The sequence below is a fragment of the Phoenix dactylifera genome, chromosome 10 (genome assembly GCF_051530095.1).
Source record: "Phoenix dactylifera cultivar Ajwa chromosome 10, Ajwa_hap1_PhDact_Kaust_v1.1, whole genome shotgun sequence".
Taxonomy (NCBI): Eukaryota; Viridiplantae; Streptophyta; class Magnoliopsida; order Arecales; family Arecaceae; genus Phoenix; species Phoenix dactylifera.
Genome location: NC_143199.1, coordinates 24,696,000 through 24,768,088, shown reverse-complemented (window position 1 = coordinate 24,768,088; position 72,089 = coordinate 24,696,000). Strand labels below are relative to the sequence as shown.

The following is a 72,089-nucleotide window of genomic DNA, read 5'->3' as shown; positions in this document are numbered from 1 at the left end:
ATGGGTTGGTACTATCTTTGCCTCTCGAGGTGGCAGCTGTTCAAAATCTTCTACTTTTGGTCTCCAACCATTGATCATCATGGCATTCGAACTGTCCATACTAGGTGTAACTAACAAATCATTTCCATCGGTGCCATGAGAACACCAATTAATTAAGCCATCGCTGGATAGATCGTTAAATGCTTCAGCTAACAAATATTCTTCCGCGATGGTTTCAACCCAATCAACCTCCTTACTCTCTTCGTGATCATTGGGTTGCTTGCACACATTAAAAATGTTCAGTTCCAGCAACATGTTACCAAAGAAAAGCTTCATGACGCCATTCCTACAATTAATCAATGCATTACAAGTTGTAAGGAATGGACGTCCTAAAATGATCGAAATCTGAGACTGTGAGTTCGAAGCCAGATGTGTGTCCAATACAATAAAATCGATAGAAAAGTAGAACTTGTCTACTTGGACCAATACATCCTCGATAATCTTCCTCGCGATCTTGATTGACCTGTTAGCTAATTGCAAAGTAACGGAGGTTGGCTTCAACTCACCTAAACCAAGTTGTTCATATACAGAATATGGCAACAAATTCACACTCGCCCCTAAATCTAACAATGCTCGCTCTATCCTAAAGTCGCCTATGATGCATGAGATGGTTGGGCAACTCGGATCCTTATATTTAGGGAGAATGTTGTGCTGCAAAATAGCACTCATATTTTCAGTTTAAAATGCCTTCTTCTTAACATTTAATCGGCGCTTGATAGTACACAAGTCCTTCAAAAATTTGGCATATAAAGGTACTTGTTTGATTGCATCAAGAAGAGGTATGTTGATCTTTACTTTCTTAAAAAGCAAGAATTTCAGAATTAGGTTCGAGCTTTTGCAACGGCCTTAACCGTTGTGAAAAAGGTGGAGGAAAAGAGCATTCGACTTTTTTGGTTGAAGTTGGGACCTCAACTTCTTCTTTGCCCTTTTCATCGGCTTTGGGCACATCAGAATTAGAAGTGACTGGCGGTTTCAATAGGACAGTCTGATCAATGACTTTTTCATTACGCAAAGTCATGATGCTCTTTGCATGCTCTGTATGCGAACTAGAAGGAGCCGTATTATTACTACCATGCACTTGTGGGTTAGTTTGGGGTTGAGCTGAAAGCTTACCCTTCTCCTAGGTACTTAGGACGGTAGTCAACATTGACAATTGTTCTTTATATCTTCAAAATTTCGAGTATTTTGAACATTGATATTGGCTTGACCTTGTAGAAAAGATTGTATAGATTGCAAGGTATCCTCGATATTCGATTTTTGAGAGGGAGGTGATGCAAAACTAGGATGTGCAGGTGGAGGAGCTGAATGGTATGACTGCTAAGGGTGATCGTTTCTCTACTTAAAATTCGGTTGATTCTTCCAACCAGGGTTATAGGTATTCGAGAATGGATCATTATAAGGCTTCTGGTAGGAGTTTATAGCATTTGCTTGATTGTGCAAAACTTCCTTGAATGCCGGTATGGTGGGGCAATCTGTAGTGGTATGACCAGATATGTCGCAGATCCCACAACACTCGTTTCTGAGCTTTATAGTCTTAACGGGCTCGACCTTCCTAAGTTCAATCTCTTCTACCTTCCTAGTGAGGGCTGCCATTTTAGCATGAAGATCATTCTCAGTTCTGAAGTTGTAAAGGCCACCCTGCGTAGAGCTAGTAGGCTTGGGCAAAGATTTATTGTTTCTATCCCCGTTATCCCAAAGTTGGGCAGTCTCAGCAAGGGAATCCAAATACTCCCATGCCTCATCAGGTTATTTTTCTAAAATCTACCATTGCACATGGTCTCTACAAACTGTTTCAACTGTGGAGATAAACCTTCATGGAAGAAGCTAATAGTTCTCCAAGTTTCGAACCCATGATGAGGGCATGAGAGAAGAAGGTCTTTAAATCTCTCCCAATATTCATAAAAAGTTTCATTGTCTTTTTGTTGGAAATTGCAGATACATCTGTTCAGAAAGTTGGTCCTTTGTGCGGGAAAGAACTTTTTCAAAAATTCTCTCTTCATATCTTGCCAAGTTCTTATTGATCTAGGTCGCAAAGAGTTTAACCATGTTTTGGCCTTATCCTTTAGAGAGAAAGGGAACAACGTCAGCTTGAGGACATCCTTAGTGACGTTTGGCACTCTAAATATAATGCTCAATTCTTCAAAATCTTTCAGATGAAGGTAAGGACTCTCAGACTCTAATCCATGAAATTTTGGTAGTAATTGAATTACCCCTGGTTTGATGTCAAAATGTCCTACATTATCAGAAAAAATTATGCATGAAGGCTGATTAGTTCTAGTAGGTTGTAGGTATGTCTCAAAGTCATAGCGGGGGGTTCATAATCTCGATCGGGGTGACTCCCCGCATCTTCATTTAAATCAGTCATCTCACAGGGTGTAAAATACTACGAAGAATTTTTAAGATTGTGTCCCAAGAAATTGTCAAAAAAATGAACGACTCAATCGACCGGTGTCATCCCTATTCCACTTTAACATATAATTATTATTATTATTATTACTTTATTTTATATATATATATATATTTTAAAAAAAACTGAAACTTACCTAAACTAAATCTCTAATTAAATCTGAAAATATACTAATAATTCAGCCATTCTCCGGCAACGATGCCAAAAACTTGATGCGTTCGCAAAACTACTCTCCCAAGTGCAGGAGAATCGCACAAGTAGTAAAACTCGGAAGTCCGAGATCGATTCCTCAGGGAGCGATCTATGTATTATTAGTGTAATTTCAGATGTGATTTTTGATGGCTTTTAGAAGTTTAGAGAAACTAATTAATAGATTAAGTTCGATAATATGGAAATGGCTAGGGATACATAATCCTCCTTGACAATATTACTTTTAGCAAATAAACTTGACGATTCTCGATTAAGGATCAAATAAATAAAATAGTTCTAATCATGAAATATATCGATTGAATACATGAACTCAACTTCTAAGCATTCATTGTATCGGTTATGTCTACGACAAATCAAATATCGGAGCAATTCGTGCATCAATAAATATAAACTATAACAAATCTATCTAATAAATAAATATGAGAGAATCAGAACATATGAAAAGTTGTAAATCAATTAAAACCAAAGTTCAGAGTTTACTTCATGAGAGCAATAAGTCAAGGGTTCTTCCATCGCCCTTGACCAAGGAAGTTAGCCGGCCATTGACATGAAAATCTCCCCTCTTCTTTTCTTTTTGGGAAAAACATAGCTTCCTCTGTTTTTTATTCCTATTTATTCAAGGAAAACCTCTCCAAATTTCAAATAAACTTCCTAACGAATCAAAACGGACCCTTGAATTTTGCTGGGAGTGGGCAATCGTTCGAAATGCACCTCCCGGCTGGCCGCGGGATAACCGGACGTGGAGGGAAGAGGCAGACGGCTGGGAATGGAAAAGGTAGCTGAGACGATCGCGAATCCGGAAGACGCGCGGATGGGTACCGAGATGCTCGCAAACGGGAGATTTCACGCGAACAGCTGGAATCTGGATGAGATGCGAAACCTGTGATGCATCACGGGATGCTGGGAGTCGCGTGAGACGGGCGGAAGAAGAGGATTGCATGCGGACGGCCGGGAAGAAGCTAGGATGCGGATGGATGCGGATCCGGATGCTTCGTGTGATGCTAGGATGTGTTGTGAACGGACCGATGGATGGACGTGGAAACCTTCGAGAGATCGCAAACTTCGAAAGCTGCAGACTCGGACGCGGAAGGGTGTTGATCGCGGGAGCTGGGATCGGTTGGAACGCGTGGGAGCTGAACTAGAAGATCGAGACATGGACTTGAAAGCGAGCTGATTGCGGGATGCTAATCCGGAAGCTGATTCGGAAGGAGATCCGAGAAGAGCTGGGCGCAGAATCGTGAGAGCTCGGATGCGGGTCCATCCTGGATGGCAAGATACGGAAGAGGAAGCATGGATCATGGGCTCTGGAAGAATGAAGCGTTGTTTCCTTCTTTGGGCCACAAAAAGATGCGAACGCGGAGACGCGTGGAGGGCAGATCCAACGCGGAAGAAACTGAGATGCTTGGGCTCGCAGACGGTGAAGATCACTGATGGGAAGGGTATGCTGTTGCTGCATGTGGCTGCACTTAATCTGCTAATGCTCCTTCTAGTGTGTAACTGGGGCTGACCCCATACGGTTGACTGTTTACCTACGGTGATGCATCTTTTTGAACCCAATGTATATTTCAGCTTTGATTTTACGATCATTTGCACTCAACAAAAATATAATATTAAATCGGCAATTTTGTCATTATCGGTTAGCAATAATACTAATTTAAGCGGTATGTAGATCGTACTTTTGTGCTTTTATCATATGTCAAGGCAAGTAACTGTGAGATATACAAAACCACCTACTAACTATCACGAATAGTATCAAAAAGAGGAGTTCCACTGCTAGGTATTAATTTGGCATGAGCCTCAAGAGGTATAGAAGTAACCTTGCCATTGCTATTTGTTAATCCATCTCTAAAAATGAGATTAGATGCATATTTGCCTGTGATAAATAATATCCATCAGAGCTTCATGTAATTTTAAGATCCAAGAAGTAAGCCAGTGATCTCAAGTCTTTCATTTAAAATTCTTGAATAAGATACTACTTGAAACAAACTTCTTCCCTCCTCACCAACGTTTAAATCATCTTATCATTTTTTTTTGGATTGGATATCCAGTTGTTAACAAATCCAAATATCATGTGCAATAGGGCACCATTATGGTTTTATGTCTAAATTCTATTCTCTACATGGCCATAGAAGGATTAGGTCAAGTTCAGATTGGGTTATAAAAAGATATCATAAAAATCATGAAGTCTTTGGGTCTTGTTGGAGCATAAATCGAGATTCTATCAAGCATCAAACATGTATCTTGAAAGATTAATCAAGTTAAAAGCATTTATACTTTGATAAACTAATTATAATATATCCAAAAATTAAATTATGACCAACAAGCACTTAATAGTTAACAATACAATAATAATTAAAAAATTGAAAAGATATACTCAAACATATTCAAACATGTGGCCGTTTTTACTCTTTCCATCCCATTAAGTTTTAAACTAAAATTCCCATATACTAAGAGATATATAATTCAAACTAATATGTTTTATATATAAATAACCTGTTAATTAACTGGGATCGAGATTTGGTCCGTCTAAAAGCCCTAGGAGAGGACCCACATGCAACCCATTTATCGGGGTCTAGGGTCGGGTTCGGGGTCGGGTATGGGTCTAGGTTAGGACGGGTCTGTAAATGGGTTTGCGGATTGGAGTGACGGATTGGATCTCACTTGGATCCGTTGAGTTGGTTGGATAGATTTATTCGGGTCCAACTTGAACCCGACCCGTTTACATGTCTCCTAAGTTTCCAGAAACTTCTAACGCTGAGGGGAGGGGTGCTTTCGTCGTTTCGCCGGACCCTCGTGATTAGATACTTCGCTGTTCCTTCAAAGTAGCGCGCGGTCAGCGGAGGTTTGGTTGGGGAAGAGAGCGAGAGCGAGAGCGAGGTCTCCAAATTCCCAATGGCGGACGAGGACTACAACGACATGGACATGGGGTTCGTCCCCTCCGCCTTCTCTCTCTCTCTCTCTCTCTCTCTCTCTCTTTCTCCTGCTTCTCTTAGTCTTGAGGGATTGGTTTTACCTTTCGGTGTTTCCTTGAGGTTTTTTAGTATTGTTGTTGAAAGATTTCCTTACTCTTTTCACGCGAGTTCTTTCCTCAATCTATTCGATGCAAGATATTTCTTTTGATTTGTTATTTCGGTAGACGGAGTGTTAGAATCTCTGAATACCATGAAGGGGGATTAAAATTTTAGGGTTAGGGTTTAGTTAATTGCATGCATGGAAAACTTGATCTAACTTTAGTGTTATGCATGATTTTGACAGAAGGGGAAAGCGAGTTATGAATCCCGATATCGAATTTGGAATCTTCATCTTGTTATATCTCTTTCTTTCATTTTATGATCTCTTCTTAAGTTCAGATTTTAGCAAATTGAGCGTCGGTTTTAAAATTTCAGCTTGAAGTTTGATAATTTTCGAATCAAGTCGACACATTTCATCATGATTTGGCTTGAGGATATCTTAGTTTTAACGTAATTTGGTTCAGTAGTGAATTAGGGTTCGTGGTCATTTGAAAATCTCCAAAGACGGGGGAATTTTGATGAGGTCATTCAGAAGGAACACGACTTTGACTTGTTAGTGATGCAGAGCAGTGTAGGAACATTATTTGTTAGTATCCCAGTGGACTGCTTTAATAGTGCCATTTGGTTTATTTTTACCAAGTAACCATAAATCAGTAGGAAAGTTTTCTACTGTGTTCTGTTGTTTTTGAGGTCAAGTCTTAAAGAAAATTTAAGAAAAAATCCTGCAAGCTGGGTGAATTAAGTTTTTATATATTCAAGAGTGGATGATTAGTGTTGAAGGATGAGTAAAACTGTTGCCATATAATAGGTAGTGAAATTCTGTATGGAATTATGAATGGAGTAAAACTCCAAAAAGATGGATGAATTCTTGCTGCTGCATGAAGAAATGAGAGTGTGTCGCTTTTGCTAATAAGCTTTGTGATGGAATTTGGTTATACGTGATTGGTAACTGGTAAAAGACATTGAATGAAAAAACATGAGCTATTGGGCAGTGTGATGCAAGGACCATTGTTGATGTTTTAGTGTTCAGAATCATTCAATCAGAAAAAAGTAAAAAAATAAAAACAAAGGGACATCATCCTTTTCCTGATTTTTTTTATATCAATATTTTGATGAGTTTGATATCTCATGTTCTTCATGACATATGCAACAATATAATTGATGGCATGCTTGTGTGGTTAATGTTTGACATATCACCCAATAAAAAATATTCCAAACATATCAGTGTCGTTCGACCACTTAGTAGTCACCCATATAAAGGGAAGTCTGTTGTTCTTTCTCTATCTTTTACTTACTTTGCCTACATTTCTTTCTCTTTTTTTCATTCTTTTGTCCCTCTTCCTTCTCTCTCTACCTCGTTCCTTCACCTTTCTTTCCCAACTTGTTCTTCTCAATATCTTTGTTGCTAAAAAACAGTTTTCACATTCGAGAAATTGGTCATAACTTTCCCCCTTCTCTTCTTGTTGTTCTTAAAAAGTTAGACATCCCATGTAAGTCAAACCAGCCATTCACGGTACACAATACATAATTGCCACCACTTTTTTTTGCTGAAAAGTAAAAAAATAAAAATGAAACTGAATGCATTTACCACGAGGGCAGTTCAACTACATTAGTCCACTGGATTTGCAAGGGACAGCAGGTGGCTACAGGGTTTATAACTTGCTTGGTCAATTGAGACATCGTTTAAGAGCTTGCATTATATATGTAGAGAATCTTTCGAGATATTTTGGTTCTCACTAGCATCATGACTGGGAGCTAGAATCATTCTGGCCTAGTTGCTCGAAGCATTTGTACTCGTCATACAGGTTTTCGTTTGTATCTCAGGATTTTCTTATAATGTTTGGTGACATCTGGATTAATTTCAAATACTCAAAAACCTCAGTTTTTCTTGTTGAATAAAATCCTGAATTTCTTCAAGGCTTTGATCAATGTGAAAAGCAGCATCAAGCTGTCTTTTGGATAATTTCACAATCTCTCTCTCTCTCTCTGAAACCACATTTTGATTAAAATAGCTAAGCTTAGCATCTTTCATGAAAAATGAAACATCATGAAAGTGTGGCAAAGCTGAACCATAGTGGTATCAATCTCAATGATGAAGTTAATTTATATGCATGCTGTCAGCTTAAGATCAGGCCGTTCTCTTATTCACTGTAATCTCAAGATGGAAATTCAGATGTGGTTGTTTTTCCTACAAGACTTGATGCACTCTCTTCACCTTATGTAGAATTCAGAAAGCATGCACTTTTTTTACAGAACTGAATACAAAAACGCAAACAAAGAGAATATTGTATTTGGAGCATCTAATGCTTTATAGTTGTGGTTTCTTCACAACTAATATAAAGAAGATTTGGGTGTGACCATTAAGCTATTGGAGCACTTCTGGTTGAGTAGTTCATTATGATGTTGAAGTTAAATATTCCTTTCTTTACATCACGGACCTAAAATGGTATCTGAAATTCATCAGTTCCATTTTATTAATATTCATTGTTATTTTACTCCCATCAGTGTGTTATGGGTTTTATATCAGTAGACCATTCTCATTAGGTGTCTCTTGTTGCAAATGGATAAATTTAGTAATCATCACAACTAAGTCATGGTTCTACTCTGTGACGTTTTTGAGCATTCCATCTCACTGATTTAGTAAGATGGCTTCTGCAGATATGAGGATGAGCCTCCAGAGCCTGAGATTGAGGTATGGATATATTGGAAAAAGCACTAAATAAAGATTCTCACTTGTGTTGAGTTCAAACAAGTGAAGATGTTGGCTGGTAATTGTACAGGAAGGAGCAGAGGAGGAGGATGCAGATAATAGCAATGAAGAAATTCCTGATACTTTTGTAGGCACAGGAGCTGAAGAAAAGGAGGAGCAAGCACCAGTGGAACGACCTCGGAGAACTACGAAGTACATGACCAAGTATGAGCGTGCAAGAATCTTGGGTACACGTGCTCTTCAGATTAGGTTTCCACCCACACTTGTGTCATAACATTTAAAAATGTGTCCATTGAATATCAGGCTATTAAATTTGTTGTGGCATTTGAACTTGATTGAACAGCATGAATGCTCCTGTGATGGTTGAGCTGGAGGGGGAGACTGATCCACTGGAGGTAAGCCCCTTGGTTGAGCAGTGGCACACATAAGTAGATACATTACAGCATAATTATAAACTTTTACATGATCACATATTTAAAAATTCTCTGTATACATGATTTTTGTATCTATTGCTATCATAATTAGACTATTATACTTGCTCGCTCGAGCTGCCTGATCTTTTTGGGCCAAGGCAACGCTGGACCTTATTTGCAAACCTAGTGCATTAGGGGTGGAATAACCTGTAGGCCTCATATTACTCAAAAAAGACAATTGCCAATTGGTAGATTGTATATGATGCGTGAAACTATTGTGAGAGAGGGAGGGAGGGAGGTTTCAGGAAATGAAATAGGTGTTGAAAAACATATGGTAAACACATTGGAGAGCACCTGCAAATTGGTTTCTAGTAGTTCCCACTTTTTTGCCCTTATTTTATTACTCTAGCGGTTTCTGAATATCTTCAGGTGTTAGTTTTGTTGCTTGTGCATTTCTCTATTTTAGGAATTGAATTGGATTATTTGGTCAAGGTTTTTCCTTACGAATACTGGTTTGCATGACGGTGTTTCCCTGGAGACTATAAATATGATTTCTAATGTTTAAGGCTCCATGAGTGTGAAGTTGTATGGCACCATATTGTGGATAATATTCCTGAATGGCAATTGTCATTAATTGCTTTATGGATCTCTTATCAAGGTATAAAGAATTACTGAAGTTCTATGGGGCAGCCATTTATGGATAATTGGTTTTAGGTCTCATGATATGGTATCAACCAATCATGGCACCTATTATGTAAACTGTTAGGGAAAAGCAAATTTCTTACTCCTTGGTTGCAATATCTTTCCTTGCAGTCTTTTAGATTCTAAATGTCTGGAAATATTATGGAGATTATTTTTTTGGACTATTATAAATATATTAAAAGTTTGTAATTTGTTCGCCTGACTCCTGACCGTTATAATGCCCCAATAGAATGATTTACGTACATGTTCTATATTGACATGCAACGAGCCATACTTTAGTGAGCACAAGTTAACCTGGCCTCGGAAGTACCATGATCACTGTTTATGGCATAGCACAGTGCAATTTAACATAGTGTTCGCTTTGTTAATGAATGCTCTTTTCTGATCTGGTAACAAACTTGTTTTGTTTTATTTTATTTTTTGGCTGGCATGGTAACTAGGAATATTCTCTTATATTGACGGGAGCTGTACACTTACGTGGTTGCCCATCCATTTTATTCTTCATTGTTTTCAGATTGCAATGAAGGAGCTTAGGGAACGGAAGATTCCTTTCACCATTCGCCGGTACTTACCTGATGGAAGGTATGAATGATTTGTATTTATTTTTCTGCCAGTGAAATCAAGAGGCAGCTCATCATCATGAATAATAATATTGAACCATTATGTGACACTGGCAGCTATGAAGATTGGGGAGTCGATGAGCTAATTGTGGAGGACTCTTGGAAAAGGCAAGTGGGTGGTGACTGATGGCAAATACATAAATTGTAATTACTCTATATAACTTATTGTGATCTCCATTCGAGAGATTGCTAGTTTCCTCTAGTTTCTAGTCACGGTTTCAGTTCTATAGATAGATCGATGGCAGATATATTGAAGTAGAAAACTTCGTTGATGGAAGTATACTTCATTGTATAACTATGGTGGTTTCAGTTCTATGGATAGATTGTCAGCTACGTCTGGTTTCTACTCTTGGTCTGGTACTGAAGTTTGGAGGTTTTGCCCATGGGATCTATTCAAGGACCTTAATGGGTGGATTAGTGCTATATATGATTTATTTGCAGTTGCTATATATGATTTATTTGCAGTTCGCTGTTTATCTTTAATTGCAAACCAACACTGCCTGTGATCAAACTGGGAACCTCTCCTGAGCTCAACTGCTGCTGTGAGAGGTGCCAACCAGCACTTGAACTCGGTGGCTCGAAGTATATTGTTTCAGTGAGTATTTTTTTGGTTTGTCAACTGTATGCTTGTTTTCCCCGATTGCTATCATCGGATCTCTCCAAATTAGTGGATGCGCTCATGGAGATGAGCACGATTTACTTAAATAATTTGTTCATGTCCTGTGAAGAAAACTGTGAACTTTAATGAATCTACGAGAGGAGGTAGGAATATTAATATCCAATAATAGTTACGTAATGGGATGTTGTAATGCCGGGGGAACAAATGCTGTAACTTGATGATCATATTTGAAGTTTCAAGAGAATCCTCAAATAAGTGATTGGAGGCTTGTATGTGTCAGAAGAGTGGATACCACAACGCAGTCAGATTGAATATTTTAGATCAAATATTATTCATTACAGAAAAGGCCAAGTTTCTATCAACTATGCAATGCCCTACTATTGGCATCTCTCTTTTTCATAAAAGTTTAGGGTTCAAATCTTGAATGGTGCATCTCTAGGCATTCGAATCTAGGTAATTTATCTTATATAGATCTCCCTATCTTTCTTGAGAACTAAGAAAACCACTCAATGATCTTAAAGAACTAATTATCAACAAATTTTTATTAGTTTATAATTTCAAGAATTATTTAATTGATCAATAATATAAAAGTCACTAAAAAAATCTTTTAATATAATCAATCATTTTTCGAGTCCTATTTAAATTTTTCCCAAAGTACCAAAAAAGAGTTATTTATTGCTTCAGATTTATATGACATCAACTTTTCGGAGATGAGAAAGAGTTGATACAATCCTTAAAAGTGATTTACATAAAAGTACTTATAGGCTATGTTTGAATGTTGAATAGCTGTCTCTTAAGTAACTTTTTATCCATTCATATTCATTCTCTAACCAGCCAACCACTTCATTCGCTATCCGGTTGGCGTTCCTATGGTTAGTAGAACAAAATTGTGAAACGGTGAAAAAAAAAAAGGAGTAAAGACAGAGTGAGACTTTTTGATGGTAAAAAATATTTCACCTTTTTAAACAATTCTAATCTAGTTGAGAACCTTTTCAGCTATTAACTATTAAATTTATTCATTTTTGAGTAGTGTTTGATTGGTTAGCTAGATAACTTTCTTAGCCACACCCTTTAACCAACATACAAATTATGTGCATTAGCCAAAATATGAAATATCCTCTTGTTTTTCCGAAAAAAGTTATATCTAATCTCAATCTAAATCAGGTCGAATTTGAACCTGGCGGAAAATTTTTAAAGTAGGATTGATTTCATCATACCAGCACCAATAAACCGGATTCGATCAGAACTCCGCAATTAAGCAGGCTTCGGTAGTACCACCCCTACTATGTAATATTTTCCAAAAAACCAAGAAGAAGAAAGAGGAAAAAAAAAAAAAAGAGCAGTCCCAGCGTCCATCACTAGGGTTTTGGCGTCTCCCACATAATCACCCGATCAGTCTCTAGATCTCTCCCTGCCCATTCTCTCCCCTCATCCATGGCGATTCCCGGCCCCTACTCCGGCGTCAGCACCCTCGCCTTCGTCAGTCTCTCTCCCTCTCTTTTTCTCCTTCCTCCCTCCCATGCTTTGTTCGGGTTTCGTTTCTGAATCCCTCTCTCTATGATTGCGAACTTTGATAGGTAGCTCGCGCATCGGCGTTCACCTTCGGCATCGTCTACGGGAGCATGAAGCTGTCCTACCTCCAGGTATCAGATTGGAACCTTTCTTTTCATCCTCTATCCATTTGCCAATCGTTATCCATTTTTATAGCATGATATCGGGAGAGAAATATCCTGTTATCTGCTGGATCTCGGACTGGAATGATGTGATTAGATTCATATTTTTGTATTATGTTAGATCAAGGCCAACATCTTTGATCTAATTCTTTTAAGATTTTTTTATGTCATTTATTGGTGTGCTTATAATTATGGTTGCTGCTCTTGCTGTTATATGCATCATGCTGGATTATTCAGCCAAGATTGTGTTCTCATTGCGTGTTTGCAGATTGTTTTAAACATGTGTGTCATATGAGAAGTGCTTGTTGTTTCTAATTTTCCATTTGAAGGCATCCTCGTTAAGTGATGGTATATTGATGACCATGACTTACTCACGAATTCTATAGAGGATAAATCAGATAGCAACTACAAAACAGATTTTATTACCATATTGTTGCTTGTAAAATAGTCCATTTATTGTTTTTACTTTTGAAATTTTTTGATGCTGGTAGCGATGATGAGTTGGCATCTCACATACAAATTTCTTTGTTTTTCTTTTTTTTGGTTAACTTTGATGTAGAATGACGATTAGGTACAGATATACACACAAGATCAGTTAAACCTAGTAATAGTACATTATTTTTAGGAACTTCCTCCATCTTGCTTATAGACTCACAGGACTGTTACTTATCCATTGGGAAAAAAAATTCCACGTTTTTGGACTCATTGATATACATTGTCGTGGGGGACCATATAATTATGAAGAAAATATACACTTTGATCCTCTCAACTTTTAGTGAGAAACACTTAGCCACCAAAACCTTAAAAGGTGTCAATTAGCCAATTTATGTATCAATTCTGTACAGTGCATTATTTGCCCCATAATGCCATTAACAAATAGTTTAGAAGGTTCACAAAAAAATAACCAAATTGAAAGTATCCACATTCTCAACGGGCCCACAAGCCAGCATTTCCTCGTACATCTTCCAGATTCCATTGACATCTTGTTTCTCAAATGCTATTCCATGCATGAATTCGAATCAATATGACCTCATAAGTTTCACAAAGAAAGCATCCTTATTTTATGAAGTATCGTTACTAAATTATTAAATCTTAACTTTTATAATTATATAAGCAAAATACCATGTCATGGAGTACACTTAATTCATAAGGCTAACAAACTGAACCATATGATGGGGCTAGGTTGGGTTTCAAGGAGCTATTGAGCCAGGCTAGGCAGAGTCCGATTGTTGTTCTGTCGAGACTTGATCTTAACCTGATACGAAATTGACATGAGCAATCAATGTGATATGTGCTCTCTAGAAATGCCAGTTGATGGTTGTGTTAGGTTTGGTTTTAGTCGGATAATGTACGTATCAGCTGGGCAGGTCTGGCCCAATGAGTTCTCTTTGACAATTATGGTCAGATTTGTCCAGGGCTGAGTGTCAGTCTCATAGAAATCATAATGATTTTTTTCTCATTTGTTATATTTTAAATAACATATAATGTATTCATGGCAAACTTTTTTTTCCTAATAGGTATCAAAGGAATCATTTTATAATACATTGGCGAGCATTTTGTCACACATGATATGATTGGCTTAGTCATCCTTAACCTTTTTTAATTGACTAATAGCAAGATATCATAATTTACTAAAAAATTATTATTTTCAATTTTTAAAATTGTCATTATGCATATTTATAAAAATACTATACTCTCTTTCTAATTATAGAGAGAGAGACACCCAGCAGTGAGGAAGAATATTATAAGATAGCAGGTCTTACCTAAAAATTTAAATATTTAATAATGTATTTTGATTTTGTTTTAAAGCAAAAGGATGATTTGGAGAGGAGAGTCCCCATGTCATATGAATGTTGTTAGTGATTTGAAAGTTTTTAATATCTATTGCTTCCTGGAGTTTCAAAATTTATAATTTGAAAATTAATCACTAATTGTTCTATTGGCCAAAATCCCCGCTCCTTTGCACTCCTTCCTTTTCCTCTTCTTGCTTTCCTTTCCCCACCTTATTAAGCTCCTTATCTCCTATATTAAAACCCTCCTTTTTCTGTCTTCCTCATCATTGCCTTCATCATATCTATCTTATCCATCTTCAAAATGATGTTGCTGCTCAACCCCTTCTTTCCTTTTCAAACATGCAAGCTTTTGTCTTCTTTGCTTTTGGTCTTATTATGTAAATAAGGTCTCAAAGCATCTTTTGTTTTTTTATTATTATGCATTTATTTCTTATCACTTGTGTTTTCCTTAGCACTCATTGATCGTGCTTTTCTTTGTCATGATGGAGACTTGGCTGTGAGGATCACATAGTGTCATAAGATTGAAATCACAAATTGCGTTGGGCTTTAACCTGTTTGAGACGCTGTAAAGTGAAAACACTGATGAGCTAGGGGATAAGTTCTCTCTAGTTGGAGGGGATGTAGCGAGTAAGAGTGTAAATATTTGAGTTTTTTTGTTTGTATATTTACATAGTTATTCAAACAATGAAGAATTAGATGTATTATGGAGAGTATTAATTTTATTAGAACATGACATACACACACATATATATATTAATTTTGAAGTTTGATATTTGTTTCTGAATAGGGAAATAGGGTCTTAATGTCTTCAGGAGCAAGTTTTGCGATATTGATCTGTAACAGCCTAGTATTGGGCATACCATATAGGACTTGATGCAAACACAATACCAACACATGGTATAGTTGATGTCTCACCTCTAGCAGCATATCATGTCTTGATATGGTATAGAGGTGTACCGTACTGTCCTGCATAAGCTATCGGCATTGTGCTTCCAAACCTTGTTTGGAAGTCATATAGTAGTTATTTTGCGAAGCACCTTGTTTGGTTTTAGGATTGTTTTGTGGAGTCTTCAAGTCATCAGAGAGGCTTTTAGAGTGATCTTTATTTATTTAGTAGGGTTCAATCAATCAGTGTTGTATGAAATGGGAATCAGATTTGGACACATTCAAATGTCTGACTCAGCAAGAGGAAAAATGGAGATATGGGGATATGTAGGATATAATATAATTTTAATTAAATAATATAACTTTATACCTTTTAAATTCATCTTCTTACTCTAATCTAAACAGCTCCTTCCTTTTTGTCTCTTTGCCTATTCTTGAGCTTCCTCCTCTTTAATTTTTCTTCTTTCCTTCTTGCATCCTCTTCATCTAATTCATCTCTCCTCACCTATGAAAGAGGGCTTTGTGGAGTCCATCTCTTTGTTCGCACTTCTTTAAGCTTATAATGTTAATTATCATTTCTTGTCATATTTTGCTGATATGGAATTGATGCAATAGGATTTTTGAAGCTTTGATTTGCTGAGTTTATTGTATTTTCAACTTATTTAGCTTGATTTGCAGTTTTTTAGTCATTATTTTGCTATTTTGGTGAGTTTATTTGATATATGATTGAGATTGAACATCAAATATAATATTTTGAGGGAGGGTTTATCTGAGTTAGTAAAGTGGCAAATTAACTTAGATGTCCGACCTTAGGATTAATTAGCATATAGGCCCTTTATTAAAGGGCCAACCAATAGGAAACCGAAGAAGAGGAGAGACAAGTGGAAATGGGGCAGATGGACGTCACAAACCCCTTAAAGCTTAAATGATTGTATGCATTGATCCCTCCCCTCTCTCTTGTCTCGACCCTATGGCTGGCTACCATTAAGGAGTTATTGAGCATGTTGGCTCATATTTCCTCTTCCTATCAAAATTTGTTTTTCTCTATTCCCCTCTCCACTTTTCTTTCTTCCTACTTATCCTTGTAAGTTCTTTTTCTGCAACTTGCTTTGAAACTTATTTCAGATTTAGATCCCCTCAAACCCTAAATTAAGCCCTGATTATAGAGGACTACATTAGGAACTAAAGGTACTTGTCTAGTAGGATTGTGGGAGGCCCTTTATTGAAAGGCATCTAGCAAGGTTGTGGACTGCCCTATTCTTTCCCTTTTTGAATGGCTTGATTTGTTATACTTTTTGACCTATATCAGAACAATGATTTTATTGGAGCTTGTAATTGGTAGGAACCATGTTTTTTTCCTGCCCTTTTCTTCTTTTTAATTACTTTTGTTGATAATAGTAAATTTAAATTTCTTAGGTAACAAGCAATGTTTATTTATTCATGGATTGGACAATGAAACCATGGAAGAATATTCGAGTAGCATTTGACATGGGCATTTCTTTTTAGTAAAATTTTTATCTGAAAGAGTTTAAAATATAGATGTGGACTTTATATATATATATATATATATAATATCAAATTCTTTACTAACCCATCATTTTTATGAAACTAGATTGCGCACGAATTGGTGCCCAATTCATAATCCCATAGAGGTTATCACAAGAGAGAGAACTCAATTACTGCTTAACAACAGCAACTCTGTTTTCACTTTTCTTTATTTTGACTATTAATGTTCATAGCAATTTGATGCTCTTCATGATGATTTTGGATATATTGTTTGGTTGAAGGAGTCAGACATATTTAGTTTGTATGTAGAATATGGTAGTCATTTCTCATAGACACTGTTTCAAAAAGTTTTTTTTTTTTTTTGTCGGTGTGTTACCGTGGATCTGCAACATGGATTTTTATTTTCCCTTCTTTGAAAGTGTTACACCTTGAATTATTGGCTTGTATGGCTTGTCATGCAATCTACCACTGGTCAGGGAACATTATAGCCATTCAATATGTTATTGTAGTGGGGTGGAGACACTGCACACCTTTCAGTCTAATCTTGACTTTACTATTGGTGTTTGGTGACCTTACAATTGGTGTTTCACTGCTTGATATTAGGAAAGCTTGAATGTTTCACAAAACATGGTCACCTTGTCACCATTTTTACTTCCCAAAGGCATATTAAAATAGTCATTCTTTCATTTTTCCATAGCTCTAATTGTTAGTTTATTCCACTCCAAGGTAATTTAGCCACAAACAACTTGTTTACCTCCATAGCATTCTTCGTGGAAATATGGCATTTTCACCAAGGTATCTTGTTCATATTAGACTGTTAAAATACTCACATCATAAGTACATGATCTCGCACCTATAAACAACTGTAGTGAGCAATAACATGTTTCTTCCTTTTTCCAGGCAAAGGCAAAATCTCATAAAAAAGCGGAGGCAAAAGGACACCGTTGAATTGGAAATACATATCTTTGTTTCTTGATTCACAAGGACATGATTTGAGTGTTTACTTTGATTTGTTGCAGCATCATGCTTTACTTGTTCCTCCTTTCTTTCCCAAGAAAACTGCAAGGAGGATGGTTGACATTTATCCTGTTCTGATAAAAGAGGAGTTGGTATATGTGAATTTGAAAAAAATAAAAAAGAAAGATGACAATTTTAAGTGTCTCTGTTATGGAGCCAATATTTGTAGTTCCTTTCTTACTATTGCCAGTGCACCTTCTCCCCTTATTCTGACATATTTTCATGAGCTTTACATATTTATGGTGCTGGAAATTTCATAAGCTCTGGGAGAAGTCGGCCCCAGTAAAGATTTTGTGATGCTAAATCTGGATTTACTTACGACACTCCCACCAATGGCTTTGCTTGAGGCTGGTTCGAATGGCAAATTGGTTCCATCAAGGTCTTCTGTAATTGACACTCAAAGCAGGCTTGAATGATGACTGCATCGAAGTTTTTTGGTTCTTGAATGCGCAAAATTTCATCAATAGAATCCTGACAGAGATCACCCACAGCAAAACTTCACTTAAGTGAATAACCAAGCCAAGATACATCAGGTTGATCTGCCGAGTGATCATGGATTCTAGTATTGCATTGACTTCTTTTGTTGGAATGAATTAAGTTAGTATTTTTTAATGCAAATTTAGATATCATCTATATTATAAACATCATAGATCATTAAGTTCAGAGTTTGTGCGCAATTTTTCCCTGTGGGATCCTATAAGAGTTAAGATTCATTATTGAATTCTACTTGATTCTTTATTCCTAAAATTGAATTCACTATTATTTATCCTCTAATTATCCGGCTGAATATAAAGTTATCCAGGATTGGTATGACCATGCCTAAAATTGAGCTGATAAAGAATTGCATTTTGTCTGCAACCAAACCAGCTTATTTTTTGATGGTTGTGTTACTTATCAGGTTACGGGGACTGTCCGCAGCCTTTAACTTAGACATATATAAATTTTGGGCACCCTGCGAGTAACTGAACTCTTCCAATCACATAGATCCTGTTTGGGGGAGCTGTTGGCAGTAAGGTTTTTAGAAGTAGAGTTTTTTGAAGTAGAGTTTTTATAAAAAAATATTTATTGTTTGGTAATTATATTTCTAAAGCACCGTAGCATTTTAACATGTGTTTGGTAAACAAACTAAGAAAATATTTTGGTATGACAAAATGACCATAAAGAACATTGCATAGTATTATACAACAGAGTATAATAAAATATAATATGTATTAATACAAAAATATATGATATATTATAATATTAATATAATGTAACATAATATTATTATAATATAGTACTATAATATTGTATACTATAGCATAATAATTTAATATTAAATTATTTAACATAATATATCAATGTAATATAATATAATATTATATTATATTATATTTATAGTATAATATAATAATAAAGGTATAAAATATTATAATTATTAATACAAATTAATAATTAAATTAATATAACATATTAATTAAATTAATTAAATATTATAATTATTTTTATAATATAACATAATATTAAATTATTTAACATAATATATTAATGTATTATGATATAATATAATATGATATTATATTTATAGTATAATACAATAATAAAGGCATAAAATATTATAATTATTATTGTAAATTAATTTTTTAGAATTATAAAGGGATATTTTATATGATTGTTATTTTTTATCACGGATATTTTGGTAAAAAAATAGCTTTCCGACGAGGCCTAAAAGTGCTTTTTTGGAAAGCTCTAAAATGGAGTTTCTTTCAAAAAGTTGTTTTTAGCTTTCTGAAAAAGCTAAAACAGTTTTTCGAAATTTTTAACAAACATTCTTTTTTTATCGAAAAGTACTTTTAGGAAGACCAAAAAATACCTTTCAAAAGCTTCCCAAACGGAGCCATAATCTTTCTTTTTGGAGAGGAAAGGCTAGAATTGGAAGTTGAACTTTTATGCCTTTTCATTATCACACGCATCATCTAACTGCAATAATAACTATGTTTTCTTAATTTGTGACTCCGGTGATACCATAAAACCCTTCTCTCAAGTGGATGGTGTTATCCTCTTTCACAAGATGCAATCGCCAAACACCACTCAAACTATCTATAACGCACATTTACGGTCAATCACCTTTCATTAGAAATCTCAGCAGGTTTCCAAAGTCTTACTCTTTAAGACATTGGCTAATTTAACAAGAAAAAGCAAGAAACCTGCCATTATACTTTCATTTAGCTAGCTTTGATAAGAAGGTTATGTGACAGATGAAGTCTCAACAAGAGATCACATGGTTCCAATCAGATTGGAAGCCAATCAGGGAATTTTGCGGCAAAGCATGACGGCTCTGGTCCTCTGGAGATTATCGATGTTGTCTGGTTATTTCCCAATTCACTCAGCCAGAAACAAATCTGAAGCAGCTTCATTACACTCGAGAGAGAATGTTGCAAATAAACAATAGATACAAAACAAAGGAAGGAGATGTCAGCATCATCAGCACCCAAAACCATCTAAACATACACCACGCAACACCAATTTCCACCCTCACCCTGCTACAAGCTAATGGCTGTTTGCTACAAGACTTTAGACACTAATGTGACAAGATTCATCACACCAAAGCTCCCTTGCCCCAACACATCTAAACCTCCCTTAATATAGGCCAACCATTTTTTAGTATCTCATCAATCTTGGCATCAATCTTCTTTTGGATTCTTGGAGGGCAAAGCTCAGCAGCATAGCCATTCAACTTTGCAGCTAGGCTTGATGTCATAAGTTCCTCTTCTGGCATGCTTCCAATCAATTGCAGGAGAAATCGGTTACGCTTCAGCTCAAATTTCTGCAGAACATATAAACTACAGTCATTGTAAAGAGGTTTTAGTAGGATTCGGTGTCTATGCAGACTGACGGAAGTGTTTTGGTTTAAGCAGGAAAGTTAGAAGCAAGGAACATCATGAGCATCTGAACTTGTTACATTTTAACGAGATTTGACAAGATCTGTTGTCAATAAAGTCAATATGTTTGCAATAATTATGACTATAAATTAGATGCCTATCGCACATCAGGGAACCTTTCTTCTGGCCCTGAGGTTTGCTGGTGAAAAATATGGCAGCATCGAAGTCTGAAAGGCAATATATCTCATTGTCAAGGCTTGGCAAAAGCCATTCACATGATTGATGAGAAACCTATTGAAATGATGAGAAACTTTCACATAAATGTGATGAATGCACATTGATCCGCATTATGAAGCATCATATGGCACATGCAGGAGATGCCTCATCATAAGTTGAACTGTTTCTTCACGGAAAGCCATTCAATCAAGAATTGAAACAGCTGCATAATAGGTCTGTACAACAGAGTACAGATAATCTAAATGTTTGTATCAATTTTAACCATCTCCAGTAATGGACGGCAGTTCATGTATGATCAATATCCAACACATCATGTCATTCAAGTTGTCAAAAGCTTATAATCACCGGATCCTCAACCAGTTTGGTTCAGAACTAATATGTATGTCATTATATGGTCTGTATCAGGGTGAATAAGCAACAAAAGTGGTGAAATGTTACCCAGGAGAAAACATGTTAGGTGGATGATCAGCTCAGTTTTTTGTAAAAGTCATGACCTCTACAAACCAATTGTCTCAGTTGACATTATTAAATCCTTCTTCATATTCACTCTCATTAGGAATAAGGTCCTTTTTCAGCACTAGATCTCAAATCCTTCCTCACATCTTTTATCCATGTTATTTTAGGCCTCCTCTCATTTCTGACCCTCTAAGCTACCGTACCTGTCTGGGTCTTTGCTGCACATTAGCATATAACAATAGTCACATTTTAGAATACATATGATGGTTTGTATGAGCTTTTACGGTTGTTGTGAACACTAAATAGAAAACTTATAGTGAATTGTTAATGTTGAAGGGCTAAAGAATTGCTGCTTTCAAGTGGACGTCAAATTGCTCCTACAGTTGTCGTCCAAATTCCTTCTTTCTACTCCTCTCCGCTTATATACTTCTCAGACCATAAAATGCATATCAGATTATCTTAAGATCTATACTATTTCTTTCCATGTTCCAAAGAACCAATCTAATCTTCTCGATATTGAATTTTTCTTTCAAAAGCCTGGTCTATCCTTCCAAGCATTCAGCAAGCCGGATTGCTTTTCATGCTCAGACTTGATATCAAGCCTAGTCTCCTATGATCTTTCCTAATTCCAACAAAATGATAACTTATAGAAAACCCAATGTCTGGAAGACCTCTCTAGATTAAACATGAGAAGTGATCTCAACCAATGAAACAAACAAGATCAAACTTAGGTGCTTTTTCCATACTCCACACTGAACTCGATGACTTTGACTCCACCTTTGGCACCCCAAATTATTAAATTCTTGGTGTCACTCGATTTACTCCCTTATATTTAATTTAGTACGATCAGTTCAAATCATGTATTTACCAGATATAATTTTGTGAAAAAGGAAATATAATTACTTTCGTCAATTAAGAATATATAATTACCTTTCCCTCCTAATCCATTTTTTAGGATGCCTTTTCTGAGCTAGTTATCTCAACTATAACTTCCACTCAGCTATCAGAAAATGATAGGCGTATATAATCACTTTGGGTGGGACACCAGAGATAAAGGAATGCTTAATAGCAAGAAAAATAATGAAAACTCTGCAGAAGAGAATATCTGTACCCACTACTTTCATTTTATTCTTACTAAATTGGCTAGTGCCAAGACCATCCTGGTTCTGTCAATATCTTGGGCACAGAGAAATACCAAAGTCATGTGACATTTAAAAAAACATGAAATGTTTGAGTTAATCTAGTTTAGGCACAATATAACTCCCAAGCATGGTTCCTTTGCCACATGAAACAAGCAAAAACCACAAATGAAGATGTAAGAAAAAGCTTGCCTTTGTTGTTTGTTAGTTCAAACTTCAAAATATGTTCTTTTAGAAAAGAAAAAGTTAAAGGCGACTCAACCAAATACATGACGAGCTGTTCCTGGCAGGATACCTGAATCATTTATATCCAAATCTTATCTGGCAAGTTCCAAGTTGCTTCTAACTTATATGGATATGTAACAAATTGTATTAAAAACTTAGCAACTGCACTCTTTTGGTCTATTAAAAGAAACAAAGGAATTACATTTATCAATTAATTCTTGTTTGCAACTGAACTTTCTGTCTTCCACAAAACTGACAGGAGGTTACAATCAATTGTACACCAACTACAGCACTATCCCTTTGAGCGATAAATAAGAATGCATCAAATATCCAAAAACTAAAGCTAAAAGGCAAATACCTGGTGTTCAAATTCAGCAGGATAGAATGTTCCTATTTGTTGGATTTGTGTAGTCACAATACTGCTCCGACTCTTGGTTTGTTCCCTTTCTTTGCTTGCAGTAGCTAACCTAGCCTCTAGGGTTCCATTTGTGAATATAATTGATCTGCAGAGTGAGGAAAGTCCTTGTTTAAGAGGGATGCAAATTTTTAAAAAGTTCGGTCACATGATTTTCAAACATCAAGGATATATCAGAGGTTATATAAACATCGAAATCTACATCTATCCTATGTATGGATATCTGCACAACCCCCTGTACACTTAAGCCTAGAACTGAACGCTATGGAATATGCAGGTTTTTCATTATTAAAAATCACTTCATCTTTTAATTGATTAGAATTTTCCAACTTTTGCAATGTTTTTGATCAACCTTTGAAAAGTGTGATTAATCGAATAGATAATCCAGATTAAGGAGTGATCAGCTATAAGCATCATTTCAGCGGCTGCTATAGGTTCAAACTAATATTTCAATATTTGAAAAGCTCTATTATTTTTTCCTGTTTAAAATGTCAAACATTATCAGTAGTTTGAGATTTCTTTTTCTTTAAGAGTTCAATTACCTATACTGGTTACCTACATCTGGTCCTTGGCCAAAGACCTGCCTAGGATCATGACTAGCCCAGAAGACATCCAAAAGCTGCTTGAATTGAATCACTTTGGGATCATATTCAACCTGCATAATTTTACCAAAAGAGGATAAGAAATAAGTACTACTTCACAACATGTGCAACATAAGAAATTGAAAGCCTGACAGGTGTGTGTACACACATATATCATAAGGAACTTGGGAATCATTTTGTTTCGAAAAGTAAAATGAATCCCATATCCTTATATAAACTATGCTGGAATACCAAATTAAGAGTTCTACCTAGACCTTAGCGAAGTCAACAAATGAATGCAAGTATGGGAACATAATATTAACATTTAGCAAGAGAAATTGAGCACCTAGTAATACAATAAAGCATAAAAGAGTTTCACCATTTGCAATATTCTCATGGTTTGGGATGTGAATAATAAACAAAGCAATTAGCTGGAAGGAGCTCGTTTTTAATTCATCCCAGTAAAAAAGGGGTAAACTAAAGCTTCATTATGTGCATCACCACCAAGACTACTGCTGAATGTTGTTGATAAATAAATAGCATAAGTTGTCAACAGCTTGTAGGTATCCACGTCAATCCAATTATTCTCATAGTGCTCAACCCAATTATTCTCATAGTGCTCAACCCAATCTGACATTTTAGAAAGAAGAACTTATAATGATATTAATAGGGCAAATAGTCTAAATGTTAAGATACCGAAATTTCATTTTAAACTTGAACAACTGGTTTTAGAGTTGTGCGCATTATTCCTTTATTTTTTACTTAAATTTGATGTCGTATGAGTTAGCCTTAACATGGTATAACAATAGTCAAAATGGAGTACCTAAATTTCTTAAATTTAGGAATAACAATAGTCAACAATGGAATAACATGGATGGTAGCCTTAACATGGCAGTCAACAATGGAGTACCTGCTAGGAATTTGCGCTGATTCGCTACCATCCATGTTCAGACAAGCTAGGATCTATTGCATGATAATGTTTATGTTTACTCTTGAACATATATTCTAACAGAATGGATATCCTAACCTTCTTGCAATTTTGACTTCCAGATTAGATTTAACACATACCGAGAGAGTGGTGGAAGCTAATTTACATAGAAAAAAAAGACTAATATGTGAGTAAGAAGTAGAGGTAAATTTTGGAGTAATAGCAATCCCAGTCGCAATCATTGTTTCTTTTGTGTAACCAGATTATTGTGGATTAGTTTATTTAAAATTGCAATGAAGACTATGTATTTTGTCAATAATAGACAACTTTTAGCTTTTAGAAAGTTGAGAAAATATATAGAAGAAACCCATTGTAGATTAAATATTAAGCTATATTAGTGATGAAACTAAGAGTACTTGATAGAATAACTGCAATAAACTTATCCTTTAAGGCTATCAAGAAGCAAATTAGGATTATCCCTTTTCCCAATTATACATCACTTTAGTTAAAAAATTTGCATGCAACAATTAGATTAGCAATATAATTCTATTGCTGTCCGTGTATAGATCTTTAAGAATACTGGAGATCCAGAGAAGTGCATACTGTTAATCAGGATGACATGTTCCTGCACAGATATTTTCTTGGAGCAAGGAATGGATTTAAATTTGCTTTCATTGGACTACATGGTAAAGATGATCTAAAGATAGGTGTAGTTATCAGCCTTGTGCTTATTGTAAAAAAGATATTAATGTAGCATCTTGCTTTAAAATCTTAAAACTTGAATTAAGTAATGAAGGAAGAAATTGGTATTTCCTAAGCACCTCATAAGTTAATCGTATTAAGAGTTATTCCTTACCACCAGGTTGGGAAGATGAATATGAATTTATATTTTACAAAATAAAATGTACATATCAGAACTGCAAGTAAATCCTTTAATTGGTTGATAAATATAAACATCGATACTTCCTCCGTATCCGTACACTCTCTTTGTTAATTGATAGTGTGGTAGGAAGGCCACAGAAGTATTGCTAAGACATTTAAAGTGTATCATCTGAAAGGAAATTTCTTTTGGGAGAAAAAAAAAGAAAAAGGTGTTAAAGAGAAGGGGAGCAAACAAGCTGAGCTAAGCCAAGTAGCAGGTTGCTTGCATTTGCTAGTTATATAAAAGAGGTGCTTGAGATCAGATTAAGCTTGAAAGGAGCTTAAGAGGAAGTGTTCAAGCTCTGCTGTTATGACATCTGTTTGAATTCAGCTTGTTTCCTTGCTGAACCGAGCCCACACAAGCTGATCCTGCTCATCGGTGGCAAGGATTGTTTGCAGCCCTACTAAAGGGAGGAACATGTGATCATCATTGAAACCTTTTCTTTTCTACTTCCTCTTCTTGTTTTTTTTTTTTGGACTCTTCAACTTATAACTTGTCCCTTGGAGATACATGTAGTTTTTAATATTGAACTTTCTTATTTTCCCTTTTTTCTAAATTATTTGCAATTCTAGGGTGATTTCAAAGAGTTGCTGCCTAGTTCCATGAGTTTATAGGATATATCTTCTTGTTTTGCCAATTGGTCTCATAGAGCCATGACAAACTCTTTTCTTTCCTAAGGTTAGGCTCAAGACCAATTCTTAAGACAATAAGCATTAGGTTGAAAATCACTTGTTAAGATCTGCTAAAGCCTTTCTTAGAACCTTCTCAACCTAGAGCCATGACCCACAGTTGACCACATCAGATATGAAAAGCTTGAATGATGATGGCAGTGGCAGCCATCTGATTATCAAGATTAACCATATATGCTTTTTGTTTTTGCTCCCATAGGTGACATAGCTTTAACTTGTGACAGTTAGGAACTTGACACTGTTCCTAGAGCATCCATGTCAGGTTGATTATCAGTAACAAAACATTGCAAACTTTGAAGATGTTTTATTTCTTAAATCTAACCAATGTTAAAATGAGGTGCTGTCTAAGCTAAAGAAAGGTAACTCATCAGGGGGAGAAATCCATTTCTGATCCTAGGAGATACCAAAAGAATAATTATTGATCTCTAGTGTCACTATAAGCATACACTCCTGTACTATGCTTACTCACCAACTAGGTTCTTCCAATTTATGCTAAAACTGGAAGGAATCCAATTCACAGATTTACTTAAGCACATTATAGGTTGGTAAACATTAACTTTTATTAATAAATTTTAATATTTATTAATAAATTTTCAATCAAGAATTTACCAATTCTCAGGCCTCCGACACCCAAGTGATGAATTGTAAGAAAGCAAGCTAAAAGAAATTTCACAAGGTCAAATAAAAGATTGTATTTATCTGATGAGCACAGCAAACACTGGCAATAGATGGTCTTCTAATTGATTAAATAACAAGTCTTGTCATATGTCAAAAGACACTCAGATCGTCTGGACAAATTCACAGAACTGAAAGGAAAGTACTCAGTCAAGTTGCACAAGATAAAATGAAGTATTACGTCAAAGTAGCGAAGCAAAAGAAAAGACTATGGTTACACCTCAACTTAAAGTGGAAAAATCATTCTTACTTTCTTAAATATGCCGATGAATCATGGAAGAAACATAAAGAACACCAATCATTACATGGAAATGACCCCTATACCAGCATAACAAGCTAAATTTAAATTCCAAATCAGCAAAAAAAGGAAAATGAGAAACATAATCAAGGCTTTGTTAGGATTCATTGAAGGTTCCGTTACTGCTTTCTCAAATAAAAATAACATTTTTCATGAAAGTTTCCAATTCCTTACTAGAATCGACATCTAAACTAGCATCATTTTATAAATTAGCATAGTTAATATCATCGATACAGAAAAAACAACCCGTAGGAACAAGTATCATCAACCACCTAACCTTGTTCTCAATACCCTCGAACCAAATATCGAATTTTGACAACTTAATTGAGAAAAAAATAAACAAAAAATCACCAAATTCATGCAATTGAGAACGGAATCAATCCGACCGTGACGCACTCGGCGTGGTCCCCCAGATTCGGATACCCTGGATTGGTCTTCGTCCCACCAGCATACCCAACGGAGGTCCGGATGACGCCGGGGAGGCATCCGAAGGTGGCCTCCGACCGCCAGAAGCTCCCGAGGGCGAAGACGGCGACCCTGAGGGGCTGGGTCAGCTGCCGGCCGCCAGATTCCGGGATCCGCTCGGGGAACCGGATGGCCGCCGCCGGATCCGCCAAGGCGCCGAAAAGGAGGAGAAGCCTTAGGAGGAAGAGGCCCCCATTGGGAAAATCCATTCGATTTCGGCGTGGAGGCGACACTGGAGGAGATCGAGATCGGCCTCGAGGTGTTCGGTTTTTGGTCGCTGAGAAGAAGAAGGTAACGGCCGAAGAAACGGAGACTCGGGGAGAGGGTTTCTATGGCTGTCTCGCATAGTCAAAATTAGGTAAGAAAACTAGTTTGATCGTTACTTAGTGTTAAACTTGGAAAAACGTGATTGGATTGCGGAGGGAATACTATGCTCGTTTGGGTTGTCAAAAACCTTTTTTATCTTTTACTTATATTTATCTAGCCCTGAAATATATTTTATTGTAAATTTATTCTCAAAAAATTACATTTTTTGAATCATTTTATTTTTTATTGTAAACATATTCAGCTTTTTTTTAATTTTTATAAATTACATTAATAATTATTTTCTTAACTGTAGAATAATAGTATTTCCCTTTTGCATGAACTTTTAAAAAGCTTAATCAATTTGTATAAAAAGATGGCGTAAGACCTAAATATCACAAGTTTAAAATACAAAAATAGCCTCATCATAATTATAAATATATCATTAATAATAATTATTTATGCAAAAAGTATGATACATTATATTTTGTGATGTGTTTCGTTAGTTGGTACAACTATCAAACAGATCGACCTCGACCTATTCAAAGAACTATACATACCATATCTAAACAAAATCTTTGTTTCATTAAAGTTAGTTATAGAAATGGAATGATTAATTTTGGATGCTCTTTCCATTGGAATCTTTCTACGTTTTAATTTCCTAATTTCTTTTTTTATCTTTTTTAATAGATATAGTTTCTGGCACCAATATAAAGTTTTCTCCCTATTTTTTTTCTTTCTTCAGGGTTTGGTAGGAAAATAGATCTTACTTTAAAACATATTTTCTAAAATAAGTTGAAGTATCTAATCTAGAAGAGACTTGCAACAATTGGAGAGCTTCTAAAGTGTAGCTGTATTCTCTAATAATAAGCTCTCATTACATTATTTGACAATTTGCCAAGATTGATTCGAGTATGGTACTAATTTTGTCCTAGAGTCATTTATTCAAACTTCATCTTCTAAATAAATAATAATTAATCACATCACTGATGTAACCCAAAATGGGTACTGATGTAACGTAAAACAGAAAAAAAAACCACAGGTTGAAAGGACATGCCAAATGAAGATAGGAATTGCTATTACTAGAAGTCGAGTTATATTAGGATTCCAAAAAGGTCACCTCCCATATACAAATTAAATATATAAGCTGAATCGAAGTAGAAATATCGCATGCAGATATGAATCAATTAAACTGCTCTATTACATCCAATTCAAATATGGATTAAGCCCAATTCTGTCCAATTCAAAGAGAAATCAATTAGACTTCTTCCTTTTGACCCAATGCAGATACCTATTTGAAGTGGGGTAGCCAATCCCGATCCAACCCTACCCGCTGCAGGTCCAATTCCGAATTTCTTTAGAAATTGCTGTTTTGAATCTGCTTAGAATTAGGAATTGACTTAAAGTAGGAACACCGAAGAAGTTCGTCTCCTATAACATATAAAAGTTGACTCAAATAAGGAATAACAGTTTCTAAAATACTTATATATATCTACACATACCAAGCATCCGGTAGAGTTAGAATCAGAAAAACGAGACTTGATCATCCCATGGAAGACTTTTCGAGCTCGAGAGAGAAGGAAGTTTTTATTTCTTCTTTCCTAGAGATTACCACAGGCTTCTCCTCCGACGCCATCAAGTATCTGCAGACGACCAAGTGGAGGTTGGAGGATGCTTTCGAGCTATTTTTTGCCAGCGGCGAACCTGGTACTACCTTCTTCGACAATGGAGTAGGAGATGACGAAGTTCGACCTCCAATACCAGTGAAAAGAGAGGTTTTGTATGGTTCTGCCCCTTCTCTACCCTCTCAATGTTTTGATGAGGAATCGAGTGTCTGAAAATCAGAGGGTGGCGAATCGAACTGTAGTACTCTCACTTTGTTGTTCCATCCACCATCTTGTCTCATACATCATAGTTCCTTCCACGATGCCAAGGTGGCGGCCAGTAGTGGAAATAGGTGGTTGCTTGTAAACCTACAAAACATGGAGGAATTCAGTTCCCACATGCTCAACCGGGAGACATGGTCGAACGAAACGATGGTGCACATGATTCAGGCGAATTCAATTTCCATCTAATCTCTCAAAATCTTTATATTTCATTTCCATCATATTTCTAGCTGACACCTTATTTTTCTCAAGTCGATCGCAAGTTAATTGCATAGCTTTAACATCTATACTTTTGAGAATTGGTTCCAAGATAAAGTCAGGCAATATGAATGAAGTCTCTTTAAGCAACATAGCTCTCATGCTTTTAGCATGATAAGATAGTGAGAGTAATCAAAGTTCTATGGTTTTGAATTCACTTAGCAAACCTGCGGTTAGCCCCGAGTTTCGTTACAATATTTTAAGCTAGCCTAGCACGGAAATTATTGGACCAGACGTGCTAGGTTGAGCCAAGATCTGGAATCAAACAATTTTGCCTAAGGTTGAAATTTCATTGCAAGCCAAAGTGGTAGGTTTTTGCATTATCTATGGAACTAGGGTCTATGGAATGCCTAATCCCTCGCCACCTTATTCTTATACTCAAAACCTATACTATACCTTGATGGCTTTTAGACTCTCAAAAACTTGCATTTCTAGATCAGGTCCATGACCATCACACTTCATCACAGAGGGTTTATGTATCATTCAGTTTCCATCTAATCTCTCAAAATGTTTATATTTCATTTCCATCATATTTCTAGCCGACACCTTATTTTTTTTGAGTCGATCGCATAGCTTCAACATCTATACTCTTGAGAATAGGTTCCAAGATAAAGTCAAGTGATATGAATGAAGTATCTTCAAACAACATAGCTCTCATTCTTTTAGCATGATAAGATAGTGAGAGTAATCAAAGTCCTATGGTTTTGAATTCACTTGGCATACCCGCTGTTAGCCCCAAGCTTAGTTACAATATTTTAAGCTAGCCTAGCATGAAAATTATTGGACCAGACATGCGCTAGGTTGAGCCAAGATTTGGAATCGAATAATTTTGCCTAAGGTTGAAATTCTATTGCAGGCCAAAGTGGTGGTTTTTTGCATTATCTATGGAACTAAGGTCTATGGAAAGCCTAATCCCTCGCCACCTTATTCTTGAACTCAAAACCTATACTATACCTTGATGGCTTTCAGACTCTCAAAAACTTGCATTTCTAGATCAGGTCCATGACCATCACACTTCATCACAGAGGGTTCATGTATCATTCATAACCAACAAGATGCAAGTATCATTGCTCTAGCAGGCACATGCAATGTCTATTTCCATCCTTTAGCCTGAGGATGTATATATGCCTTGACTCAAATGATCTCATCTAAAGCTATTTGAGCTTGCCTCATGAGCCATGCAAATTAACCAAATTGAGAATGGACTCTTAAGCTTCTTGAGTCTAACTCATTTGTTTGAGCTGACTAATGTCGAAGTTTAGATCAGTTACAAGCCATGACTAGAATTGAAGCATGACTTGGCATCTTTGCAAAGTGTCTGGTTCATAATTTCTTACCAAAGAGCATGATCAAGCCAGATCCAACTTCCATGAATGCGGCGCATCCCACATGAACATGACACCAGCCTACCATTTCCCTCTCATCTCCCACTGTGCCACCAAATCAAAGAACATTGCTCCCTAAAGTGCCACAGATCCAATGTAGAAATGGTACTGTACCTACAAGTTGGATTCCTAAATCAAAAAAAACTATTCTATTTATATAAAGAGTCCCTTTCTCTAGAAAGAGTCCTAAAGATAAAAGGATTCCCAAACAAGTTGGATCTGAATCCCCTCCATATAAACCCTCATATTCTTTATATTTATGTCAAACCCAGAAATTTTACCAAGTCCACTGGTATCACAAGAAGACAATCGGTTGTGACCAGCTAGTATTTTGAATCTCAACCTTTCAAGTAAAATACATGGACTGATCAAGGAAAAAGAATGCACTGATGGAAAACTCATTTTGTAGTTGGATTCTTTTATTACTGAATTATCCTTTTTAAAGTTGCAACATGACCAAAGCACACACAAAAAAAAGCACTCTAATTATACATAACAGGATGTGCCTCTATTAGAATTTCTTGCCACTAAAAAGAGTGAAAAAAATCTTAAGAGAAGTGGACACCTAACTCACATAGGGAAAAAAAGAAAAAGAAATAAAAAAAAGAAAATTTGCACACTCAGGGTCTTGATGGATTTAGAAAATCCCTAAAGCTTTGATCAAGAAAGTGCTCGAACTTGTAATATAATCGAAAGGCATGAAATTTCAGCCAGTCGAAAATTAATAACCACTAAAAATCAAATTTTAAAACAGCCAGTCAAAATGTGTTATATATGGGGCATAATTAAGGCGATGTGTTGAAAATGAAGGTTTCTTGGACCTTACAACATGACAGTTTTTTATTTTATATTTTGTGAGAGAAAAGACAAGATTGTTTATATACTGATATACTGATACTACATTAAAAAGAGTGAATAGAGATTTTGGGACTATGAACTTTGTCTTTGGGTTGGAAACTAATTTGTTGGCATAGAAAACTTTATTATGTGATGATTACAGATACAGATAGTTTTGGAAAACTAATGCCCTTATCTTCCTTGCATTTCTTTCTGTATATAAGAAACAGAAACTTTTCTGTTGAGGTCTTTTTATTTGCATGCCTTCATGAGCTTCTCTCTTTAAAATCTCATTGTGCCTGTAGATGTGTGTATCAAAATATGCACATATGTATATAATTAGTGTGCTTAAAAAGAAAAAATCAGAAAAATTATTAACTATGTAGTACTAAATTACATGCATCTCAACTAACTATGTCACTATATTAGGCAACTGAATGTCAAATGGAATGTTAAGAGAGGGCTCACCAAAGGATTTCACATATCTAAGTTCCAACCTATTGCTGCCTAATTTTGTAATTCCAAATGTATTGGTCCAGATATTAAGGCTTTTCTTAGTGCCTCTATTTGCAAAATCATTTGGCAAATTGATTGTAAGAATTATCATTTTTTTTCTTCTCTAGGCATCAAACATGAAGATACTGAAATTTAAAGCTAATTTTTACTTGTTTCAATGAAAAGTCAGAAAGATCCCTGCCTGGAAATTTTTTATTTCATGTTTCCCAGAAATAAGAACAAGACAAATGTTAGAATCGACACATTAAGCTATATGACCAGTGAAACTTAAATGGTTGAAAAAACTAACTTCATATTCAAATTGATAAAAGGCTAACAGTACATAGATGGCATATTATTGCACGCGTGCATGCAAACATAAATATGTTTAGTGTAGGTTAACACTGTTTAGGGCATACAAAAATGCAGTTCTTTTAATAATTACCAAGCAAGATTTAAAATTTCTAGTGGAAGAGAAGAAGCAAGGAGCATAGAATGGAGATAAGATAGCAAGTATTTGAGGGACTGGAACTTTTGTTTGGTAGTCCTGGAAAGTCATCTGGCATAGGCATTTCACAGATTTCTCCATTAAAGTAGACTTTTCGAGGGAAAGCCCAGCCATTCCTCAGTGTGAATGACTCAGGATCCTTGTGCATAACCATCTCCGTCATGACCGATCCAGGTTCCTTGTCACCGGCCTGCAGAAGCTCCTTGTTGTAGTACTCTATACCCCAAAAAATGGCTGCCTCATCTGCATCATTTAAGCTCATGTTATTTATTTATTTATTTATTGGTAGGAATCAGTTTTTTCCTAGAAAGTTGGTGATTATAATCGAAGAGCTTTTCTTGTCCATTAATAGTACAGTTTTGAAGGCTGAAAACAAAAATGCACTGCACTTGATAGAAACTGCAATTCCCTAAACTTGGGAAACATCTTCAAAGGTTGGAACAAAGTATCTCCTCCAAATGGAGGAGGGGTGCAACCACAGGGCTGTAACTTAGATTGTGCTACAGAATGGCAATGCCATGATGACAGTAATTGCTAGAATCAGAAGCAAGAAAAGATAGAAGAGAAGCATAAAGCAAAGATTACAAAATTATAGAGCCAAAAAGAATTTGCTAAGGCAGCACTGCAGGCTGAAAAAAAATCCAAAACACCTAGGTACTTTGTGACTCTTAAAATGCACTGCAAATTTGGAATCAATGCTACGTGGAGTTCGATTTGTTGGTGCTGTATTTGTTCTATTTGTTCTACTTATCTTGTACTCTCTTTAAGCATGCAGAGAGCACTGGATCTGGTCCTCCTGAGAATGAAGCACCAACAAAATCAGCAAATACTTTGCAGCCTTAGATTCCCCTATTACATGTCTAGTTTGCAAAGAAATCAGAGTTAAATAGACAAGGAGTACCCATGTTCCCCACAGTAGCAAGTCTGGTAGAGTTGAAGCTGTAAGACACAGCAGGCTGGCCAAAATTGGGGTGCTGAATTACCAAGTTCCAGTCAGAGAAATTGTAAGCAAAGTGGTAGTTCGACACCGTCACCTTCACCCTCCAGTAATCTCTGTAGTTAGATTTCACATGCCAATGAACTCGGACTGGACACATGTGATCAGTGCAGCCCACCGAGTTAACATGGCTTGGATTGTCTCCTGGCAATCGTTTCATCTCGCTGCCTCTGCACCAGAGATCGAGTACGAAGTGCATCAACCAAGAGGAATCAAAGTTATTGCAATGATCTCTAAAAGATGGAGAACCATGCATCTTAGCTTTGCTGAACTTGTTAGCAAAATTTTTCTAAGGAACATTGTTGCATGCTCAAAGGATGCTGGGTTCTAACAAGTTCAATTCATTCTTTGCCTGTCATGATTAAATTGATTCATTGCAGCAACAGTAATGAAATCGACAGATTAAACGATGAACTATCACTAGAAACAAACAAACAAACAAACAAACAAAAATGAACAGACCCAACACATAGTGGTCTTTCGTTGCCCGTCGCCTGGCAGCCGCAGCTGCAGACCGAGCAGGGCGTGATTCTAGAGTTGTAGAATGCCGACAGCGAGACGCAACAAGCCGGTGCCTCGTTCGCCACAAAGGTAGAGTAGGTGCATGCCGATTTCCATGTCCCTGCCAACCACGTAGAGTTTCTCCATTAGTCCTTCAAGAGTGCTGTGTCCTTCACAAGAAACTAAGTAGATCAAAGGCAATCAGAAAGAAACATTCCATATGAATTGTGGGCAATCTTCTGTCTAGAAGTCTTACTGAAAACCTGCTCTTCTCTTCTCCCTCCGACGACTGCGACCACTGTAGGAGTATCCTCCTCCATCGGACCACAAGTGTAGCCCAGGCGCGGTGCCAGGAGTGTGAGGTTCTGGGGCTTCCGGGGCGTCGCCTTTGCATCAAAGCCACCTACAACTATGTCAAAAGATGAGAAGGAAGTCGGCTGGTCGATGGCCCAAGCGGAGAGAATGCCGTTGCGGCAGCAGTCAGCTGTCCGGTTCTCAGGCGCCGCGTCCGGCGTGAGATCAATGACGACAGGATCTCTCTTGCAGCAGTGAGGGATACGGAATTTAAATCTGGAGCAGTTGCCTTGCTGGGTGGCAAGAGCACCAGCCATGGACCAGATAACCTCTTCTTGAGCCCATGCCCATCCTAGACTCCAGCCAGGCATCTCAACCTGCCGGTATTGGTAGTACTTTTGGATGGTCACTCTTGCCTGCAACAAAGATTACCAAGAAATCTGATGATGGAGAAAATTCTTATGTGGATATGATCAGTTTGCTGTGGGAATCTAATGGGTTGGATTATCCTCTCACCATGTAACCATCCTCCGTCCACTGATGGATGTCAAATGTAACCGTGATGTTTCCATTGGGATCCAGAAGGTCATAACAATCTGGAGAAAAGGTTCCAACCAAGAGAATAAGGGAGATGGCAAGGAATTGTTTGAGAGGCCAAGAGAATGCAAACAGAAAAGAGAAAGAGAGGGGGACGATGCATTGCCTGCTAGACTCCATGAGTCCACCAACAATACTATCAGTACAAGAGCCTCTTTGAGTGGAATGAGAAGCATCATAATTCTGGCTCTTGCGTGTTCCTCCTCGAGGTAGAACTTTTAGATGAGAAGCGGGTGATAGAATGGAAGATTGGAGACCTGAACATGGCGTCTCAAACAAAATAAGAGCACAGCTGACGCAAGGACTGAGGAATTAGCAAGAATATACATGTCTGGAAACCTCAGAAAGGAAACAAGAGAGCAGCTTTGAGGATGTCAGATGGACAGAAGCAGACAATATCCCCGGGAATTTTCTAGGAGTGTTAATTTTTTAGGGGAGTTTGTATGACTCAGGAGTTATGTCTGCTGCTGCAGGTTTCAGTCAGAGGACGAAAGAAGATTATGAGGATCATCGATAGATCACGTCAAATGAAAGTTGTTTGCAAACAAAGGATTTAATACTACAAGAATATGAGTATTAAGTATTCGGTAATATAGGATATCGATATCAAATAAACATTATCTAAAGAAACAGTTGACCAACTTTAATTAACACAGCCTGTAAGGGTCAGATAAAGCAAAATAAACAGTGAAAGACTAATTTGAATCCAAAAGCTCTGGCAAGCAAACAAATATTGAAAAAGGACATATAATGGATTCAATATCGAGAACTGATCACATGCACGGCATGTTAGTCGGCTGAGCATCTTCTCAAAATTTTATTCGAGCGGTTGTCATCAAATTAGAATGAGACTGGGAGCTGAACAAAAGATAGACTTTGAGGGCAAAAGAGAGACTATATGAGTGGCGAGTAACGCCTTTTGGCCTAATCCATGCACCAAATAAGTTTTGAGGCCATCATAGACAAGTATATTATTATTTACTTTGTAATTCAGAAAGATTACTGGACTCAACGTAGACCATTTTGGCCATTACAAGCAGGGCTAGATAGAATTCAGAAGCGAGATACACTACATCGAAAAGTTGAGTTGCAAGTCAAACTTCAAAAGGCCATAATTTGGCCATACAATACTCGATTGAGATGTTTTTTTTTTTTTGAAATTGGATATCTTTTCAAGATCTACAAGAGGTTGAATCGGGCTGGACGTCATATTATTAATAGAGGCTATGTATCTCATTTTTTTAATCATCAATGAAAGAAAAGGAGACTTAAAATCCTACTTTCGAGATTACTCTATCTTTTTCTAATTTTCTTTTGAAAGATTCGACATGGATTGAAAAAAATCTTTCTTCGAAGGAGCACCTAGACCACTTTCGGTTAATATGAGGACATGGAGGCAAGAGAAGCTATATGCGAACCTAAAGAAGTGCATCTACATGCAGCTTAAAGTTATCTTCTAAGGGTTTGTCATCTCCGCTCATTGCATCGAAGTTGATTTGCTTTAGAGTGCTAGCTCCTACTAATATTTATGAAGTTAGAAGCTTCCATAGATTGGCTATCTTCTTCTATCATTGCATCTGCAACTTCAGCAGCATTGTAGCTCCGATCATTGAGTGAATGAAGAAAGGATCATTCCACTGATCGAGATGTTGAATTGGAAGACTTTTTTAGGATTCTTGGTGATGAAATTTCTGTTGCATCCATTTGCAAATATGCATTTCTTTGAGACATGAAAGTGCAAGATGAGATCTTTACTACTGTGCTCATTGTGTGCCATGATCCATCACAATTGCTGCCGCTACATTAACGTTTCCCTGTTCAACATGAGCATTCTCTTCCCGTGCTAGTTACAAGTTTGTTAACCATAGCAGTTGAAGGAGTCATTTTAGGTGGCATATATTGTACTTATAGTTAGGTTGCCATTTACCTCATCGAACCACTGCACCTGATGCGAATCAACGTGTTCGAAAATGTGTCCATGTTTCATATGTTTCGTAACGGGACTGAAAAGTTACGAGCGAAATAAGACTTATTGAATTCTAATTTTGAAAGCAAAAGTGACAAAACAATTACCGATTCTTTAAGATGATTAAGGAAACGAATGTTCTAGTTTTAGTGTTAACAAATCATCGTCAAGTTGCAATATGGGCTGATGATACATGATTCTACAAAACAGGGTCCATTGAAGTCTTATCGGTTCAGGATATGCAAATGATAAACTTTGGTATAAATATGACGTATATAGTTTAATAAGATGGATTGTTCTTTGGTCACATGAGATGGGAGTTTTTTCCGCTTCTCCCTGTGATATCTTTGGGCGATATCTTTGGAGTTTATGCATGTCTTGACCATGAGTCTTTTGGGAGAAGGCTGTTCATTAAGGTAACTATTTATTGGATCTTAAAAAGATCGGAACTTTAGAAGTTAAAAATACGAAAATTATTATTCTAATATAAAATACATGATAATTATGTAAAATATTCAAATGGATGTAATTACTTACTTAAGGAGAGACAAACCTTTACAACATAGATGCAATCTGGTCAAACCGAGCCCTCAAAAATTGTATATCTATTTAATGGTTCTGCTTCATCTCTTCCATCTCTGTTTAATGGCTCGCCTCATCCTTCCATCGTTGCCTTCAGACTATAAACTTCTATAGTACTACTACTTTGTCTAGCATTTTGGATATATCTACTCACTGCAGACAACTGAGTGGGGGTAACTTCAATGCCATAAGTGAAAAAGTGGAGGAAAAGGAATATAAATTTTTTTTTAAGTTATATTGCATATATGCTTTGATATTTTTGGATATAGTATTGTACTGAAGGGCCATACTTTAAATTGATTTTTTGGTCTTGCTTCCTATTCAAGTTTTTTTTGGCCTGTTGATGACATTGGAGTACCAGTTAAAGTAAGTGCTTTAATTTCTCTAGCACGGATCATCATAGAGCTCATTCAAATTCATACCATCTGCTCTCTCATAAGACGTCCCCACCAACCAACTCCCTTTTTGACCGTTAATAAATTTTTGTGTATGTGCCTACATACACATAAGAAAGCCTGAATAAACACATTAGAATCGCAGCATTCACTTGAAACTCTTTTAAGCTTTAATGAGCTATCACTATTCTTCCCAGAGAATCAGCAACAACTATTAGTGTTAAACATGTGTATGCAACATAAAAAAGGTCCTATTGTGTGAAGCCCTTCATTTGAACTTGATCAAAAGACTGACCTATACTATAATTATCTGGGTTCCAAGATGTCTAAAATCATAATTCAAAATCAGGGAGGAGGAGGAGCAAGATAGGTTCCAAGATGTATAAACTTCTATAAATATAAAGCCATAATAGAAAATCAGATAGGAGCAAGAAATTTAAGAAATCCTAGGTTTTTTAAAATTCTAGAACAAAATCCAAGTAGCAACTTAAAAGGGGAATATTCTAGAAATAGAAACTTACCAGCATGGAAGAAGCCCGGCTGAGATCCGCAACCGAGGAGGCAGTCGACCTAAGGAGGGTGGTTGGTCGGATCTTCGAAGAATGTTGCAGATTGGCAGTGGGTACGGGCAGCAAGGAAGAGGAGAAGGAGGAAGAAGTTGGCAAGGGAGAAAGAGGTACTGGAGAGGGGGAGGATGAGAAGAAGACCTCCGCGGATAGGGGGAGGTGGAGCTCGGTGGAGATGGAGGCTGGGTCGGGGAGGAAAGGGGGTTGAAATGAGGATGATGGAGGCTGGGACGGGGGATTGGGGATTCATGGAACACAATGATGCTTATAAACGTCGTCGGTCCTTAGGCTTTCGACGACACTTATAATCATCGTTTTGGTTAGTTGGTTAATGTAAAACGACGCTTATAAGCGCCGTCTATCCTTAGGATTCCGACGACGCTTATAAATGTCATCTTAGTTAGTTTATTTTTAGTGTATGATGATGCTTATAAGCATTGTCTGTCCCTACGCTTCTTTATTCCCCAATTAAGAGGATGCTTTCCAAGTGTCGGCTTAATATTGGTTAGTATAAGATGACGTTTATAAGTGTTGTCTATCTCTAGGTTTTCGACAACACTTATAAGCATCGCTTAGTTAGTTTATTTCTAGGCTTCCGACGATGCTTATATGCATCGTCTTGGTTGGTTGAATTAAGACGACATTTATAAGCATCGTCTTAATATTGGTTAGTGTAAGACGATGCTTATAAGCATCGGCAAATTTTGGCATGGTGACTAAATTACCGATGCTTCTTTCTAGCGTCAGCAAATTACAATCAGAAAAATCTCTTTTCCTTGTAGTGGATAAACTTGTCTGTACGTCCAATGTTATAATAGTATGCTAGAGTTGGTTTTTATAATTGATACAACTAAAGTTCATCTATGTTCATCGAGACTTGGAGCTCCAGCAACCTCCTTTTCATATCAGGGTCCATGTCATGTAACCTCCAATTGATTGTAGGGATTACACAAATATCAGCAAGGAAAACAGGTTCACAGCAGATTCCAGATCTGAATTTCTGAATATTGGTAGATAACGGATAGGAGAGCAGGGGAATAGCAAAGTTTTGCAAAGAATAGAGTGTGGAGAAGATGAGAGGGTTAGAGGAGGAAATAGGGAACTGTGGCTAGGTTTTTTGCGCAAAATTCCTGCTCTCCAAAATAGTCAACTAACTCTCCTTTTCAATCTTTTTTAATCAGCCATGATCCTTTTAACAAGAAAAACCTATCCCCTATTCCTATTCCTATTCCTATTCCTACCAATTAATTATGATGTAATGGTTCAAAGGACCTTGTACACCTGAATAAATTTGAATATCTTAACATACATTATCCCCATATTCTTATCATTATCACTATAATTTTTTTTGTTTTTTTTTTTTTATATACAACGACTGCTCACACCCTACGGATGTAAAAACGGCCTATAAGATCAGAAAATAAAAGGTTACACAGGAGCTCCGGCATAGATACGTGGTCTATTAAGATAAACCCTCCAGCATGGTGAGTAGCAAAGGAGGCAATCCCATCAACGGCACCGTTCGCCTCCAATAATTTTTTTTGATTGTTGCTCAAAGAAACTGTAGCTTTTTTCTCAAACAGTGAAAATACACACTCTCACACAGAGTCCTTGGGGAATCCCCTTTTCTTTCCCTTGCTTTCCACTTCATTCTCAAGCAATACAAAGTATATAAATACCAGAAAGCACCCTTAAATAAATCCACGGAAGGGAACCAAAGACCATGCATAAACTGTCATTTACGTGTTTTTTTATATTAAAAAAAAGTTCCTTTGATTTACATGCAGGGGCGTCCACGAGACAAAATTCTGGATAACATCATTAGGTGAACCATCTCCAATCAGGACCGTTCACCCAACTGAAAATCTTCTCCATCAATTAACCCAATACCAGTGAAGTGGACGCGAAGCAACGAAGCACCATCATTTTATTATTCCCTTCAGCAAATGAAACTCCCCTCTCCCTCTCCCTCTCCCTCTCCCTCCCTCCGACGACCTCTCGACTTGTAGTCATCAAAACAAAATAAAACCATTCCATTCCCCCTCCCTTCCACCACCTTAACACCTCCACCATCCCCCCCTCCTCTCTCTCTCTCTCTCTCTCTCAAACACTTGCATTCATGTGGCAGTCTTAGTTGTTAGAGAGGAAGAACAGAACATGGAGAGAAGAGCAGTGGCGGCGAGAGCCGAGATCGACACAAGGCCGCCATTCCGGTCGGTGAAGGAAGCCGTTATACTCTTTGGCGAGAGGGTCTTAACAGGAGAGGACTATGTCAACAAGCTTAATGAGGTAGCCTCTTTCCAGCTCTCTCTCTTTTATTTTGCTCAAAAAAAAAAAAAAAAAAAAGCAAATCTGTCTCTATTATGTATTTATCATACATAGATAGGTGACTTGTGACTCGAAGAATTAACCCAACTGCCGGATGCCAAAGCTATTTGGTGTGAATAATCGTGAAAATAGCAGGATATTGAGGATCAGTGTGGATGTATGTTTAGTCCTACATCGATTATAGGCCGAGTTCGCTCTGATATTATTTGTCACAACCCACCCAATACCTTAACCAAAAAGGCTAGTAGAAGATATTATTTGGACTTCTTGATCTTCTATAAGTACTCAAGGTCTATTCGGCGAATAATCAATATGGGACTAAACATGCACCCGCACAGATCCTCACAGGAGCTTTGTTAAGTTTATGGAGGTCTTTGTATTAAACCTACTGGTCAACACAGGGGAAGCCCACTAAGTTGGCTTCAAGGATAAGTTATTCCTAGCGTGCACTTTGGTGCATGGATAGGAATGGTGATGGGCAATTAAGCAAGGTATTACTAAAGGTTGATTCCAAGTTATTGGTTTTGCATTGGCTTTATGTTGCATTAGCAATGTGATGAAAAAAGCACGGTTAACTGGAATCTTTGCATGGGTTACCTCTACGAACTTGGTCATTTTGCATTAGTCTATCATTGTTAATTGGAAGGGTGACGATGCATCAAATGCCCACCATGTAAGCATTATTATTATTATTGCTTATGTAAATAATATGACACATGAATAAGTAGATGGTCTTGATCCGATCACATGCAACTCACATGGAATTCCGATTGAATGAAAGCATCAACATCCGATACACCAGATAGTCGACTTGAATTATTATTCAATTAGATATAATTATTATTTTCTCCCAAAGGAAGATAGATCTTTCTTTAAGACTGCTAAATAAATAGAACAGAGAACATAAATTTGTCTCCATATCTTCCCCATTTAGAGAGTCTAGAGCAGAGGATAAAATTGGGAGGAGGAAAGAAGCCCAACTTGGAATGAGGGAGACGGAGTTGCTATAATGTCATTCTGTTTTGTATAACAATATGGATGAATCTACTTAAAAAACAAAAGGAATGAAAGAAAGAAAGAAAAAGAAAAGAGCATAGATGTAATCCCTTTCACCATTTAAGGGTAATCCACTTTCTCGAAAAAAGAGCGTCTCAAGCGAGAAAAAGAGTAGTTCCTCGATCAAGTCTCCTTATAGGTCATAATGAAAGAAGTAATACAAATTGGTTCACTATTTGGTTTAAAAGCATAGACCAAAAGCATAACACCATGAAGAAATTTATCATATTAACCCATATGATTGTTTAGTTATCTTGAGTTATGCTTCATGAAATCATTTTTTTTTTTGGTTAATAGATGCGATCTGCTGCAAGCTCAAACGAGCATAGCCCCTCACAAATCGGGTCCATGAAGGCTGAGTTAGAAGAAACAAAGAAAAGCCTTGAGAAGGCACGTGAAGAAGGCTTAGAAATGGCGAACTGCCTCTGTTCTCTCAGAGCAGAGCTCGAGATGACAAAGAACGAGCTCAAACAATTGAAAGCGAGGGAATCAGAGAAACGAGTTATAGAATTGGAGATTGAAGACCTCAAGTTTGTGGAGAGTACAACCAAAATTCAGGTGGAGAAACCGGTGATTAAAGAGGGAATGGAACTGCAAAAGAACAGGAGTGTTAAGTTTGCTGACCCACCAACCCTGGCTCAAGTTTTGGAAGAACAAGTTTTGGAAAGACAAATGTCTGTGGACAGTGCAACAGAACCAATGAAGAAGAGGAAGAAGAAAAAGGCCTTGATTCCTTTAATAGGAGTGATTTTCTCTAAGAAGAAAGGTTATCAAGAAGGTGCATCACCTAATGCTCATAGATCATAAATGTGGGGCATGGGCTTTGAAGCTCCATGCTTGTGCTCAAACAATTAAGGCAATTTTTCACATTGGTTTTCCTTCCCTTTTATCTTCTATGTATTTTTCTTCAGTTTGCTCCATTCAGTGCCATATTTGGCTGTCTTACAATGTGATTGGAGGTGGTATTGTCATTCATCAGTGACTTTAATACATGATGTCGTACATTACAAAGGTCCATTTCTCATTCATTCTTTCTTTCCATTCATCTAATAGTATTCATAGAAGTACTCTGGCTTAAATGATTCAGATGAACGGCATTAAGCTGCAAAGATTCTTCTAATTCAAGACGTATATATTTTACCAAAATATATGGAGCCGAACTATTTATTTAACCCAAACATATTCAAGCACATAATTTTTTTTGATCTCAGATGTAATTCAAAATTATAGATTTATAATGATGTCAAACTAAATCTTCAATATTCTGACCACTAAACCTTGTCTCACAACAAACTCATGCGAGCATGGTTTTAGTTTTGTATCCGTTATTCGCTGGGTAGATCATAGGTGCTTATATAAGATCAAAGAATCCAAAAAAAATATCTTCCGACTAGTTTTTTTGAATGAGGTCCTCAATTGTTACACTTGTTGTGACATGTTCAAGAACCTGAAGCAACTTAAGATAATCTAGGAGAATCACCGGACTCGATGTGGACCAGTTTGGCCACGACGAGTATTCAGAAGGATCACCAAACTCGATGTGGAATACTTTGGCCACTATGAGTATTTAGGAGAATTACCAAACTCGATATGGATCACCTTGGCCGCTACGAGTATCTAAGGGGATCACCAACTCGATGTGGAATACTTTGGCCACTACGAGTATTTAGGAGAATAACCAAACTCGATGTGGATCACTTTGGCTACTACGAGTATTTTAGGGGATCACCAAACTTGATGTCGAATATTTTGGCCACTACAAGTATTCAGGAGGACCACCAAATTCGATATGGATCACTTTGTATACTATGAGCAGGGATGAACAGGGTTTAGAAGCGAGATCTGCCACATTGGAAAGCCAAGTCTCATGCCAAACTTTTGGAGGTCATAACTTGGTCGTACGATACCCGATTGAGATGAATTTTTTTTTTTTGAAATTGGATATCTTTTTGAGATCTACAACTTTCGATCAATTTCCTAAGATGTTGAATCGGATCGAAATTTTATTGTTTAGGCCCCGAAACGAACTAATCAAACTAAAAGTTTTCTTTTCTAGCAAGACTTAGACCGGACATAGCTCTCTATCCGAGAAGAATCAAACCGAACGATAGAAAGCAGAGTTGATGTAAAAATCGATAGCTATCTCCTCAAAAAAATTTAGCTTTCTCTAGAATATTTTTATTAATCATATTTATTTTAGGATATCTAGTTCTATTCGAATTAGGAGAAGAATCCAACTCAAATTGTAAAAGAGGAGACCTCACTAGAGGCTATGTATCTCAGTTTAAGAGATATGAAGGATCAATGAAAGAAAAAAAAACTTAATGCCCCACTTTCGAGAATCCTCTATCTTCTAATTTTCTTTTGAGACATTCGAATGGAGCGGATTGAAGAAAATCTTTCTTCTCTCCAATCGAATCATGAGATGGCTTGGTTGTGATGTGAATCAAAGGGACGATGATATGAACTGCATGAAATTCTTGGGACATCTGACTGTTTGTTGGCCCTTGGATTATATAGGAGTCAATGACCTTTTGGAGCAAAGAGAGAAGAATCATGTATTGGCCACTCTTGAAGTTGGGTGCAACCATAAGCCTCACAATCTTGCCGTATTTGCTCACTTGAATCACAAAGCTATCCACATGCAACTTATGCATTGTCCCAGCAATGATCTATTAGATAGAATCTGATGTCCCTGCTTAGCTATAGAAAGCACAGTGGAGGTGCCATTTATTAATCAGTGGCCATATGCAGAAGAAATGGACTATTTAAGCTCTTCACTTGGAAGAATCAGAAACATGACCAATACGCCCAAATCGTTGATGGTTGCTGTCCTTTTTTGCTGAACTTCGTGGTTGTTATTAGCACATCACAGCTCGGCAACATCAATTATTGTGGGAGACAATGGAGTAATAAGATGGCCCAAGATTATGGGAGTGATAAGGTTGCAAGCTTTCCTCCAAACTGCCAATTGCTCTCATATAAATCCATCAAAGTGTCTTCAGCCATTAATTAGACTAGTCTAGCAATATTATGCAAGAGAAACAAAGTAGAGTGGGAATCTTTTTCCTCTGTTGGTCAAATAACTTATGGCTCTGCTGATTAATTAATGTGAAGACTAGATGACCACGAAAGCCTAACTAGTGAAAAGGCTCTTCTGCTGGCTAGGGAAGCTCGTCGGTTCTTAAAATAAATGTGCTCACACAGATGAATGGGTATTGTGATTTTCATAGGAAAGGGCAGAGCACACTTTCTATTGTTTATCCCATATGAAGTACAGAAGCAATAACAACCTAGTTAGCCATTCAAGCCTCCGCAACTTTACCATGCTATGGATCTATATCTAATCGAATCAATCGCAAACATCATGACTAGCCCGTAGTTAATCTCCAAGCAACGACGTTCATTATTCCACATGAACCATGGATCATGTCGTGGTTAACCCCCAAAAGGATATGTATAACAGCATTCGTTATTCCACATGGGGCATGAATCATGTTTGCTTTGATATCATTTCTAATGACCTAGGATCTCGTCGAAAAAATGCTAACCAATAAGGTATTATTTAGATTTCTTAATCTTATATAAATATACCAAATCTTTCTAGCGCACAACTAATATGCACATATGGGAGTGCTTGTGTACATTGATTAGGGGATTACCATAGCACGGGCTCTTTGGAATTGATCACAGATCAATCATGTGAAATGTATGATTGGATTCTATTGAATTTAGTCTCTTAACCTAGTGAGGACACAAAAATTTACATGGAGAAAATATGTAAGGACCTACGCAGGCATGTATTTAGTTCGACATCAGTTATGCACTATAGAGATTTTGATCCTTATACAAGATTAAAAAATTTAAATAATATCTTCTGACTATCTTTTTTAAAATGAGATATATATGATGCAACTATAGCAACTCGTTGCATTTCTATATAATTTCTTTCATATTTTTTTATTGATCATTTTTCTTTTTCTCTAATTAGTTTTCAATCAATTTGTGGATTAGGGCTCCCATTGCTTCCACTTCTTTTATAGAGAACCATCTGTGGATTGCTATTTTTGGAACCTATAGGTTTATTTAGTGCACCTGAAACTTGGAACTTCTTAGATTGTTTTTTTTGATACCCTGGCCTTGGGTAGGGACACCATAACTTTTCACCCATATTGAGTGCCACAAAAATCACTCATCATTTAATTTTACATAACTTGCAGGACTTAAGTTTCTCATATTTCCACCAATCAGCTCAAATAAGGCAAGGAAAAATATTGGATTCACCAAATAATCTTTTGTGAGATTGGACTATGTTGCTAGAAATTGGATCCGGGGGCGGCCGTCAGCTGAGAAGGGGGAGCTCTTGTGCGGGAATGGCGGGTGGCGGTCCGTCGGCGAGCGGCATCCTCCGGAAGACCTGCAACAAGCCGGTGGCCGGAGTTTCCGGCGTCGATCCTCCGATGCTTAAGTCGGAGGGGGCTAATGTGTAGAAGGATGAAGAAAATAGGTCTTCTGAGTTTCAAAAATCCAACCCTCTCTAAGGAGGAGGGGTTTTCCTTTTATAAAGGGATACAGGTGTACCTGCAATGTAGCGGGGCGAACGGGTTACCGCCATGATTGAGTATGTCGTCCGAATTAATGCACGATCGTGTAAATTATTGCGTTGCCGTAGGAGATCAGGCCGGAGCTAGTGAGTCGTGGTGGCTGATCGGACGTAACCGAATGAATCAACTGTTTGCCGTGAAGGGCTTGAGATCCATGGATGGTATTAATTGTTGAGTGAACCAGAGATCAGCGGAGGCCATGCGCTTTAATGGTTGAGTGAACCGGAGATCAGCAGAGGCCATGCACTTTAATGGTTGAGTGAACCGGAGATTAACAGAGGCCATGCGCATTAATTGTTGACAGCGGTAGCAGGGCATGGCCCCTGGTCGAACTGCAGAAGGATGTGACCGCAATAGGTGAATGGAGAGGTCGGGCGCCTTCAGGTTGGGCGCCCTGAGGTCGAGCGCCTTCAGGTCGGGCGCCCTAAGGTCGGGCGCCTTCAGGTCGGGCGCATTCCGGCATGCAATGGTCACGTGCCCATATATTTCGGGACGACTTGTTTTTCCCCCAACACTTGGGGGGGCTATATTGTGGGGGGGGGGGGGCCTTGAATTTAGTCCACATCAGCTAGTAGCGGAAATATTCTGTGCCTTAAATGGGGGGTGGAAATCCTTTCCTCTCGAGGGCCCCTCTCCGAGAGGGACAAAACTGTGAGGGGTGGAATGGGTAGCTCCCTATAAGGGTCTACGATTCTCGATCCCCAAAGCGGACAATACTGGCTAGACGGAGCTCTGCCACTGAGCTACGGGCGCAACCTACTCAGTTGGTACCTCCTCTACGAGGGCCCTTTTGTGGGACAAAATCGTGAGGGCACCAGTCTCCCCCCGTCTGCGCTGGACGCGCGGGCCGGAGCGCCCAAAGCGGACAATACCTCGGGAGGAACTCAGTCCTCTTTCTCTGCTAGCTTAATGTGGGCTATGCTGTTGTGTGAGGCTCCGGCCAAAAGCCGTCCCTGCAACAAATGGCGTGCTAGAAAGGGGCGCCTCCTCTCTCCGTTGACCACCCCTCAGGTTGCCTGGAGGGCTATCGCGGGTAAAATCCGACACAGGACCTTCCCGCTGGGGGGGCTATGTTGTGAGGGGGGGAGGGGGCCTTGAATTTAGTCCCACATCGGCTAGTAGCGGAAAGATTCTATGCCTTAAATGGGGGGTGAAAATCCTTTCCTCTTGAGGGCCCCTCTCCAAGAGGGACAAAACTGTGAGGGGTGGAATGGGTGGCTCCCTATAAGGGTCTACGATCCCCGATCCCCAAAGAGGACAATACTGGCTAGATGGAGCTCTGCCACTGAGCTACGGGCGCAACCTACTCAGTTGGTACCTCCTCTACGAGGGCTCTTTTGTGGGACAAAACCGTAAGGGCACTAGTCTCCCCCGTCTGTGCTGGACGCGCGGGCCGGAGTGCCCAAAGCGGACAATACCTTGGGAGGAATGCAGTCCTCTTTCTCTGCTAGCTTAATGTGAGCTATGCTGTTGTGTGAGGCTCCGGCCAAAGGCTGTCCCCGCAACAGGACAATATCTTCACTTGTCATTTGATTTTACATGGCTTTTCTAGCTCGCAGATCCAAAATGACATTGTATTGGAAGTTTCTCCAATCCAAATTCAAACTGGTGGTTTTAAAATTCCCTTTATACTCCTGTATTTGTTGTTGCCCTTAAGGTACCAATCCTACTTTATTTTGTCCCAGTGATAGGTGAATATCCGGTGGGCCCGGGTGGGATGAGCCAGCAATGCTACGTACATAGCCCGGGTGGGATGAGGTAAAGACACCAAAAATTTCCACCTTTCCGAGGACTGGGCCGTTTCCAACAGGCTGTAATATTCTCATCTAAAAAAATTAGATAAAAAATACTATTTAAAATTTTTGATCTTATATAATAATTTAAAATCTATTTAGTAAATAATCAATCTTGATTTATTCATGCTGATCTTCACATACTCTTTCCGTTTAAGCTCTATGTCTTTACTAGGCTAAGGATCCAAATCCATTCAAATTCAATCATAAATATTATGATCAGTTTGTGATCAACTCAAATATATTTGTGGTAGTATTCTCTCAAAAATTAGTCAGAAAATATTATTTGAAATTTTTAAATTGTATACCTATTCAAGTTTTTTTCCAAGAATAATTAATGTGAGACTAAACATGCACCCGTACAAGTTCTCACACACAGGTACAATGATATTTCCGCACTAGATTAAATAAAAATTGCTTCACACTTCTTTACTGTAACAACCGAGAACCTCACCCAAAATGACTAGTCGGAAGGTGTGATTTAGGTTTTTTGATCCTGTATAAATATCCAAGATCTACCGAGCGAATAACCAATGTGGGACTAAACACATGTCTGCATGGGTCCTCACATACTTTCCCCATTTAAGCGCTGACGTACTCGTCAGATTAAGGGTTCAAATTCATTTAAATCTAATTACAAACACTACTATTGGCATGTGGTTAGCCCCAATAAATCCGTGTTGTAGTGTCCTTTAGTCCATATAGGTTATAGGCTAGATCTGTTCTGATACCATTTGTAACAACCCAAAACCTCACCCAAAATGGCTAGCCGGAAGGTATGATTTAGGTTCCTCGATCATATATAAGTACCCAAAATCTATCCAGTGAATAACCAATGTAAAACTAAATACATGCTCCCACGGATCGTCACATCTACGATTCAATTCCCAAGGTCGAAGCATGCAACTATTTCCTACGTGGTAAATAGATCCGAGGTAACCTCTTGAGAATATGACAGTACATGATGCTGCCTGCCAACTGTTTGATGAGTTACCTTCATGATGCCATCTCATGAGTCGCTTGGATTTTAGTTAGGAGAAAATGGCTCTGTTCTGAGCTCCGCTCCTTTCTTTTTCTTGTTTATAGAGGGGGAGAGAGAGGATTTTGAGCTGAGCTCTATAATCAGTGTTTGATGGATGTTGGGCTTGACAAGCCCTCATTTTTCCTGTAGTATCTTTTTAGCCCCTTTCACCTCCAATAGAATGTATGATTGTCCAACTTTTTTGCTTAAAAAAATTGGGAAGAGAACAAAGGAGTTCCTAAAATATATGAAAACTGTGTGATTTTTGACTTTCCCCACCTCCAAAAGTCAAGAGTTTGAAATCAAACAATAGTTATGTAAACAGAAAGAAATCGAAAGAAAATAATTATACGTAAAACCAGATTTAGATGTGATGAAGTTTGATTCCAGTGGTGTCTTCCCTGTTATATCAAGAGGGAACAATCAACAAAAAAGGGGGGCTTGTGAAGAGATACGAGCAAATACTCATTGAAAGATATGTGTTTTGGCGCCGAAGAAAAAAAAAAAAAATAGAAGTGAGGAGAACAAAATTGTTTTTTGCTATTGAAGAAGATGAAAAGTGACTAAAATCCAGTACAGACCAGTACTACATTAGGAGCAGAAGTTAAATTATAGAAGTGGAAAGCTGCCATCTTTTTCTTCTCAAGCTTGGCCGCAAAGACTGAGAAAGTCTCACCACCAAAAAAAAGACTGAGAAAGTCTTCCCCAGGAGATGCCATGGGGCATGCATCAGATCACGTGGACCCCGCGGGATAGTAGTAGGGGTTGAGGGAGAGATCTAAGGAGGCCGCCTGGTGGGTGGCGCCGCCGCTGCCGCCATTGTGGTGGCCGCCGTGCTGGTGGTTGCCGTAGAGGTGGTGGTGGTCAGCAGGAAAGCGTTGGTTGTTGCTGGTAGTGGTGCTGTTGAAGTTGTTCAAATGAGAGCAAGTGACGATTTCCCCTTCTTGCTTTATTTCTTCTTCTTCTCCTTCTTCTTGTTTGATGGGAAAGAGTGGAAGGGTTTCGATCTCTCGAGTCACCATCGCAACTCCTGCTTCGTGCTCCGAGGGGGGGTAGTGGTACATCCATGGCATCTCAGTGCTCTCTAATCCCGCGCATCCCATGCTGCTCTCCATTCCTGACCCATCTCCTGCTCCAGACAGGCAACACTCCTGTTCTCGCAGGAATGGAAATTAAGCCATGAAAGTATGAAATAAATTTAAATAAACATGTTGATATTCAAGAGCCAAGAGGCATAATTCTGTCATGCTAGATTTGATGCTTCTTACGTGATATTATATGAATGAAGTATCTCTCAACTCTTTTGCATGAGTGCATATGAGAGTTTCAATTCTGAAACACATCCCTTTACGTAAAAGAGTGCAAGAGCTGTTAGGTTGTTTTCTTCACATAGAATGATGCTTTTATCGTTACGAGCACTACTTTTTATTCAATTTCCATTATTTCACGTAAGGGTGAAAATAAGTTCTACTAGACTTCGACAGGAGACATGCTAACTTGTGCAATGCTCCTCCAACTACTTGCTCTCCCAGATTAAAAGCTCAGAGATGGGCGGCACAGGATCTAAAACCTTTTGATAAGGACAAACAAGATAATGACTTACTCTAAAGCTCCTTTCCATGATCATGAAGTCTCCACAACCACTGCTTTCCATCTGCCCACAACCATACAACCCGGGAGAAGAACAGGGAGTAGGAAAACCTGCACCAACGCCCAGTAGGCCAAAACAAATTAAGGAAACCCAGAAAAGGCACTGAACAAAATTAGAGGAGGAGAAAGGAGGAAAGTTTACTACTAAACAGATACATCTGAAATGGAGTGAGTTTAGTTACTGCACCAGGAGACACAGTGGTGATGGTGCTGTTGCTGGGTGGGCTGGCGGTGCTGGAAACGCCCGCGGCGAGCCTTTTCCTGTGCCTCTCCCGGGCCTTGTGGTTCTGGAACCAGTAGAAGACATTCTTGCCTTCGATCTTGCCGTACTTTCGGAGTGCCGCGGAGATCTTCTGGATCTCCTCGGCGGTCGGGGACCTGATCCCCATGTTGTAGTAAAGGTCCCTCAATATCCTTATCTGATCCGCAGTGGGGATCCACCTTGTGCCGGGCTGCCTGCCGAGGAAGCTACTCTTATTCCCTCCGACGCTATCACCAACCACACTGCTGGTGTTGCTCTCCTCATGCTGCTGTTCTTGGTACTGGCGATGTTCCATGAAACCAAAAACTAAGAACAACGAGAGACAGAGAGAGAGGAAGGGAGGGAGGGAGAATGAAGTGGTGGCCCAAGGGGGGTCGAATGAAGGGAGAGGGGGATGGAGTGGTGCAAGTATTTGAAGGGGCGGGGGGGAGGGTGGCCAGGAGATTTTGAGAGTATCAGATGGATATCTTTGAGAGGGGGACTGAAGTTGACAGATGGGAGCTAAAAGCCAAAACAGGGTGTAAAAATCTATTTCCTGAAGGAATCGCTTGGGCGAAAAGGCATCCAAACGAAGCAGCCTAAGACAGGCAAACACACACACACACGCAGAGGGAGGGGGGGAGGGAGAGAGAGATAGAGTTATGGATAATTTTTCATGACAGAGGAGGAAAAGGGAGTGACTTTAGAATGAAAGAGTGGGAGAAGAGCAAAGATGAGTGGCTGTAGTCAGTAGTAGTGTCTGTTATTGCAATCCCAGTGTTTCCAAGGGAATATATCTCTATTTGTATTGGTTCACCGACTAATCCTTAATGCTCAGTGGTATTATTTAGTGTTTGGGATTCAATAGTCTTTGGGATTTCTCTGGAATATAGAATGGGCCAAAGTAGTATGTTCATTCAAGTATAGCATGCGGTCATACATGTGAGGCCCAACAATTTCGCATCAAAAGGCTCGTTTTAGAGTCTGGACATATGAAGCGGATCTCTCCAAATCCTGCAGATGCATTGTGGATGGAAAACAAAATCGGAGAGGGATCTGAACGGTGCGTGCGGCGCGCATATACGGACTCCAGAACTGGGCAATATCTGACAGAAAAGCCTCGTGTTCCTTCCTCATGTAGCCTCCACGTGGATACTGGATGCTGCACGTGCCCATGGAGATAGGAGCGTGACAATCCCGCGGAGGCAGGGGCATGACAACATACGTAACTCGTCACTTTATTGGCAACAAGAAACATTCCAAAGTCATCTTTGCAAGTGTATATAGCCTACTTGGATTCATCACAGGCTCCACAAATTGGTCATGTTATTACTGTAATGGCATCCAGCAGATGCTACTGAAGTTACAGTATATATTGACACGTTAGTCTATCTCTTTTCTTCATTCCCCATTCAAGTACACAAGTGGTATTCTAACCACAAAAAAAAAAGTACAGAAGTGGTACGTCTGAAACCAGAAGATCTAATCTTTGTGATCATATTAATACGTTCAAATGCTGGAAAGAAAAAACCGTAGAAAACTTTGTAGCTGTTCTCTTTTTTTGACTGAAAAGGGGAGCCCCAGCCCACGGTACTTGAGAGTACTGATGTGTTTTTGCATTGATGGAGGGTGGATTTTGGAGAGCCTCCCCCCTGTTCATGAAAACCTCATCATTTTGGACCTTTCCCACTGCATCCCCCTTTGTGCCCTAAGAACTCGCGGCTGACGCTTGCATGACTCATGACTCATGACTCATGTGAGTGTCTCCTAAAACTTCTAAACCTGGGTCATCAGGGCTCTAATATTCTAAAGACAAGGCAAGGCTCAATCTCTTCCACACACACCGACTTATGTGAGTCTCCCCTAAAACTTCTAAACCTAGGTCATTAAGGCTCTAGGTATTCTAAGATAAGGTAAGGCTCAATCTCTTCCACGGACGAACACATATGCGCACATGCACGTGCGCATTCACACACATGCACACGCATGCATACACATAAAAAAATATTAAACTATATTTTACTAAAAAGAAACATTAGTCGAACAAGATCCACTAGCTCAGTAAATCAATCTTGCTACACATGAAAAAAAAATAAACTATATTTTATTGAGGAGGAACTATCAGTCGAACAAGATCCACTAGCTCAACAAATCAATCCAAGGACAAACTAACATGCACAGAGATGGATAAAAAAAATAGAAGAAAAAAAAAGAAGCAATACAAATATGTTTGTGCATCTTGGTTTACGGTTGGATTGATCCATCAGCTCAACGGTGGATCTAATCTAATTAAAAATTTTACTCCGATTGAGCCAAGACGTATGTCTATTCCTCTAATGGGAACAAAAATTAACAAAGGGTGGTTCAAAAGGACCTTTTTGTAAAGTTTTTTTTAATGATGAGTGTCTTGGTAAATCTACTGGGTGGATGGTGGGAGGGGGTAGTTTATCATCCATTACAAGTGCTCTCTCAGTGGGGGCAACCAATCACCAATCATGCATCAGAAGGAGTCTCTCACAATCAATCTTTCATCAGTGTTTGAGATTTACTCTGAAACTCCAATTGCAGAATGCAAGAGAAGACAATTTCTTTCACCAAAATATGGTCCTAACTTCATCTGGTCCATGGAAGTGCTTGTGATACTGTAAGATGGGTGCTCCATAAGCAATGTATTAATTTGGTATACATAAACATCCCACCTCAATCCTAATATAATAAAACTTCACAAAAAGATCTTTTAGCATGTATATATATTTAAAGTATTCAAAGATAACGACTCAAAAGATTATTGTTATAGTCAAGATTAGAGTAGATTCCCTTTCAGATGACATTGATACTCAAATCTCCCAGCACAAGTTCCTGCCGTGCTACTGCGGCTCCCTCATTCCCCTTTTCCGCCAACTCTGACGCAAACCCCAAAACACCAGTAAACTGTCTCCCTCTCTCGCATCCATGTCTTTCTTTTTATGATAGTAGTTTGAATGCATGCTGTTTGCTTCTGAGCACAGAACTGAGCCTCCCAGAGTGCAAGTTTGCGGATTTGTGGGTGTACTTTTGCCTGATATTGACACGGCTATCATGAGATTTTCCTTTCCCTATCATGCGAACGCAACGCACTGATCTCTCTCTCTCTCTCTGTCTCTCTCTCTCGCCGTAGGACCCTATATCTAATGCCTTATATAGGAGAGCCTTCGCTAGGGAGCAGCTCCCAGGGGTGGTACAAAAACGCCTCCTTTTCTTCGGGTAATGATCCACTGCTGATGTTCGCACAGGAGATCCGAAGAGATTACACAAAGATATGTTGGAAGATTGTCTGATCTATCTGAAGCATCCAGGCAACGCTCTAGTTTTGACCGCCCCTCCGCTTCCACTTTCCTTCTTTCGTAAATAAAAGAAAAGAAAAGAAACTTAGAGAAGAGGGGAGACTAGATTTGTGATCATATGCAGATTCCAGATTGGTGACACTTCCATCCCTGAAGTTGAGTTTAGAGTCGCATTAAAAAGCATTATCTACGCACGGCTCACGTTAAGGGCGGACCGGATTCACTTGAAAGAGATCTCGACAATGATGATTAGATGGATCCAAGGTCATGCTAGCAGGACTGACGACGGGCATCTATTGTTACAGGATGTTCACAACCAATTAAGAAAATGTGTGGCCATCCAGGTCACCCATGTATATCGTGAAGTAAACAGAGCTGGTGATTAGGTTGCATCATTTGTTGCACAACTCTTTAGTACCTAGAGTTGCAATGGCTACGAGACTTCACCATTCCATCTCCGCCCCTTTATCTTTTTTGACTTTTTTGGATGTATCCATATTGTATGATATATCTAGTTTACCAAAAAGAAAAAAAAAAAGGGAAATGTTTTCTTTTCTCTTTTTCTTGTGGGCATACAATTGATTGGAAAAGAGATGGCATGATGCCTAGATCGCAACAAAAGATAATGTACAACCTGCATTTTGAGGAGATTCAAAGTGTTTGATAAATTGAAGAGGGAGGGCTTGCTTGGATTGCTTGTAATCTTATGTGTCTGTAGGGATCTTCAAGTTGTATACACGGGGCTTAAACGCAGGTCTTGACTTATTGTAGTTGAGCTAGTCGATTGGCTCTCTCTAAGTACTAGCAATCATGCATTGTCTTGAAATGTACAGTTAGAGTTGGTAATTTACTCTTACCTCATAGATACTTGATATGATCTTAGCGAGGCGGACTTTTCTAGACCCACAGTAGATTCGGGCAGATTTTATATCCACCTTGAACCCAATCTGAATATATATAACTTTTCATTAATTTCCTCCTCGAAGCAAAGAAAAATGGATTAGTATGAAAAAAAAAAATATACCTTTTTCTAATCCAATCCATCCAATTCATTCCATGCAAATACGAGATGGATACAAGTAATGGCTTACTTGACATGTTACCATCTTCACATACTGTCTAAGGGTGCCCCATTTATGTGGTACTCTTTTCATACTGTCGGTCACTCTCCATTGTAATGAGAGGGTGGTTTTTTTTATTGACTAGCTCAAGAGCTGAGTTATTTTCAGGCATTACATGTGTTTTAGGAGGCGAACAGCGCAGTAAACCGGATCACTTCTTTTATTGCCTAGCACTCCGGAGAGATCATCTGAATATCTGTAGGAGACATACCCCTTCTCTTTTACTCTTTGCTTTCTTTTGATTTGGTAGGATGTACTCACGTTAGAGCTATATGAATTGCCATTTCACAAAAAAAAAAGAAAAAAAAGAAAAAAAAAAGAAAAAAGAGGGTGGTTTTTTTCGTTGAGTTAGTATAAGAATCACACAGGCTCCTTCATGAGAGCAGGAAGAGGAGAGTGGTAACTTGAAAGAAAAAAAAAAAAGAAACAAAAAAGTTATACTAAGTTTACTTTCCCAAATAACATGCTTCTAATATGAGACTACTTCGTTCATGTCGTACCATGCCACTAAATTTCACACACACATTGATACTCATCCTATTCCATAGTTCTGACTGAAATTAACTCTTCTAATGCCACTAAATTTTGTATAATTCTCTAACACTTAAAACACCAAGCTTTGTTCCTCCTTTTTGTAATTCTTGTTCAATAACTTAAAAAGTGAAGAGCGCAGCTTATTCTATTTCAAGAGGACCAGGTATATCTAACAGTTGGAACAAATTTTGAAAGGATATATCCATGTACTCAATGAATTTGGTCGTAATTCAAATTCTATAACAAAGATGAAATTATCCTCTCACTTTTTCTGCATGTTTTTAAAATGGATAAGAGCAAAAATATGAGCATTTGTCAGGATGTCCCCCATTTGAAAATTTGCCTCTATTCATTCCGCCTACAAGGAATTTTGCAGAAAAATCCATATAAAATATATGAATAATAATAAAAGTAAAATAAACTGGGAATGGCAAAGTACAGGTATAATTTAGATCCTAACTTCATATAATTAAAAGGATACTAAAGAGGTCTTGAAAAATGAAACTGCACCTAATACACGTATATTAAGCATTTATATGGATTCGAGTTTAGATTTGGTCAAATTGCCCGGTGCCTCCACTACAGAAAAAGTAGGTTTTACCGACGTTTTTTTGCCGACCCTTTTTACAAGCGTCGGCAATTTTTGGTCTAGCGTCAAAATTTACCGACGCTTGTAAAAAGCGTCGGCAAAAGACGACGCTAATAAGCGTCGGTGTAGTCGTCAGCCTAAGACGACGCTAACAAGCGTCGTCGGAAGCCAACATTCCCCCAACATCCTAAATCCCAACGAGCCCTCTCTCTCTTTCCGTTTTTCCGGCCACCGCCCTCCACCCTCAACCCATTCCAGAGATCGAAGAGAAAACGGAACCCCCTCCCCATTCCTCGTCTTCTCTCTCTCTCTCTCATCATCATCGCCCCCCCTCCCTAATCCCCTCCAGATTCAAGAAGCAGAACGGCTCCGGCGATGATGTCTTCGCCCGCCTCTTCGCCGCCTCCTTGGATCCCCCAGGTTGGGGTGGAGGAGGGGGCGGCGGGTGGGGGACTGGCTGTGGCGGAGGAGGAGGAGGAGGGGAAGGTGGAGCCGAGCGAGATCGGAGAACTGAAGCAGAAGCTGATGGATTTGCTGTACGGGACGGACCGGGGCCTGAACGCGTCGAGCGAGACGCGGGCTGAGATTTTGGAGCTCATCACCCAGCTGGAATCCAAGAACCCTACTCCCGCCCCCATCGAGGCCCTCACCCTCCTTAACGGCAAATGGATTCTTGCGTATGACCGCCGATCCAATTCAACCCTCCCCCTTCTTTTCCTGGATTTTTTTTATCGATTCTTAGTATAACAGTTTGAATTGTCGATTGCTCTATTCTTATAAGATAAACACATTAACATAAATAAAGATTTCGGATCACTTACAGATTTTTCTCTTTGATTCGATTCACTGATCAAGGAGTGGATTTTACCAATGAAAATCTACTGTTTTCCACAACCTAAATGCCCAAGTCACTCCAGAGAATCTCATAACCACCCCCTTTTTAAATGAAGCCTTATGCATAACTGTCAATAGACAGTTTCAGGGTTGGAGAGATGTCTATGGAAAGACATCTCTTTTGGACATGAAATCATGTCTTTTGGTTACCGGTTTGGTTGAACCATCATGGGTGGACCAAACCCATTTTTCCAACATCTCCCACTCACACATGATGGGTTCAACAGTGTGAGTTTTAACCATTACGAACAAGTCTTTTCTCTGCGATTTTCATACAGGCAAATAGATCGTGCGACCAGCATACCAAAAAAAAAATGATAATGAGCTCACACTACCATACATCTGTTAGGAATATATAGTAGTTCAGTAGAGTAAGTATGCAATATCCTAGAACATTTAAGTCATATTTCAAGTACCTCATGATCTCACTTTAACTTATCACATTGCTTGTTTTCTATTTTGTATTCACAATCATGCTTTAACACGTAGTCAAGATGATTGGTCGACCAGTGAATACAACAAAGAAATGAGACACAAAATGATCTTCCTTTCTATCTCGAATCTCTTAATTGTAGTTTAGTTGCTTTTCCAGATATGTCCCAATAAATCGAATCAAGCATGATTGCAGGTAACATTCCAAGATAGCATACACTGAACTAAATCTCAAGAAACAGTAAAAGTAATAAGGGTACTAACAGAGGTAATTATAGCCTCAGGGCTCACACAATGAGAGAGAAGAGATCAATTCTCTCGTTACCCTTATTGGTCGAATTATGCACATGTGGTATGAAGCGCATGTTATGGTATTTTTCTCCTTTTCCATGGAGCGTATGTTGATTCTCATTATATGAAATACCATACAAATGATAGTTCAGACACACTTAGTGTCCAACTTGAGTTCACCACTCTACTTTCTTTCTCATCATTACTACAGAACTTACATTTGGCATTTAAAACAGACAAGGTGATTTGTGGGTTTACTCACCTTCGGTCACAAAATATTACATAGTGACCTCATCTTGATTTACTATCAAGGCGACACTAATTTTAAGCTTGAGCTCATAAATACGTTATGCTTAAAATTGTCTCATCTCTATCAACCACAAGTTATAGAGGCGATTGCCCGTGTGAGAAGGCCAATCTAATTTCTGTCCAACATACATTTCTTTAAATGAACTAATCATATGCACTAAGCATTAACGCATATATATATGCATATGTGTGTGCTTAAAAAAAAAAAAAGAACTTAGCATTAATATAAATACATACATGTGAATCCCAAATAAGAAATTAAAATATCTCATTATTCAAACCATTATGTACATCAAAGTCTACGAAGACCTAAAGATTTCACATGTCTCATAAATACATCTCTAGGAATAGATTTAGTAAACGGATCTGCGATCATTTGATTCGTAGATATGTACTGTATGTTCACTTTCTTTTGTGCAACCATGTCTCTCACAAAGTTATACTTTGTATCAATATGCTTAGTCTTTGAGTGATATTTGGGATCTTTTGTATAAGCTATCGATGCTTGGCTATCACAATGTACTAGTACTGGATATGCAGCATTTTTCATAACCCCCAAATGATTAAGAAATCTCTTTAACCAAACTGCTTCTTATACTGCTGCTGAAGAAGCTACAAATTCAGCTTCCATCATGGACAAAGCTATACAAGTTTGTTTCTTACTACTCCATGAAATTGCCCCATTACTTAGTAAGAAAATATAACCAGAGGTTGATTTTCTTTCATCCAAATCACCTCCCCAATCAGCATCTGTATAGCCTTCAAGACGCAAATCATTTCCTTGATAACATAATGAATAATCTGCAGTACCTTTTAGATATCTCAATATCCTTTTGACTGCTTTCCAATGGTCATGGCCAGGGTGTGATTGATATCTACTTACCATACCAACTGCAAAGCAGATATCTGGCCTTGTACACATCATTGCATACATAAGACTTCCAACTGCACTGGAATAAGGAACTCTTTTCATTTGCTCTTCTTCTTGTGGAGTCTTCGGGCACATTCTTTGGCTTAACGCTTCAGCTTTTGCAATGGGAGTATCAATGGGTTTACAATCTTGCATATGAAACTGTTCAAGAATTTTCTTTATATAAGGCTCCTGTGAAAGAGATAATAACCTTTTTGAACGATCTCTTTCAATTTTAACCCCAAGAATATAGTTAGCCTCTCCCATGTCCTTTATTTCAAAATTCATGAACAACCAATTCTTAACTGATGCTAAGAATTCTTTATCATTAGCAGCCATTAGTATATCATCCACATAAAGTGATAAAATCACAAATTTGTCTTTGGATCTTTTAATATAGACACAGTGGTCTTCATCAATCATGGCAAAATCATATGATATGACAGCCTGATGAAATTTTATATTCCACTATCTAGAAGATTGTTTAAGGCCATAAATCGACTTCAAAAAGTCTACACACTTTGTGCTCTTGGCCTTCTTTAATAAAACCGATAGGTTGTTCCATATAAATTTCTTCTTCCAATTCTCCATTGAGAAAAGCTGTTTTTACATCCATTTGATGTAATTCAAGATCCAAACTAGCTACTATGGCTAAAATTATGCGAATTGAGATGAATCTCACAACAGGAGAAAATGTCTCTTCATAGTCAATCCCCTCTTGTTGTGTATAGCCTTTTGCTACAAGGCGTGCCTTATATCTTTCTATTGTGCCATCTGCCTTGCGCTTTATTTTGAGAACCCATTTGTTCCCAATTGCTTTCCGACCTTTCGGAAGATCAACCAATTTCCAAACTTGGTTTGATCTAATTGACTCCATTTCTTCTTCCATTGCTTTCATCCATTGCTCTTTTGCAGGACATTTAAGAGCTTCATCAATATTTCTCGGTTCACCTTCCTCTTGAGGTGTAACAAGAAATGCTTCTCCTTCAATCTCAAATCGTCGACGGGGAACTAATCCATGGTTACTTTTTCATAATTGAGATTGTTGTGAAATAAATTCATCATTTCTTGAATTTCTCCCACTTGAACCAGATGTTGTTGATGGATTTTCAAGATTTTTTACCAATTGAGTTTGATTAAACAAATTATCATGGTCCCCTATCTCAAATAAAGATAAACCTTTATTTATTTCACCCTGATTTGGAAAATCATTTTCCAAAAATGTGGCATTACGAGATTCAAACTCAGTAATACTTCCATTGTCAGTGTTTCCAACGAACACATATCCTTTGGAGGTTTCAGAATATCGAATAAAAATACTCTTTTTGCCCCTTGGACCCAATTTTTCATATTTATGAGAAGAATCATGAATATATGCAGCGCATCCCTAAGGTCTTAAATTACTTAGGTCAGGTTTGCGACCGGTCCATAATTCATAAGGGGTGGAAGTTACTGATTTTGAGGGTACTAGGTTAAGTACATATGCAGCTGTTAATAATGCATCACCCCAATAGGTGATCGGCAAATTAGCTTGTGCCATCATAGACCTAACCATTTTCAATAGGGTTCTATTTCTGTCACGCCCCCGCCTCTGCGAGGCACGTGAGGCACCTAGTGCCCACGTGGGGACCACATGAGGGGGAACACGGGGCTCCCCTGCCAGATATTGTCCGGTTCTGGGGCTTCACGCAAGCGTCCTTCACCCCTCCCCGGTTTTGTTTTCCTCCCAAAACGCGTCTGCAGGATTTGGAGACACCCGCCTCATATGCCCAGGCTCTGGAACGAGTCTTTCCGATGTGGGACTATTGGGCCTCACACCCTTCCCACCATCGGACAAGAGCCGTCCTCGGCTCTGATACCAAATGTCATGCCCCCGCCTCCGCGGAGCACGTGAGGCACCCAGTGCCCACGTGGGGGCCACATGAGGGGGGAACACGGAGCTCCCCTGCCAGATATTGTCCGGTTCTGGGGCTTCACGCAAGCGTCCTTCACCCCTCCCCGGTGTGAGGCCCAATAGTCCCACATCGGAAAGACTCGTTCCAGAGCCTGGGCATATGAGGCGGGTGTCTCCAAATCCTGCAGACGCGTTTTGGGAGGAAAACAAAACCGGGGAGGGGTGAAGGACGCTTGCATGAAGCCCCAGAACCGGACAATATCTGGCAGGGGAGCCCCGTGTTCCTCCCTCATGTGGCCCCCACGTGAGCACTGGGTGCCTCACGTGCTCCGCGGAGGCGGGAGCGTGACATTTGGTATCAGAGCCGAGGACGGCTCTTGTCCGATGGTAGGAAGGGTGTGAGGCCCAATAGTCCCACATCGGAAAGACTCGTTCCAGAGCCTGGGCATACGAGGCGGGTGTCTCCAAATCCTGCAGACGCGTTTTGGGAGGAAAACAAAACCGGGGAGGGGTGAAGGACGCTTGCGTGAAGCCCCAGAACCGGACAATATCTGGCAGGGGAGCCCCGTATTCCCCCCTCATGTGGCCCCTACGTGGGCACTGGGTGCCTCACGTGCTCCGCGGAGGCGGGGGCATGACAATTTCTTCTTTCCGCAACACCATTTTGTTGTGGAGTACTAGGAATAGTTAACTGTCTACCTATTCCCTTTTCATCACAAATTTGTTTGAACTGATCAGACAAATACTCACGTCCACGGTCAGTTCTTAACACTTTGATTTTCCGGTCTAATTGATTTTCAACAAAGTTTAAATATCTTATAAAGCAATCTAATGCATCAGATTTGTGAGATATCAAATAGACATAACTGAAACATGTATAATCGTCAATAAATGTGATGAAATAAGAAGCCCCATGTCTTGCCCTTACATTCATCGGCCCACAAATGTCAGAATGAATTAATTGCAATGGAAAATCGGCTCTAGTTCCTTTACCAAATGGTTTTCTTGCTGTTTTTTCTGCTAAGCAATATTCACATATAGCCAGATTAACCTTTTCAACAGGGCCTAATAATCCCTCTTTGGCTAATCTATTCATTCGTTGTTGCCCAATGTGACATAACCTAGCATGCCAAATATTTTCATCCATGTTTGGATTACTAATAGATGTAACAAAGGAAAAAACAGTACTTATTACATTACACATACTATAATCAGTATCAAGTACAATAAAACCATTTAGTACATAACCAGATCCATAATAAGTTGTCCCTAGCAATATGTCTACACCATTACCATGAAAATTTAAGATATAGCCAAACTTAAGTAACATAACAACAGAAATTAAGTTTCGCCGAATATCTGGAGCATATCATACATCATGTAGAATTAAGGGTTGACCACCTCGCATATTCAATTTGCAGGTGCCAATCCTCTTTACTTCAACTCTTAATTATTTCCCACATATATCCATCTTGCTCCTTGTGGAATTCGACGATATTCCACAAAAGCGTCTCGATCTCTTGCTACATGGTCTGTGGTCCCTGAGTCTACAGTCCACAAAAGATGAGATTCAGCTAAGAACACAGAACTTGAAACATAAGACATACTTATATTTGTGCTAAGGGTTTTTACCTTCTTTGCCTCGGAGCATTCACGAGCAAAGTGACCCTTCTTGCCACAGTTGTAGCATCTCAATTGTGCTTTGTTCCTCTTAAAAGGACGCTTTCTTTTATCCGGCTGGCTATGCTTGAGCTTCTTAGAGGTCTTGCCATTACCATTGCCTTTCTTAAAATGACCACTAAAATGCTTTCGCTTGAAGCCCGAAGCTCCTTGCGAATTAGTGTTAGCCATATACACTTCATTAGTGGTTTTATTTGCCTCAAGACGGTCTTCCTCCAATTCCAGATGACGACCAGCATCAGTGAAAGTTCTAATGCTTTCATTATAGGTTAAGTGAACTTTCATGTGCTCCCAAATGTGAGGCAAAGATCGAATTATAGCTTGAACTTGTTGTTCATCAGTTAGCACATGTCCAGCATCTCGCAGTTCACTTATCATGTTCGACATTTCCCTTAAATGCTGCTTCATATTATTATTAGTGTGTTTCTTATATGTGTCGAACTTGATGGTCAGCTGCCTAAGTTTGGTGACAGAAGTTCCACCAAATTTTTCTTTTAATGCTTCCCATATTTCCTTTGCCATCTCAAAAGGCCTGAACTCTCGCATGATATCATTTTCCATGCTACTCAGCAATGTAATCCGAGCAATTGAGTTCTTCTTTTTCCAGGCAATATAAGCCTCCTTATCCTTTATGTGTTGAACCGTTATTCCATCCTCAGGCTCATTCATGATATGGTTTAAGGCTTCCAGCGCCTCTTGTTCCTCCAATACATATTGGATTTTCATTTGCCATATTTCATAATTTTCACCATTCAATTTCTCACCCTTATTAAGTTCAGCTACTATATTCTTAGATGCTGAAGCCATTGCAGAAAACTAAATTTCTACATAAAGACAAACATGCACACAATTAATGCCAAGCACAACACATATTTTTCTTTGCCACTAAACACAAATAAAATTAATGCTAATTCACATAATGACATGGAATTGAAAGTTCACTATAAACATTAATTTTGATTCTTAGCAGACAAAGTTCTAGTTCTTAAGACAAATTATATAGTAAGTCTTAGAACTCCCACTTAAAACATGTATACTAAAACATTAAAAATTATATAAACATGGAGACATTTATTATCATAAAAAAAATTTAAATAATTAATACACAAGTAAAGAATATAAGTCATTCTAGCTTCGACTAGTTTTCAACTAGTGATTTTGCCATCTAAGAACCCGAACCCTCCTTGGAATAGTATCCTCAATTTCTTTTTGAATCATAGTTGATACTATTTGTTCGATCCAAGGAACCATTATTCTACTAATGGTATGACCTCCTGCTACTGTTAAAATTCCACTAATCTCATGCATTAAGTACTCTTTTATAAATGCTCTCACCAATTGAGCATAATCTCTCACTGCTAAGGAATTCCAAATATCTCTTAGAACTTGTTGCCATGATCCAAATAGAGAATCATACAACACTTGGTACCGTTGATGTTGACATAATGCATGTCCTAGATGAATGATTTCTTCCATCATATAATGAATAGTTTGTACATGTAAAATCATGTCATCATTAGGATCCATCCTTATAACCCTTTGTTCCGAGGTCCTTGCTGCCCTCGGAACCCTCACTAAGAGTGGTACTTGTGGCATTATTTCCTACAACAAATGTGGAAAAAATGCTTAGGCATAACACTGAAATATAATAACACACAATTAAAGGATGCGGGAACATTCAATTTCAAAATTTCCAAATGTCACACATACAATCACGGTATGATTGGAAAAATTTCAGGAAAGAAAAAAATATATATATATATATATATATATATTTTCCTGTAATTTTAACTCATTTTTGAATATAAATAATAATAAAAAATTATTTTATATTCGAAAAAATATTTAAAAAAATTATAGAAAATTAGAAAATTAATTATTATTATTTTGAATCCAACGGTACAAACTACTTCTCAATATATTTCTCCAAACCATGTTTGGAAATTTTCTCTCCAGAAAATTGGTGGCCCGCCCGTTAAACTTCCACCGTTGAGAGCGGGAAGTGTACGTTGCTCTGTTAAACCAGCCTCACACGGTCCCCTCCGCTTCAGGGGAAGCGCGACCCAAGCTTTCGCTTAGGCCATGCATCCCACTACCCAACTTGGACTAGGCGAACCAGCCCTTTGCACCAATTGCACCCAGACTCGAGGACGAAACCCAACGTCCAAACCACCAAATGCCCCCGTTTGGGTTATAAGCTCCCACTGCCTTCTTTGTTTAAATATTATATTCTTCCCAACGTAACCCATCTCTCCTCCTTTCTCTTCTTCAGGATGTTTGGATGAAAAAAAAAAAACAGTAAGAAGAAGATGAGGAGGGGAGAAAAAAAAATGGTTTGGGGCGGTTGGGCTTCCTTTTTTTTTATATGAGGTGGCCGCGTGGGAGACGCCATCCGTGAGCCGTTTAGAGGCCGCGCCACTGTGCAAAGGGAAGGTCTTCTTCACATGAAAAAAATTTTTTGCAGAAACAAGCCTGAAATTTTCGGGCCTTGTTTCTCTCTCCATAGTGAACGAAATTAAGTGTATTATATATGGATAGAAAGCTTGTTTCAAGGGCTTTCCATTGATATAAATTTCGTTTCCCAAAATAAACTGTGGAGAAAGTTATCAAGGTTCAAAGTTCCGGGTTTTTGATCTTTATGAATTTATATCTCTCAAACTAGTGCACCAAACATCACCAAACTTTCAAGATATCATCTACATATCATATAGTATCTTCATGCAAAAAATCACGGCCTAACTCTATGTGTAAACAAAACCGCCTGGTGCAAAAATAAAACTACTCTCCCAAGTGCAGGAGAATCGCACAAGTAATATAACTCGGGAGTCCGAGGTCGATTCCTCAGGGAACGATCTATGGATTCTTAGCGTAATCTTTCGATGTAATTTTTAGTTGATCTTTAGAAATTAAAAACAGAGAATAATATGTGATTAAACAACGTTCAAGAATATAGAGAAGGCTAGGGATCCGGAATCCTCCTTAACAATATTACTTTCAATAAATAAACTCGGCGATTCTTGATTAAAGATTAATAAGATAGAGTAGTTCTAATCATGGAGTATACAATCTGAAAACATGAATTCAACATCTAAGTATTTATCGTGCCGGTTACGTCTACGACAAATCAAAAATCGAAACAATCCATGCATCTATATATATATAAACCATAAAAGATCTATCAAATAAATATTCAAGAATTCAAAACATACCAATAGATATAAAACAATTAGAATAAAAGATTAGAGTATACTTGATGAAAGCAACATGACAAGGATTCATCCATCACCCTTTGCCAAAAGGACTTTAGCCTTCCATTAAAAACATCAACATCCCTCCCTTACTCACTCTCTATTTTTTTTTTCTTCTTTTTATTTTCGGAAACAGGGCATCCCCTGTTTCCTTTCTTTTTTTTTTTTCCTTTGAAACCTCTGCAGCAGCCCGACGCCCTCCTCTGTTTCTCCTCTTCGATAGCCCCTTTTCGAATGAGAGCTCCCCCTCTTGTTCTTCCTCCACCCCTTCTTATAGATTGCCGGAGCATGGAGTGGAGGGGAAGCGGGTGCAGGATCTCGGGAGGTAGATCCGTGAACGTTGGAGGTCGCCACGGGATTGACGGGAGGAAGCTGTGGAGGTGATTGCGGGCGGAGGCGGACGGCCGGGCGGTGATCGCGGGCTCGCTGGACGGTAAGCTGAAATGGGTTGCCGGGACGCGTGGATGAAGTCGGGATGCGCTTCAACCGTGGAAATGGAAAACGTCCGGATGCTGGGGAGTGATCGCGGGAGGAGGTCACGGAAGAGGTGGAGGGCTGCTGGGAGGAGGCGCTGATCGCTGGCTCGGGCGGACGCTGGTCACGGGCTGGAATGCAATGAAGACGGGGTGGCTGGGAAGCTTCTTAAACGGGCGGAAGATGAGGGCCTTGATCACGGGATCTGGATGAGGGTTGCGGGAGATCAAATCACAGATCCATTGCGGGCTTTTGGATCCTCCCGGATGATGAAATTAGACCCTTAGTGGATCCATCTTGTGCTGCCTCCGGATGGCTGCCATGTGTCCCTCGGGTGCAAGTGTGCTTGACCAGGTTCAATTCTATTCCAGTGTAATCAGGCTTGAAGTCAACCAAATGCACATTAAACTCTGATTTACGATAATCTGTGCCAAATAAAATATAAAATTAATGCAGCCCTTTTATCATTATTTGTTAGCAATAAAATTAATTTAAGCAACGTGTATAACGCACTTTTGTGCTCTCATCATATCCCCCAACTAGCTTATTGCTAGTCTCTAGTAATTAACGAGCAAACAATAATGAGAACACAAAAGATGTGGTCTAACCTATGACTTTTTATTGAAGCTAAAGACACAAAACTAAGATACGTACCCACTTTCGTAGGGCATCACGATTGCACTTAGCATGTGCAACAAGCCGTTAAACCCCTAGGTTACCCTAGTGGACGAGTGTTGTCTCGTGAGGGTTTTTAGGGATGTTACCCACAAACATCATGAATGATATAACATGCGGTCCTAAATTCTAAGCTAATACCCATGTAATTAATATATATTTTCAAGCATGGCAACTATCAAAGCAAGGGGAAATATGAAAGTGTAGTGTGCATAAAATAATATGACTTTCTCAGAGTACTAATACCTCCACCACAACATGGTACCGCTTGAATTTTAGGTGTACTACTCAAGTTCACAAGTATTTACTACAGTTTATTAGGGCCTGATCCATCAAATTTTCGGAATATCTCATGTTGTCTAAAATTGTCAAGAATGGTTCGCATAAAAAGAAGGAGCTATCAATCCCAACTAAATATCCAAAGTACACAGAGTTCCAAGTTAATGGAGTCAAACCAGCCATTACCACATGTCACTGGGTTCAGTCCAACCAACCTTATTCATGCTTATTTTTATTTTTAAACAAATATGACGATTACAATAGTCCAACCCCCTTAGGCTCTAGTAAGATCCATGTAACGAGTTTTCGGCCAATGACTCCTGATCCAGTTGGCTCAAGGCATTAGGTGAAACACCCCTCGGGCTTAATTACTCGAACCAGACTATGCCACGAGGTCAGACTTGTCATCTTTTTTTTTTTTTTTTTTTTTGCGATAAAAAGAGGAGGTAAACTGAACCATATAACGTGACTGCATCGTGACTATAGGTCAACCAAGGTCGGAACATAAGGCACTTAGGTGATCTAGCCAGGGTATTCAACCTCTATCTTTATGTGAAAACCAAATCATGAACCTTATAGTACGGACAAGGATACTCGTACTTCTTTTACAGATACGGCTTAATAATAATGCATTAAACAAATATGAACTCCTGAGGCCTTCCTATAATCATTAAGTACATGTGCGGGGATCTAATAATAGGTCTCTGATCAATCATAATATGCATGTGTTCCTTGCCGTAATAGTTGCACAAACTCAATATGAAAATACATGTGCATTTGCTTAGAAAAGAAAGTAAAAGAATAAATCAAATGCAAAAGCATTTTTTTTTTTTTTTGCAAAATATTTTCCTCCCCCCAACTTAGACATTGCATTGTCCTCAATGCAATAGATTAAGAAAACTATATATGAGAGACAGTAGAGAAAATAATATTGGAGAGAAGAGGAATACCTTGAGCTGTTGATATCTAGAAAATAAGACCTACAAAATAAGAAGAAAAATAGAAATAAAAGAAAATTTAATTCTAAATAATATATACATACCTTTGCCATCATGCTTTAGTCATAAGAAGGCTCCCCTAAGAAAAAGGAGTCCTCTTCATCTGAAAAATTCTCAAGAAAAGGTTTTAACCTGTGTCCATTTACCTTAAAAATTCTACCATCCCGTGGATTCTCAATCTCTATCGCCCCATGTGGAAAAACAGTTTTTACAATGAAAGGACCTGTCCACCTTGATCGTAACTTACCAGAAAACAGATGTAAGCGGGAGTCGTATAAAAGTACTTTTTGCAAAGGTTCAAAAGTTTTTTTCAAAATTGATTTATCATGTAAGATCTTCATTCGTTCTTTACAAATCTTAGCATTATCATAAGCATCTCTGCGAATCTCGTTAAGCTCGTTTAATTGCAATTTTCTAGCTAGACCGGCATCTTGTAAATCAAAATTCAATTTTCTAATTGCCCAATACGATTTATGTTCTATTTCTACGGGCAAATGACACGCTTTTCTGTAGACTAGCCGGTAGGGAGACATGCCAAGAATGGTTTTGTATGCAGTACGGTAAGCCCATAATGCATCTGATAGTTTCAAGGACCAATCCTTTCGTGATGGGTTCACCGTTTTCTCTAAAATACGTTTGATCTCTCGATTGGCTAACTCTACCTGGCCACTGGTTTGCGGATGATATGGGGTAGCAATTCTATGGGTGACACCATATTTTTTCAATAAGGTTTCGAAAGGCTTATTACAAAAGTGTTTTCCACCATCACTAATTATGATTTTAGGCATCCCAAATCGTGAAAAAATATTTTCTTTTAAAAACTTTAGGACAAGTTTGTGATCATTGGTCTTACAAGCGACAGCTTCTACCCATTTGGACACATATTCGACACCGACTAAAATGTACTCATATCCAAAAGATGGTGGGAATGGGCCCATAAAATCGATGCCCCAACAATCGAAAATTTCGATAATAGTAATGGGTTGAAGAGGCATCATTTGCCTCCGAGTTAGACTTCCAATACGTTGACATGGATCACATGTTCTGCAGAACTCGTGGGCATCTTTGAACATAGTAGGCCAATAGAAACCACATTGCAAGACCTTTGCAACAGTTTTCTTAGAGGCAAAGTGTCCACCACAAGCATCAGTATGGCAGAAAGAGAGTACGCTTTGTATATCATGATCCGGTATGCATCGTCTAAAGATTTGATCATTGCAATATTTAAACAAATAGGGTTCGTCATAGTAATAATTCTTTACTTCGCGCAAGAAAATTTTTCTATCTGTCGACCCCCAATGCTCCGGCATCCGGCTTGTAACAAGAAAATTTACAATATCTGCATACCATGGTATACTAAAAAGTGCAAACAACTGCTTTTCAGGGAATGAGTCCTTGATGGAAAACTGTGGCACTGAATCATGAAAAACTAATCGTGATAAATGGTCAGCAACCACATTCTCTACTCCTTTTTTATCTTTGATAGTGATATCAAATTCTTGGAGTAGAAGTATCCATCATATTAAGCGTGGTTTGGCTTCTTTCTTATCCAACAAATATTTTAGTGCCGCATGGTCCGTGAAGATAACAATAGGAGCACCAAGGATATAAGAGCGAAATTTATCTAAGGCAAATACTACTGCAAGCAATTCCTTCTCGGTGGTAGTGTAATTCATTTGAGCATCGTTTAAGGTTTTGCTTGCATAGTAAATGACATATGGCTTATTATCCTTGCGTTGTCCTAGGACAGCTCCTATCGTATAGTCGCTAGCGTCGCACATAATCTTAAAAGGTAATGACCAATCGGGTGGTCGCACAATGGGTGCAGTGCTAAGCATAGACTTCAACTTTTCGAATGCCTCCTGACAGGTTTCAGTCCAATTGAACGGTGTATCAAGGGATAGGAGATTACATAATGGTCGAGATATGACACTAAAGTCCTTGATGAACCTCCTATAAAATCCGGCGTGACCCAAAAATGATCTAACATCTCTAACCGTCTTGGGTGCAGGTAGCTTAGCAATTAAATCAGTCTTAGCTCTATCTACTTCCATGCCCTTTGATGAAACAATATGTCCTAAGACAATTCCCTTTGGCACCATGAAGTGGCATTTCTTCCAATTCAGTATCAAATTCTTTTCCATACATCGAGCTAAGACAGCTTTTAAATGTGACAGGCAATCATCAAATGTGTCGCCAAAAATGGAGAAGTCGTCCATGAACACTTCCAAAAATTTCTCGTTCATGTCTTCAAAGATGCTGAGCATGCATCTTTGGAATGTTGCAGGTGCATTACACAACCCGAATGGCATTCGTCGGAAAGCAAATGTGCCAAAAGGACAAGTGAAGGTAGTCTTCTCTTGATCTTCTGGTGAAATTTCAATTTGATAATATCCCGAATAGCCATCGAGAAAACAATAGAAATCATGCCCTGCAATCCTCTCCAATACTTGGTCTAGGAAGGGTAGAGGAAAGTGATCCTTTCGTGTGACCAAATTCAGCTTTCGGTAGTCAACACACATGCGCCAACTCGTCGGGACACGAGTTGGAACTAGTTCACCTTGTTCATTTTCTACTACCGTCAAACCCGACTTCTTAGGAACAACTTGAGTAGGGCTTACCCACTTGCTATCGGAAATTGGGTAAAATAATACCCACATCAAGCAACTTGAGGACTTC

The 72,089-nt window shown here is 38.4% G+C and overlaps 4 protein-coding genes, 1 long non-coding RNA gene and 2 other non-coding genes across 7 annotated transcripts; 4 read left to right on the top strand and 3 right to left on the bottom strand.

The window, feature by feature from the left end:
- The first annotated feature begins 1,884 nt into the window (after positions 1 to 1,884).
- On the top strand, positions 1,885 to 1,993 carry LOC113461701 (small nucleolar RNA R71). The gene has a single exon (XR_003383988.3). It is a non-coding gene; the product is annotated as a small nucleolar RNA R71 (small nucleolar RNA).
- A 3,424-nt stretch (positions 1,994 to 5,417) lies between these two features.
- LOC103716333 (DNA-directed RNA polymerases II, IV and V subunit 6A-like) lies at positions 5,418 to 10,588 on the top strand. The gene is made up of 6 exons (XM_008804288.6): positions 5,418 to 5,583; positions 8,326 to 8,359; positions 8,448 to 8,626; positions 8,721 to 8,772; positions 10,007 to 10,074; positions 10,170 to 10,588. The coding sequence occupies exons 1-6, from the start codon at positions 5,549 to 5,551 to the stop codon at positions 10,237 to 10,239; spliced, it is 438 nt and encodes a 145-aa protein (XP_008802510.1). The 5' UTR covers positions 5,418 to 5,548; the 3' UTR covers positions 10,240 to 10,588.
- A 1,458-nt stretch (positions 10,589 to 12,046) lies between these two features.
- On the top strand, positions 12,047 to 17,822 carry LOC103716334 (uncharacterized). The gene is made up of 3 exons (XR_605506.5): positions 12,047 to 12,210; positions 12,309 to 12,374; positions 17,489 to 17,822. It is a non-coding gene; the product is annotated as an uncharacterized LOC103716334 (long non-coding RNA).
- A 2,155-nt stretch (positions 17,823 to 19,977) lies between these two features.
- LOC103716335 (peptide methionine sulfoxide reductase A5-like) lies at positions 19,978 to 27,856 on the bottom strand. The gene is made up of 4 exons (XM_017845010.5): positions 27,418 to 27,856; positions 23,481 to 23,593; positions 22,882 to 23,026; positions 19,978 to 20,411 (listed from the first exon to the last, which is right to left on the bottom strand). Exons 1-4 carry the CDS (start codon positions 27,703 to 27,705, stop codon positions 20,214 to 20,216), a joined length of 744 nt encoding a protein of 247 aa, XP_017700499.3. The 5' UTR covers positions 27,706 to 27,856; the 3' UTR covers positions 19,978 to 20,213.
- A 6,152-nt stretch (positions 27,857 to 34,008) lies between these two features.
- LOC148702323 (COBRA-like protein 2) lies at positions 34,009 to 36,187 on the bottom strand. Its single transcript, XM_088705626.2, has 2 exons — positions 35,477 to 36,187; positions 34,009 to 35,376 (listed from the first exon to the last, which is right to left on the bottom strand). Exons 1-2 carry the CDS (start codon positions 35,675 to 35,677, stop codon positions 34,858 to 34,860), a joined length of 720 nt encoding a protein of 239 aa, XP_088561752.2. The 5' UTR covers positions 35,678 to 36,187; the 3' UTR covers positions 34,009 to 34,857.
- Positions 36,188 to 41,027: 4,840 nt separating this feature from the next.
- LOC103716351 (WEB family protein At3g51220-like) lies at positions 41,028 to 43,257 on the top strand. The gene is made up of 2 exons (XM_008804313.6): positions 41,028 to 41,355; positions 42,748 to 43,257. The coding sequence occupies exons 1-2, from the start codon at positions 41,224 to 41,226 to the stop codon at positions 43,255 to 43,257; spliced, it is 642 nt and encodes a 213-aa protein (XP_008802535.4). The 5' UTR covers positions 41,028 to 41,223.
- Positions 43,258 to 65,691: 22,434 nt separating this feature from the next.
- On the bottom strand, positions 65,692 to 65,937 carry LOC148702322 (signal recognition particle RNA). Its single transcript, XR_016397647.1, has one exon.
- Between the last annotated feature and the right edge of the window lie 6,152 nt (positions 65,938 to 72,089).

Coding starts and splice junctions, on each gene's coding strand:
- LOC103716333 (XM_008804288.6), top strand. CDS start 5,549: ATGGCGGACGAGGACTACAACGACATGGACATGGG. Junction 5,584..8,325: donor TACAACGACATGGACATGGG/GTTCGTCCCCTC, acceptor TGGCTTCTGCAG/ATATGAGGATGAGCCTCCAG. Junction 10,075..10,169: donor CGGTACTTACCTGATGGAAG/GTATGAATGATT, acceptor TGACACTGGCAG/CTATGAAGATTGGGGAGTCG.
- LOC103716335 (XM_017845010.5), bottom strand. CDS start 27,705: ATGGATTTTCCCAATGGGGGCCTCTTCCTCCTAAGGCTTCTCCTCCTT. Junction 23,594..27,417: donor ACCACGCCGAGTGCGTCACG/GTCGGATTGATT, acceptor AAAATTATGCAG/GTTGAATATGATCCCAAAGT. Junction 20,412..22,881: donor CTGCTGAATTTGAACACCAG/GTATTTGCCTTT, acceptor TATGTTCTGCAG/AAATTTGAGCTGAAGCGTAA.
- LOC148702323 (XM_088705626.2), bottom strand. CDS start 35,677: ATGGAGTCTAGCAGGCAATGCATCGTCCCCCTCTCTTTCTCTTTTCTG. Junction 35,377..35,476: donor GGACGGAGGATGGTTACATG/GTGAGAGGATAA, acceptor TCTTTGTTGCAG/GCAAGAGTGACCATCCAAAA.
- LOC103716351 (XM_008804313.6), top strand. CDS start 41,224: ATGGAGAGAAGAGCAGTGGCGGCGAGAGCCGAGATCGACACAAGGCCG. Junction 41,356..42,747: donor ATGTCAACAAGCTTAATGAG/GTAGCCTCTTTC, acceptor TTTGGTTAATAG/ATGCGATCTGCTGCAAGCTC.